General features: G+C 36.7%; 6 protein-coding genes, 1 long non-coding RNA gene, 1 other non-coding gene and 1 pseudogene across 11 annotated transcripts in view; 3 read left to right on the top strand and 6 right to left on the bottom strand.

The window, feature by feature from the left end:
- Window positions 1-13363: 13363 nt before the first annotated feature.
- Window positions 13364-17525, bottom strand: LOC121754676 (annotated as a pseudogene).
- An 8539-nt stretch (window positions 17526-26064) lies between these two features.
- LOC121754183 lies at window positions 26065-27904 on the bottom strand. Its single transcript, XR_006040558.1, has 3 exons — window positions 27717-27904; window positions 26784-26848; window positions 26065-26311 (listed from the first exon to the last, which is right to left on the bottom strand). It is a non-coding gene; the product is annotated as an uncharacterized LOC121754183 (long non-coding RNA).
- A 2328-nt stretch (window positions 27905-30232) lies between these two features.
- Window positions 30233-31400, bottom strand: LOC121754679. The gene is made up of 2 exons (XM_042149996.1): window positions 31363-31400; window positions 30233-30677 (listed from the first exon to the last, which is right to left on the bottom strand). The coding sequence occupies exons 1-2, from the start codon at window positions 31398-31400 to the stop codon at window positions 30233-30235; spliced, it is 483 nt and encodes a 160-aa protein (XP_042005930.1).
- Window positions 31401-31858: 458 nt separating this feature from the next.
- Window positions 31859-34045, bottom strand: LOC121754680 (arogenate dehydratase 1-like). Its single transcript, XM_042149997.1, has 6 exons — window positions 34037-34045; window positions 33827-33943; window positions 33372-33575; window positions 33231-33314; window positions 32826-32933; window positions 31859-31924 (listed from the first exon to the last, which is right to left on the bottom strand). Exons 1-6 carry the CDS (start codon window positions 34043-34045, stop codon window positions 31859-31861), a joined length of 588 nt encoding a protein of 195 aa, XP_042005931.1.
- Window positions 34046-35120: 1075 nt separating this feature from the next.
- LOC121753613 (la-related protein 6B-like) lies at window positions 35121-40196 on the top strand. 2 transcript variants are annotated; one of them, XM_042148832.1, is made up of 10 exons: window positions 35122-35719; window positions 35956-36037; window positions 36821-36915; window positions 37034-37105; window positions 37296-37375; window positions 37477-37558; window positions 38540-38587; window positions 38682-38750; window positions 39123-39278; window positions 39635-40196. In XM_042148832.1, the coding sequence occupies exons 1-10, from the start codon at window positions 35366-35368 to the stop codon at window positions 39905-39907; spliced, it is 1311 nt and encodes a 436-aa protein (XP_042004766.1). In that variant the 5' UTR covers window positions 35122-35365; the 3' UTR covers window positions 39908-40196. The 2 variants fall into 2 exon arrangements, with proteins under 2 accessions (XP_042004767.1, XP_042004766.1); XM_042148833.1 differs by lacking the exon at window positions 37034-37105 and having other exon boundaries at window positions 35121-35719.
- Window positions 40197-41229: 1033 nt separating this feature from the next.
- TRNAR-UCU lies at window positions 41230-41302 on the bottom strand. Its single transcript has one exon. It is a non-coding gene; the product is annotated as a tRNA-Arg (tRNA).
- A 9215-nt stretch (window positions 41303-50517) lies between these two features.
- Window positions 50518-50826, top strand: LOC121754681. The gene has a single exon (XM_042149998.1). It carries the CDS (start codon window positions 50518-50520, stop codon window positions 50824-50826), a length of 309 nt encoding a protein of 102 aa, XP_042005932.1.
- A 1614-nt stretch (window positions 50827-52440) lies between these two features.
- LOC121754682 (fatty acyl-CoA reductase 2, chloroplastic-like) lies at window positions 52441-55134 on the bottom strand. The gene is made up of 9 exons (XM_042150000.1): window positions 54837-55134; window positions 54396-54496; window positions 54121-54320; window positions 53944-54044; window positions 53671-53869; window positions 53429-53590; window positions 53256-53337; window positions 52825-53177; window positions 52441-52606 (listed from the first exon to the last, which is right to left on the bottom strand). The coding sequence occupies exons 1-9, from the start codon at window positions 55132-55134 to the stop codon at window positions 52441-52443; spliced, it is 1662 nt and encodes a 553-aa protein (XP_042005934.1).
- An 11976-nt stretch (window positions 55135-67110) lies between these two features.
- Window positions 67111-71622, top strand: part of LOC121753963 (pentatricopeptide repeat-containing protein At1g76280-like) — a 6432-nt gene continuing 1920 nt past the window's right edge. Inside the window, exons 1-12 of one of the 3 annotated variants that reach the window (XM_042149273.1) lie at window positions 67111-67227; window positions 67329-67392; window positions 67673-67730; window positions 67854-68068; window positions 68315-68422; window positions 68589-68771; window positions 68994-69503; window positions 69771-69866; window positions 69961-70134; window positions 70473-70700; window positions 71060-71203; window positions 71291-71479. In XM_042149273.1, coding sequence (XP_042005207.1) covers window positions 67214-67227; window positions 67329-67392; window positions 67673-67730; window positions 67854-68068; window positions 68315-68422; window positions 68589-68771; window positions 68994-69503; window positions 69771-69866; window positions 69961-70134; window positions 70473-70700; window positions 71060-71203; window positions 71291-71479 — 1983 coding nt within the window. In that variant the 5' untranslated portion in view covers window positions 67111-67213. Of the gene's footprint in view, window positions 67228-67328; window positions 67393-67672; window positions 67731-67837; window positions 68069-68314; window positions 68423-68588; window positions 68772-68993; window positions 69504-69770; window positions 69867-69960; window positions 70135-70472; window positions 70701-71059; window positions 71204-71290; window positions 71480-71622 lie in introns of those variants that run through there. The other 2 variants (XM_042149274.1, XM_042149275.1) reach the window with 2 other exon arrangements.

Consider the following 71622-nt stretch of genomic DNA (forward strand, 5'->3'; position numbering starts at 1 on the left):
TGCTAAGTCAAACGTTACTGATAAATGAGGGAGGGATGGAGGTAAATGAGGGAGGGATGGAGGGAGTATTATTTAGTAAGTTGATACGTTTAGTATTTAATTATTTAGTTGCATTATTAAGTTAGATAATTTAGGGATTGCATATCATTTTCATATCTTTTATCTTGCTCATTAAGTTAGTATCCACTATTATAAATAGTGGACATTGTTATTCATTTCCATCATTCAATAAATATCAAATTATCTTATTTTTCTTTTATCGTATTTTCCCATTTTTATCGTCTTCTTTATTTTCTTGCAACCCTAGTTTGGAGCTGATCCTGGGGAAAGCCCGAGACGTCCACTTTTATCCCTCCGTCGTCGACCTCTCGTCGTCGCCGGAATCTTGTTAAGGGAGTGCACCCTTAACAATTGGTGCTCTCATTGAGAGCTCATCATCCACAATCGACGCATCTTGACGAAGGAGATCTCCACGACGGAAGTCACCATTTTCACTCTCCATCTATGTATCCAACGGGGACCTTTGGACAACCGCGATATACAACAGCCGGGTACCCGTACAGCCCATGGCAGCCTGTATATCAATCCCCAAGTCCGTTTCCCTTGTCCGATGAGCAGCCGTTGTTAGATCATCAATCATCCGATTGGCGATGCCACCTACAGCCGCTACCATACCAGCCGGACGGGCACCAACAGCGTCACCCCTACCACGCCCGACAGCCCACTAGCTGGGACCCACCATGGATGCGCCAGACCGCCACATATCAACAACCGCTATCCTATGAGCCAGATACGTACTCGCCACCACTGCCCGGACGCCGTCCTACTTGCTGGGACCCACATGCCTACTGGGAGACACCGGGACAATGCCCCTTCCATGAGGTCTCGGCATACGACTAGTCGCTCCCCCCCAACCATAACTCTGGATGGAATCAGCCCGCGCCGCAGCCACCTCGTTCAGCCACCACAACGCCAAACCCGATTGAAGCGATGCTTGAACAATTATTGGAGGCGTGCAAAAGGATGGAGTCTCGCTTTGATGAAATCGACCGCCGCATCGACAACGATGCAATTTATGGCAGTTTGGAATCCATGAATGAGTTCATTCCTAATGAAGTTGTTGTCACTTGCCCTCTGAAGTTCGATATGGTGATGCTCGAGGACAATAAAGCCAATGATGGTGGTGACCAGCCCATGGATTTTGGTGATCATCCAATGAAATATGGAGGAGACGCTCCTCAAGTACCAGTAGAGGAGAAAAGGTCTGATGCATTGCTTCATGTTGATATTATTGTGAAACCTATCTATACAATGCTTGAGGTCATGGATAGGGTACATGAAGACTCTTTTGTGGTGCATGCGAATGGTTCTCATTTGGGGACCAGGTGGCTTTCTATGGAGCCAAATGAAGAATATTATTGGACTAGGCAGTCTGGTATATTTAATCCAGGAGGAAATATAACCCAAAGTTCTGATCATGATTGGAAGAAGTATGAATCATTTATTGGAACGAAAATAATAATTCAGATACGTTGTCACGTGATAGTCGATTATTGGTGTACAAAACAACGATTTTATGTTTTTGATCCAGGAGGAGATAACTCAAAGCTTTTGTTATCATTGACTCTCTTGATTGCTTCGTGGATCCCACCTTGAGGACAAGGTGGCTTTCAACCGTGGGGGAGTTGATACGTTTAGTATTTAATTATTTAGTTGCATTATTTAGTTAGATAATTTAGGGATTGCATATCTCTTTCATATCTTTTGTCTTGCTCATTAAGTTAGTATCCACTATTATAAATAGTGGACATTGTTTTTCATTTCCATCATTCAAGAAATATCAAATTATCTTATTTTCCTTTTATCGTATTTTCCTATTTTTATCGTCTTCTTTATTTTCTTGCAACCCTAGTTTGGAGCTGATCCTGGAGAAAGCCCGAGACGTCCACTTTTATCCCTCCGTCGTCGACCTCTCGTCGTCGCCGGAATCTTGTTAAGGGAGTGCACCCTTAACATAAGTGCTCACTGTTTGTTTGTGTTTCTAAAATATTTGAAAATTTTCTAGATCCATATTGTAGCCGAATCTAAAACAAGCTGCTCAATCTAATAAAAGTATCGGTGCATTAACGTTGTATAATTTGAATATTAACTGATTAAAGTTAAATATTTGGGACATGATTAAAATATGTGAGATGGTTGTGAAATATGGTTGAGAATTATAATAAGACGGCGTGCCTAACTTGCAGAAAATTAAGAGTAGAGTCGCTATACTTGGCAAGGACGGCGTCCGTACCGCTGGCGCGGTTCACCGCTGCTCGCCGTTGTGCTCTTGCCACTGACACAGTGCTGCTCGATGCATCGAGCACGTCCGTGCCGCTGAGCATGCTGACGTGGCGCGTTCTGATTGGCCAACGGCAAAGCCGTTGGCATTTTCGATTTTTCTTTTAAAAAAAAAAATTTTAATTTAATTTAAAAAATCAATTTTAAATAAAAAAAAAATTTTCCCACTTCCCAATAAATTATATCCGTTTTCTTCCAACTTTTAATTTATTTTTCAGTTTTTCCCCAAATTTCACATTTTCATCTATAAATACCCACACTTCCACACCAAACAGTTTCACACCACACTACACATTTTTCATCTAAATTCTCTCATCTTCTCTTATCAATTCTCAATCTTTCACTCTTACAAAGAAAAATTTCCAGCTCAAGCGATTACCACTCCGACTCCCGCGGTTGGAACCACGAATGGTTCGGCTCACAACCATTCCCTAGTCCGAAAACGCAATTTTCGGCCCCTCCTCAAACCCAAGATTCTCAAGTTCCGGGTGGCTACCGGCCTTATCCGGTGGACGACCAAGATGCCCCCGATGAACGATACGGCTGGGCACCCGAACCCAAATCGGGAGGGAGCGGCGGCTCTCAAACTCCTCCTCTTCCTACTCCTACTCCTACTACTCGTGGTGTCCGCACCCCGTACACTCTGGCGAAGATTGATCAATTATTCAGAGCCTATTTGTTTATCTCCGAAGATCCGGAGATAGGCACGAACCAAAACGGGGATAGGTTTTGGTGGCGTGTCTCTCGCTAGTACAATGAAAACCATCCGGCTGGAACCATCGAGCGCAATGAGAGTATGGTGCGCAATGCCATATTCAGAGCCAATCAAGAAATCCAAAAGTTCCAGGGGTATTACCTCCAGGAAGAGCGGTCGGCGGGGAGCGGCAGGAGCGAGCTCTACATCATCAGTGCCGCCTTGGCGACCTACCAATCCCTAAATTACAAACCGTTCAAGTACCTCAGCGCTTGACATGAGGTGTGTGTGCATCCGAAGTATAGGGGAGGCATATCATCCTCCTCCAGCTCCTCCAGCAAACGGTCAAGGTCGGTATCCATATCCGACGTCGGTGAGGATGAGGTGGCTAGCCAGCTCGCCGGAGCTAACTTGGGTAGCCCCAACGCTGGCCTGAGCAATTCCCAACGCCGGCCGCAAGGAAGGAAGAAGGTGACTTCATCCGCCCCCGCCCCCTTTGTGCCACCTCAACCCCCACCAACTCGTTGTGGACCCTTTTGGCCAAACTCAATTTGGCCGATAGGTCAAATATGACCCCCGAGCAACTTGATTCACATTTGGCAGTGATACTAGCTCTCCGAAGAATATTGGGGATAGGGCCAGAGGAATAGTCTTCCATGGGGGTATTTTTAAGCCTTTAATTATGTATTTTTTTATATTTTTTTAGGATTTTAATTATGTATTTTTATTTTTTAGGATTTTAATTATGTAATTTTTAATTTTTAGGATTTTAATTATGTAATTTTTAATTTTTAGGATTTTAATTATGTAATTTTTAATTTTTTTATAATTTGAAATAGTATTCCGGGTATTTTTAATACATTTTAATATTGTGGAAATATATTTATTTAAATTGAATAATAGAATGGTGGGACCCTTGAGCATGTCCTTACGGAAGAGCATGCATGTGGGTGTTGTGCTCTTGCCTAAGAGCAGGGAGTAAAAAAGTAATAAAAGTGGTTACGAGCCCACATCCGTGCTCTTTGTCAAGAGCACGGATGGGAATGCTTTAAAGTATAATATCCATACCATTATAACTAGATAATAGCTTATGCATTCGGATTTTGCACTGTTTTAAGGTTATTATTTGGTCCATTTTAAGTATCAAAGTTGCATTACATGTCCATTAATTGCATATTTTGTCTATTTTGATACGTTGACGTGTTTTGTTAGAAATGTGCAAAATAGAGCCTAAAAATATAGAAAAAGTGGAAGATGAAAATCTAGAGGCGAAGATGAAAAAGTCGAAGATGAAAATCTAGAGGTGAACAACGGTCCGCTGCAACACAGTCAGTGAGCTGGCCGCCAACGACAGCTGAACAGGTAGCGGTCAGCTTCGGAAAAGTTGAGATGAAAAGAGGAACACGCCCAACGAGCGCTGGGTCGTGCGCAGGGTACCGTTCCCGGAGATCAGTAGCTACGGGATGATTATCAGTGACCGCTGGAACAAGTGCAGCGACCGCTGAATAAAGTGCAGCGCACAGAATTGACTTACTTTCTCTCCAAGATTTACCATATTGTACTGAATATTTGCCAATATAGTTTATATATATAACGTTATGATCAAAATTGAACCACATATAATCATAGAACACAAAACTGTCACTTTTAGATAACACGGGAGTAATTTTTACTTCGTTATTAGTTCATTTTCAAAGATTTTGAAAACACAGAGATCATTTTTAGTTCGTTTTAAGTCATTCTACTAAAATGAACTAAAAACTGACTAAAAATTACTTTCGCATTATCTAAAATTTTTCACTAGCCCATGCCAGTAAATTTTTCTGCATCAGCCACTATATTCACTTAACTGACTCAACTTATTTTAACACAAGAAAATTCCCGCAAGTGTACGGGGCTAGTGTAGCACAAAGCAAGCAAGAGTATTGTATCCCACAGAGACAAATTGTATAAACTCAAGTACCACAGACCGATGTTAACTAATATCTAGACAAAGCAAAGGTTTGGTTTAGGTATGTAACTATTAAACATAAACAAAGTAAAACAAGAGACAAAAGATAAAGTTTCAAATAAGAGAACGAGGTAAAGCTTTGGATCCGACTACAATACCCACAATGTAAACAACTCAACAACTTTGATTACCCGTTGAAGTCTCTAGGATTAGTAGGAAAATCGCTATTCTAGGCTAAGCCCCCTCTCGAGTGCACTCAACCCGTTGATTAACTATTAATATTGAAGTCTCCTTCTAATACTTCACAATTAACTCCTTTAAACAAAAGATCCAAGCCCTCGCTCTAGAATTCCTTCTCTTGAATGCAAATTATCTAGACGTTGTTCATTCTTTATCAATCCTAAACCGGTATCTCTCGATTACACAAATCTAGGTCAACATATCCAATTGGTAGCTAAGCAATTGAATTGATAAGGGCATAAGAATGAAATAAAATAATCTCAAGAGCATAGGTAATCAAAAGCTATCGAATTAATCACAAGTGTTCATTGTAGTCTTCACCAAAACTCTACAAAAGATTTAGATAATCATATTCAACTCAAAAACACAAGAATAATCCATAGACATTGAGTCGAACAAGGAAAACTAATGAAAATACTCCATGGGGATGGATTGAATGGCAATTCGTCTTCGTCTTCAACCTTGTTGAGGATTGGGACTCCTTGTCTCTCAAATCCGCTCTCAAAACCTTCAAGAACTGCTCCTGGACGTCTCTGGTGTGTCGTGTGTGTCCTAGCGTCGAAAACCTAGTTCCCTTTTATACCCGGGGAGGAAATTAGGGCTGGCAATTTTCGACACGGCACGATAATCTGACACGAATCCGCACGAAATTATTTGGTTGGGGTCAAGTCTTATTGGATCCGTGTCCTTATCGGGTTGACCCATTAAGAACCCGATAATTTCGGGTTGGGTTCGGGTTGGATGCGGGTCGGATACGGGTAACCCATTAAGAAATAATATTATTATTTTTATTATTATTTAAAAAAATATATTACTTTAATTTTTTAATTTCTTATAAATTAGGTTTAAATAGTATAAAATGAATTTTAATTATGTAAATTAGGTTAAAAATTAAGGTTTAATCGTGTAATATTAGGCTTTAATCGTGTAATATCATGTTCGGGTTGTTATCGTGTCGTGTCAACCCATATTATATCATGTCGATAACGGGTTCGTGTTGGGTGCAGGTCGTGTTCAAATTTGAAGGTAGCAGGTCGGGTTCGTGTTCGGATTTACAGTTTCCTTAACAGGTCGGGTTCAGGTTAGGCCTTATTGGGTTGGGTCATTATCAGGTTGACCCGATAATGACCAAATCCGCACGATTTGCCAGCCCTAGAGGAAATAAAAGCAATTGTAACTTACCGCCGAAACCACCCGACCGGGTGATTTGCAAGAGGCAAAACACCCGACGGGGTTTTCTCTCTGGACCCCGACTGCTTCTTCAAAACACCCGACTGGGTGATATGGAAATTGGGAAACACCCGACTGGGTTTTCTCTCTGGATCTCGCAAGCTGTACAAAACACCCGACCGAGTGTTTTGGCAAATGAAAAACACCCGACCGGGTGAACTTACTGGACTTTTCCTCAAAATCTATCTCGGCTCGTTCAATCTGTTTTTTAGTCCGTTTCAACCTGTTTTCATCACAAAACTACGACAAAACTCATTAACTCACCAATTAGTGTATGTGTGGGGAAGAACTTATATTAAACACCTTAAATCATCAAAGTCACCATCTAATTACCCACAAAAACAATCCTAAACTATGAGTTAGTCATTAACACACAAAATAAACTGCATAAGCCATCCAAGAAATGAATCATCTTCTTTGGGACGGATGGAGTAATAAATAATACTCCCTCCATCCCCAAAGAGTATGAATTTTGGTTCGGCACGAGTTTTAATAAATAAGAGAAAAAGTAAGCGAGAGAGAAAGGCTCGTGGAAATAATGTTAGTAGAAAGTGGGGTCCACATTATTATAATGGTATAAGTTGTAAATAAAATGATGTGTAGGGGTAGTATGTTGTTTGAATTTTGAAAAAATTAGAAAGTTCATAATCTTTAGGGACGGACGAAAAAAGAAATAGTTCATACTCTTTGGGGACGAAGGTGTTGGAAGATCATTCGGAATATCCTGCACAATCAAGGAAAAGATTATATGGAATCAAGGAAGAAATCAGAGGAAATCAATCACACAAAATTAGGGAGATATTATACACACCATACCATACTTATGAGTTACATTGTGTAGTCTCTTCCTAAGTCTATATTAACAATGTACAATGCAGTGTGAATAATATACAAGAAATTAACCCAATACTCAATTTCTACATGGCATCCGAGCAGGTTAGGCTCAGGAAATCATCATCATAGCCCAAAAAAATATACCTCTCTCGACCGAAAAGGCGAGAAGAATAACCCAGCCAAAAATGGCAGAAGACAAACCAGAAATCGAACCCGTTGCCGAAAAAATCAGATCAAGCAAGAGTGTTACCGTAGCCTTCAAACTGAACGGCTCAAACTATTCATTGTAGGCACGATTAATGAAAGTGTCCATAGGCGGCCGAGGAGTCTACCGCCATATATCCGGAGTCCCGTCTCCACCACAGCCGGGGGAGAAAGGATATATCGATTGGGAGGAGATAGACTTAATAGTCTTCTCCTGGATTATCGACAATATGGAAACCAACATCATCGCCAATTTCGCGCATCACAAAACGGCGAAGGCACTGTGGGATACACTAGCCGTAACTTTTGCAAGTTTGGCAGATTCGTATCTCATATACGACCTGCGAGACAAGGCGAGCAGGATTATGCAAGAAGAATCATCGTTGGAGGCCTACTGGAGCAGACTCCACGGGCTATGGATCGACATCGATAGATGCCCACATAAGACAGTTAATTGCTATGACAAAGGAATCGAACAATACCGGGACATCAAATCCGAACTACGGTTATTCAAATTTCTTACCGGTTTGAATGAGAAGTACGATTGGATCCGACGCGAGATCCTCAAAGAGGAACCCTACCCCTCAGCCGACGTAGCGTATGGATGGGTGAAACGGGAGGCGGCTCGACTCAAGATCATGTCGCCGGCATCCAATTCGACCTCCATCACGTTGGGAACGAGACATCATCGGGGGTCAGATTCAGTTTTGGAGCTCGCGAGTACCGTCCATCACAGCCGCATAACAGAGGACAACCATCGATGCAACGCCCCGCCGCCAACCGCCGGGGAAACAACAGACCGGACAGATCCAAACTCTGGTGTTCCCATTGTGGAATGCACAAGCACACAAAGGAAACATGCTTCCAATTAGTGGGGTATCCAGAGTGGTGGGAGGAGGAGAAGGCCGGAAAGGCTAAAATCGCCATTGGAACCAACAGTGGAGGCCGAAACCAGACAGAAGGAAACCAAGAGACATCGGCCTTTCAAGAGAAGAGACCGGATACCGGCGGTCTCCCAACCGGCGGTGGCGGACGCGGCGAGAACATCGGCGGTGGGAGAAAATGGCCGAGGCGATATCGCCTCGCTCAGACTGGACGGCGGAGGAGAGAATGAAGGTAAAGGGTTAGGGTTTGCAATCCCTAACCCTATTAAACCCGATTTTGCTATTAAGTCCCCGTCTTTTACAAATTATGGAAAATGCCCCCATTCTGTTAATTATACTAGGATTCAACCCCAGCCTATTAGTAATTGCAGAAATAACCCCATTATTTGCAAAAACTCATTTGCACCCCTAGAAAATTCATCATATGCTTTTGAGGGCCGGGATGGTGATATTGTTAATGAGACAAGATGGATTTTTAATGGTGGGGTAATCGACACTATGTCATACGACATGAAAGATTTTTTGGAAATCCATAAGACGCCTAAATCGCATATTAAAACTGCAAATGGAGGGGTAACACCAGTGGAAGTGGCGGGAACTATAGAAATTTTTCCTAATGTTCATATTCCCAATTGCCTCTATGTGCCTAAATTATCACAAAAGTTGATGTCAATAAGTCATGTGACTAAGGATTTAAATTGTTCTCTGCTGATACACCCAAATTTCTATATGTTACAGGATATCCGGACGGGGAAGATTATTGGACGTGGCACTGAGCGTCGTGGGATCTTCTTTGTGGATGAGATCGCTCGACGAGACGGTGCAGCTAAGCTTCCTCACGAGTCCACTAATCAAGATACTTGGCTCTGGCACCGTCGGATGGGGCATACCTCTCCGGGTTATTTAAAATCCTTATTTCCTAAACTTTTTGTTCCTAAAAACTTCTCTTGTGAAGCATGCGTTTTGGCCAAGAGCCACCGGAACTCGTTTAAACCAAATGATACTCGTGTTGAAACTATTTTTTCCCTGGTTCATTCTGATGTGTGGGGCCCAGCGCCTATAGGAACTAGTTTTGGTTTTAAATACTTTGTGATATTTGTTGACGATTGCAGTAGAACTATGTGGGTGTATTTCATGAAACACAAATCTGAAGTATATGACAAATTTGTGCTGTTTTATAAAATGGTTCAAACTCAATTCCAGACATCTGTCAAAATCCTACGTTCCGATAATGGGGGAATTTTTAAACAGTTCCATGACAAAAATTTTTGAAGAAAATGGGTTAGTACACCAAACTTCTTGTTCCCATACACCAGAACAAAATGGGGTGGCAGAACAAAAAAATCGCATCATCCTCGAAATGACCCGAGCCCTCCTATTTGACTCGAAAGTACCGCCATCTTTTTGGCCTGAAGCCGTAGCCACCTCAGTCTACCTCCTCAATCGACTTCCTACTAAAATCCTAAACCGAAAAACTCATCTAGATCACCTTTCTACTTTAACCAAAATTCCCTCCGCCCTATCCTTACCACCCAAAACCTTTGGTTGTTCTGTTTATGTCCATGTTCCCAAGCATGAAAGAAATAAATTTTCCCCGTGTGCAATTAAGTGCGTCTTTATGGGATATGGGATTAACCAGAAAGGCTATAGATGTTATGACCCCAAAACCAAATGAGTTATTACCACCATGAACTGTAACTTCCTTGAAACCGAATTCTTCTACCACCTTGGGACTCAGGGGGGAGTGTGAGACAGGGGGAGACCCGAGAAAATGACTCCCTTCGGTGGTATGTGCCAAGTATTTTCGATTCGGATCCAACAGAGCAAGCTGGCACTTTTCCTGAGCCGATCCCGCCTGCAGAGACGATCCCAACAACGCTTCCGCCGTGTTCCTCTGATCCAACCGTAACGGAATCCGAGGTAATATCTAGTCCGAATCATGAAAGTTCAGATACTATTTCTGACTCACTTAGTACAGAAGTAGAAGAAGAAGAAGATACTACTATTGATCAGGACACAGGGCAGTATGTGCTTCCTCCCAGGAGTACGAGAGGAATTCCGCCCAAGAAATATTCCCCGGAACCTATAGGGAGGAAAAGCAGGTACTCAGTGGCCAATTTTGCCGAAGCCAACATATCCAAAATGGCACGGGCATTCCATGCAGCACTGTGTGAAGAAGAGATTCCTAGAACCTTCGAAGAATCCTTCAGAATCAAATACTATAGGGAAGCAATGCTTGTCGAAATGAGCGCACTGAAACGAAACGACACTTGGGAAGTAGGCTCATTGCCCGATGGGAAACATACAGTTGGCTGCAGATGGGTCTTCACAATCAAACGGAGACCAGACGGGAGCATTGAGCGATACAAGGCGCGATTAGTAGCAAAAGGGTATACGCAGACTCAGGGAGTTGATTATTCTGAAACATTCTCTCTGGTTGCAAAAATGAACATTGTACGGGTTTTACTGTCGGTTGCAGCAAACAAAGACTGGCCACTTCATCAGTATGACGTCACCAATGCTTTCCTTCATGGGGAATTGAAGGATCCCATTTATATGGAGGCCCCACCTGGCTTCACAAAGGAGTTTGGACAAGGCAAGGTATGCAAGTTAAGGAAAACTCTATATGGGTTTAAGCAGTCCCCGAGAGCCTGGTTCGGGAGATTCACGGAAGTAATGAAACGATACGGCTACAGACAGAGTAACTCAGACCACACCCTATTCATCAAACGGAAAGGAGAAAAGATTACTTGTCTTATAATTTATGTGGATGATATGGATGATGTAGAGGAAATAAACGATCTCAAGGGACATTTGGCTGCAGAGTTTGAGATGAAGAATCTAGGAGACCTCAAATACTTCCTTGGGATCGAGCTACTCAGATCCGGAAAAGGAATCTTCATTAGTCAACGAAAGTATGTTCTTGATCTCTTGATGGAAATGGGGATGCTAGAGTGCAAACCAGCAGATACTCCCATGGTGCAGAATCACGACCTTCAAATAATCAAAGGAGCAGCGTCAACCGACCGAGGAAGATACCAACGGCTAGTAGGAAAGCTCATCTACCTATCCCACACTCGGCCCGATATTGCATACGCAGTTGGGGTGCTTAGTCAGTTTATGCATAACCCACAGGAGGAACACTGGGAGGCAGCACTTAGAGTAGTGCGCTACTTGAAGGGAACTGCCGGACATGGAGTACTGTTCCAGAAAAATGGACTTCTTGACATTCATGGATACACTGATGCAGACTGGGTCGGGAACCCCGGTTGATAGACGGCCGACAGGAGGATACTTCACATTCGTGGGTGACAATCTAGTCACTTGGAGGAGCAAGAAGCAGAAAGTAGTGGCTCTGTCAAGTGCAGAAGTTGAATTCTGAAGCATCAAGAGTGGACTCACGGAGATCCTTTGGCTCAGAAGGGTAATGAAGGAACTAAACCTCGAATCACAAAAGACTTGCAAGTTACTCTGTGACAACAAGGCAGCAATCAGTATTTTAGAGAATCCGGTGCATCACGATAGAACCAAACACGTCGAAATTGATCGACATTTCATAAAGGAGAACCTTGAAGAGAAGATAGTAGAAATCCCATATGTGAAGTCAGAAGACCAATTAGCAGACATCTTGACCAAAGCCGTATCAGCCAAGAACTTTCAAGGAATTTTGAGCAAGTTAAACTTCGAGAATCCCGTCGCTTAACTTGAGGGGGGGTGTTGGAAGATCATTCGGAATATCCTGCACAATCAAGGAAAAGATTATATGGAATCAAGGAAGAAATCAGAGGAAATCAATCACACAAAATTAGGGAGATATTATACACACATTACCATACTTATGAGTTACCTTGTATAGTCTCTTCCTAAGTCTATATTAACAATGTACAATGTAGTGTGAATAATATACAAGAAATTATCTCAATACTCAATTTCTACAAGAGGGAGTATAATGATCAATATAACTGATAATATAATTATTTTATATTATTAAGTGTGACTCATAATTATAAAATTATATTAAGATTTTTTTTAATTAATTATTAGTCTTTGTTAAGCAAAATTTAATGTAAGTTTAAACTATTAGTATTATTGTTATTATTATTTTATTAATTAAAAATTTATTGTTATTATTGTTTAAACTATTATTGTTATTATTATTTTTTCAATTAAAAAGTTAAGTAGAAGCTCTTACTTAAGTTATTACGTCTATTAATTTTCAGTTATTATGTCACTTAGTTAATCAAATTTAATTGAATAGTATAAACTCAAACTCTTAACAATTTTATTTAATATTTTCAAATATTTCAAGATAAATCTATCCAGAATCATATCCACAATAATATTTCCTTTCTAACAAACAAATGGACCCATTATATTTTATTTCGTTGTTAACAAAATTATGTATATAATTATCAAATGATAAAATAAATTTTAGAAACCAGTTGTAATTGACCCAACAAAAATGAAATAGTAACATGGAAAAGAGGCGGAGATAAGTCGCACGATTAACAAAAATTTCCTCTTTTTTGGCTTTGTTCTCGTTAGTTTTGTGTTCAACCTTCTTTACTCCATATCAAAAATCTCTACACATATGAAATGAAATGAATGAAAAGCATCCCACCATCTGAAGCTTATTGCTATCAAGAATTAATACTGAAACATTTACTTTTTTTGGCTATCCTATCTAAAATGGAAATATCATCATTTCTACTTTTTCCCTCGCACACTTTATTCTTTCTTAATTAATTCACAAAACAACACTACATAAAATCTTGTGCCGAAAAACAAATGTTTCATATTTAATGAGACGGACGAAGGGAGTACTAATGTATTTTATTACAACCCAGCTAATACACAATCGATCCTGCATATCTGTATGTATATATATACTTATACTGCAACAGATATGAACATTTTAACAAAGCTGGAAGTATTTTCAAGACTAGAAATTTGGCGCAAATGATGATGCTCTCTGCCTACAGAGATCTAAAAGTCCCACCTCTTCTTAACTCGGAACATCAGAGCCGTTGATTTGATATTGTCTTGAGGAACTTGGAGCATGATCTGCACTTTCATCTTCATGGGAGCCGTCTTGGCATTCCCAACCTAATTCCCAACCTAAATTGTTCATCATCAGACACAACAACATTCAGGTTGTCGAGCTCAAATAACGAGTTAATGTATGATGAAGAGTCCTACAATGAAATTATGAAACTCCCAATCACTTTATAAATGAGAACTTATCTCATTTTCAGTTACAGCTATGATTATTTTTTCCAAGTTTTCAATCCAGGCTTCACTATCATACATGGTTATATGAATCCACATATATTTCAAATCCGTGAGTCGGAAGCATGATCGACAATGGAAGGATGAGAACATTAAAGTCAATTGAGCTTCAGAACTTGAGGATATGTAAATGAGAAAGTTACCCAGAGTGCCGCCCAACCATGGCTTACATCACTATCATAACCAGCCTTAAACTTGTAATCGTTCCCAACTCCAACTGTCTGTGTCGAATTTGTACAAGTAGCTAACAAATAACACAAAAATATTACTACATAAACATTAGCAGTCTTACCAGTATATATAATTTAGTTATTCAAGAATTAACACTGTTTTGAGGTAAAATGATAGTGAGCCTGATTGTCACCAGGTGTATATCTTATACTTGTAACAAAAATAATTCAGTGGCACCAAGGAATACATTTCGACTTTTCTGAAAACTCGTATGTGTTCTGAAAGTTAAGGCAATAGCAGGATTAACGATCTTACCTCAACTTGTCTGAAGGACTGAATCTTCGCTTAAATGCAATAGACAAAGCATTTGAAGGTAGAGATAAGCTTGGAATAAACGTCATTTCATCATCCTGGACACCGAAAATGTAAAACAATTAGCCAAGAAACTGTCGAGACAGCAAGATGGAAATTAAACTTGACATTTCTGTGAGGCATAATAAAATTTAACCAAACATACTATTTTCAAGTACTTGACTGAAAAAATTTATTTCAGTGGAAAACTGAAAAAGAATGAATTCTCAAAATTAGTGTTGACATTCAGTTCATCACTATAAATTTCTTGACAAAGCAAAAAAAGAAAATGAAAGTAAATTGGTTAAAGAAACAATTCCAAAGGAAATAACCTTGTATGCATATCGTAAATCCAGATTTTCATCACTGAACCGGGCAGTATAAACTCCATTCAGAATATGACTTTTAACAATACCATTCAGTGATAAAGCTCTCTTCTGCTGCTCTTCCTCCTCATCATTCTCTTCAAGTGAAATTTCACCGAGAGGAAATTTCAAAGTTGCTCTCGGCTGCGACTCCAACAATAGAAAAAAAAATCAGTGATGAGAAGTCATTCTGGTGAGTATGTATACAATACACAAAGTGGCAAATCTTACAATATTATTTCAAAATTTTCATGTGTACGATATACTCAAACAAGAACCAACCATTTTCTTTATTAAAAGTAGGAGCGCTAATACATTCTAACACCATGCCGATAGATGGAACTGCCGATGACAATTCAAATTTGTATGCCGGACCTGCAAGATCTGCAACCATTGCAACTTCTCCTTGCCGAGCCTAAAACTAATACAGAAGCACTGTAAGAAATAAGGCACATACAACAAATAATATTTATTTGCCTGTAAACCGAGTAGAAAGCAAATAGATTCTTGAGTATTCCACAAACAGTGTCTATCAATCTAACCACGCTTGCTAATGCTAAGTACCTCAGAAATATGAAATTTCAAGTTCTATCTACTAAGATAACATGCACTAAACAAATTTGTTGCTTTTTACTGCTAAAAATGTACAAGAACCTTTCTATATTACAAAATTGCCTTATTTGATGAGACCACACCTAAAAAGGCCCAATAAATGGAGGAAGACCTTTTCAATTAACTTGAAATTAATTTGATTATCCAAGAATTAAGTACAGAGCAGATATGATAAGAGCAAAAATATCTCCTCATTATTTCTAAATATATGAAATCAAATTAACCAACTAAACCATCACACCTTCAGGCCATCCACAACGCTGTCACTATATCGTCCCTTAAAACACTATTTGCAGGCCCCACTGTACTTTTTTTACTCAGTCCCTTAACTAAGGGACGGAACCTGCAACCCTCCGTCCCTTAACCGTCCCTTAAATTACTATTCATTCAATTTCATTTTTTTAATTTTTTTCCCACCAGATTCAATTAATAAAAACACACTTTCATTAAAAATAAAACAACATTACAACATAAAATTAGTAAAAAACTAAAAAAAACCATAATAAAAAATCCAAAAAAAATTAAAAATACATAATTTAATTTCTTCCACCAAAGTTTGCCCAAATGTGCTCCATGAGATCATCTTGGAGTTGGGCGTGGGCAGAAGAGTCACGTGTCCTTGCCCGAATAGACAACAATTCTTGTATAGATGAATGAACTCCACTTCGAGGCGGACTACTGGCGGTTGAGCTTCCGGGGGCTTCGGGGTCGAACCAATTTCCCGCCTCGGGTCCTTCGTCTTGGACAATCATGTTGTGCAAGATTATGTACTTATACATGATGTCAACCATGCTCTCCATGAACAACGTACGAGCTGGGGCTTTGATAATGTTGAAGCGCGCTTGGAGAACCCCGAACGCCCGCTCCACATCCTTGCGAGCAGCCTCTTGCTTCTGCGCAAAAAGAGCATGTTTTTCGTTCATCGGCATGTTGAACGACTTCACGAAGGTTGGCCACTTCGGGTAGATGCCGTCGGCAAGATAGTACCTCATTTTAAGGCGGAGCAGGAACTGGCAATCTGTCGTGCTTGGCTTCCTGAGAAATTCGTCGGTGAAGGCAGCCCGGATGCCTTTGCAGAATTGGAGCAAGCACATTCTCCCAGTGTTGTCTCCAATGTGGAGGTATTCGTCGAACACATCCGCTGTTTGTCCAGTCGCAAGCTGACGGATTGCTGCAGTACATTTCTGCAGTGCCGTGTGGCAAGGACGGCAGACGGCGTCGAACCTTTCTTGGAAGAACTCTTCCCGGGCCGCCAATGTATTTGCGATGTGGAGAAATAGCAGTCGCCGAATGCGGAAACGGCGACGGAAGTAGGTATCTCCCCACACCGGGTTATCGCAGAAGTAGTCGCGGACTAAGCTTGCGGCGGTTTCCTCACGGTTACTATGGATGTAAGTCCGGGAGCGTCTTTGGGGCGGCGCGGCTTCCTCCGCCTCCCGGTGTCGATCTTCTTCAAGTGATTCTTCCATTATTCGATGCATTTGCTCATACGGATCCATGAGATCGATTAAACTTGGGGGAAGAATAAAAGAGAGATGATTTGAGATGAAAATTGGAGAGGAAATGTAGATGATTTGGGAAGAATAGATGTGTAGTTGTGTGTGAAATGAGGATGAATTAGGAGTATTTATAGAGTAAATAAATAAATAATGGAAACGGCTATAAAAACGGTAACATTACCGTTTGCCAATTTTTTAAATTTTTTTTTTAATTCGATTTTTTTTTTAAAAAAAGGATTTATTGCGTCAGCGTGACGAATCCCACTCGCAGGCAGGCCGTCCCGTGCCGCGTCTCGGAGTGACGGAACGCGGGACGTGCTGGGGACCGGTTGGTGACGGGCCGGGATGCAGTAACGCGTCCCGTGCTTGTCTCGTCCCTCCGTAACGTGACTCGGGCCACCCGCGTAACGCGTTGCGGGTGGCCTTAGAGCAACACAAAATTACTCTTTAAAAATAACAAAAGAATATGATTGAAAGCAAGAACAGAAATCAAACCTTGAGTTCGGGTGCAGCCCTGAATCGCAAGCCAGGTGCGATTTGGAAGGATGTGTTGAGCAACACATCGTTTTCTTCGAAGTCGTATTGTAGCGAAAAGAATTAGGATTTCAAATAGAGATGGGGTTCCAGAAGCTCCCCATTGTTGGCGTTCTGAAAAGAGAGCTTGAGTTTGGCCAGATTGTCGAATAATTTGCACAATATTTTATTGAAGAAAACGTAGCTCTCGCTATCGTATTCGGATGTAACTCGCAACTTCGGCAGCTCCATTTTCAAGAAACCGCCGAAACTTCTGGCGCCGCCATATGCTGCTAGCGGCGGCGGTTGGGCAGAAATGGACTGCGGTTCGGGGTTTAGTTCTGCCATCTCTGCTGGATAACGTTTTTAGAGCATCAGTACTGGCGCGGAATTCCCAGCGGAATTCCCAAAAACACCTTCTGCCACGTCATACGGACTTCCCACTGCACTGTTGGTTTAGCAGCAGAAATCAATTTAGTTTGATTGAACGATTTACATCTAAACGTGCTTTTAACCCAATTGTAAACTAGAAACATGTTCCCTTTTGACTCGAATTTGACCTTTGTGTGGGCAAAACTTGTCAATTCCTCAAAAGCTGGAGAAGAATTGAAGACAGAAATCACTACGGAAGAAGAACCCTAAAAAATCGATAATTTCTCTCTACAGATTGTAGAGATCGAATTTTTACGTAGAATTAATTAATTTGTCTTCTCTTCTTCTCCCTTTTATATTAAGTTAATTAATTTGGGCCAGACCAGGGATCTGTAGAGGATTGGATTGGGCCACGGTTCAGGCTTTCACTAATTAAATTAAAATCAATTTAATTCAAGCCCAAACTTAAATATTATTATCATTCACTATAGATATAATATTGACTGCCCGTCCAAACCGAAATTACGAGTATTCTGGGACTTTCTCTTTAATTAAATCATTTCCCGTGTTAAAGATATAAATATCCATTAATTAATATCAAGTCTGCTATCTGACTTTTATTAATTAATTTCATTTTCCAAGAGTGGTCTAGTTTAGAAACATTATTTATTATTCATGGAATAAATTCCAACTGGCCAGTTTTCTGAATAATAAAACCTTTTTCTAAACACCTCTTGAGGATATTATCATACTGGCCTCTCCCAGCACACGATTCATTGCAATAACAATACTAGCACCACTTAGACATTAATGATCATTACCCAATCTATCAGGATTCTCGGGCAACGAAATTCCCTCACCATTTGATAAGTTAAAGTAGTTTTCAATTAATATCGTATGCTCAATGTTATGTCAACAATTATTAAGAAACAACAATCACCGAGACCTCGTCTTTCAGTAAATAGCCAAGAAAGACTTATCTCACTGTTTGATCCTTTCAGTGCTATACCACACCGACATCGTTCATTTCCTTAGGTAAGGAAACTTTCGGACTGACGTCGCAACCTTTCACGATAGGTAGTCAAAGCCTATCTAGGTTGTGAAACAATTTTCCTTCTGCAAGAACCGACAAGTTACCTACTGTGAACGCTGCTCACAACTCGTCTACTATGCAGAAGACTTAGACTCATTTTGCTTAAACTATGTATTTAAATGGAAAACACTTTTCAACATCTCATAAATACATAAGCAATACATAAGCAAAATACATTGTAATAAAATATTCTTTCTCATAAAATGGTAACAAATGGATGGATAAAAGAGTTATTACATATACAAGCATTCGAAAGATGCTTTCAGTATACTAAACTCTAACAATCTCTCACTTATACTCAAAACAGCTTTCGAGTATACCAAAACTGCAAAATCCTCCCACTTATACTGAAAGCGGGTCTAGGTCAATCGAACACCTAATCCTTTCACGTGACGTTCAAACGTCCTGGCTGGAAGTGTCTTTGTGAATGGATCTGCCAAGTTGTTTTCTGATGCAATCTTGACCACTTCAATGTCTCCTCTCCGTACTATATCACGAATGATGTGATATTTCCATTCTATGTGTTTGCTTGCCTTGTGGGCTCGTGGTTCCCTTGAGTTTTGCACAGCACCAGAATTATCACAATAAACAGTGATGCTCTTGGGCATACTCGGAATCACATTCAAATCAATAAGAAAGTTTCTGAACCATACTGCTTCCTTTGCGGCTTCTGATGCTGCCACATATTCAGCTTCCATGGTAGAGTCTGCGATGCATTTCTGCTTCACACTCTTCCAAATTACGGCTCCACCTCCTAAAGTAAACACATATCCAGAGGTTGATTTTCTCGAATCCCGATCAGACTGAAAGTCTGAATCAGTGTAACCCAAAGGATATATCTCGGATGCCTGGTAAACTAGAGAATACTCCTTAGTTCTTCTCAGATACTTGAGTATTTTCTTTACCGCAATCCAGTGTCCTTGACCAGGGTTTGACTGATACCTTGCTACCATGCCAATGGCAAAGCAAAAATCGGGCCTTGTGCATAACATAGCATACATGAGACTCCCAACAGCTGATGCATAAGGGATCCTTCTCATAGCTTCTATCTCAATAGGTGTTTTGGGACACATATCCTGAGACAGGGTGATTCCATGGCTAAAAGGTAGAAAACCTTTCTTGGAATCTTGCATGCTAAAGCGTTTAACTATCGTATCGATGTATGATTCTTGAGATAGGCACAACATCCTTTTCTGGCGGATCCTAAGAACTTTAATGCCTAGGATGTGTCCAGCTTCTCCCATATCTTTCATCTCAAATTGACTTGAAAGCCAATCTCTCATGTCTGACAACATTTTCTTACTGTTTCCAATCAACAGTATGTCATCTACGTAGAGTACCATGAACACTACATTCTTACCTTCAACTTTCTTGTACACGCAGCTCTCATCTGGGCACTGCTCAAAGCCAAAAGACTTAACAGTTTGGTCAAAACACATGTTCCATGATCGGGATTGCTTGCGGCCATAAATGGTCTTCTTAAGCTTCCACACCATGTGTTCTTTGCCCTTGACTACATATCCCATGGGTTGTTCCATGTAGATGGTCTCCTCAAGACTTCCATTTAGGAAAGATGTCTTGACGTCCATCTGTCATACCTCCCAATCCATGTAGGCTGCGATAGACAAAAGAATTCGGATTGACTTGAGCATAGCTACTGGCGAAAAGGTCTCATCGTAATCGATACCTTCTCTCAGGGTATAACCCTTAGCTACTAGTCTTGCTTTGAAGACTTTAACTCGTCCGTCAGGTCCTCGTTTGCGTTTGTAAATCCATTTGCTCCCAATGGCAGTACAACCTTCAGATAGGACTAACAAATCATAAACGTCTTTGTCTATCATTGATTGTAGTTCAGAATCCATTCCTTCTTTCCAGGAATGACTATCTGAATCTGCCATCGCCTCTTTAAAGTTCCATGGGTCTGATACATTGTCGTCTGGGTCTAAGTCAGATGACTCACCCAAACCAATGTACCTTTCTGGTTCACGAGGAACCCTCCCACTACGACGAGGCTCTACAATTTATGGTACAGAAGTTGATATCTCAGGTATAGATTGTACTTGTGTTATTGGTTCTTTGCTTGTGGAAACTGAAGTATCTCTTAGTTCCTCAAGAGCTACTTCACTGCTGGGCTTATGATTCATCACATAATCTTCTTCTAAGAACTTGGCATTTGTGCTAACAAATACCTTCTTATCTCGTAGACTATAGAATTCATAGCCTTTCGTTCCACTGGGATACCCTACAAACAAACATACCTCAGTAAGAGACTCCAACTTCGTTGGATCTTTCTCCAACACGTGTGCTGGACAACCCCACACTCTGAGATGTGTTAGACTAGATTTTCGTCCAGCGCACAACTCATGTGGTGTTGTAGGTACTGATTTGGATGGTAAGTTGTTCAAGGTATAGTTTGTTGTGAGCAACGCTTGTCCCCAGAATGAAATAGGTAACTTAGCATAACTCATCATCGATCGAACCATTTCTAAGAGGGTTCTATTCCTTCGTTCAGCTAAGCCGTTCTGCTGGGGTGTGCCAGGCTCAGTCAATTGGGATTCAATTCCCGCATCTGATAAGTAGTCCAAGAACTCACTACTAAGGTACTCGCCTCCATGGTCAGACTGTAGAGCCTTGATTGTCTTACCATGTCGCGTCTCCACAAGTGCCCTGAATTCTTTGAACTTTTAAAAGATTCTGACTTGTGACGCATCAAATAGACATATCCAACTTTCGAGTAGTCATCAATAAAGGTGATGAAATACTGAAAGCCGCCTCTAGCTTGAGTAGTCATTGGACCACACACATCAGAATGAACGAGCTCAAGTACTTCCTTGGCCCTATTACCCTTGACCTTAAATGGTCTCTTAGTCATCTTGCCTTCCAAACATGATTCACAAGTTGTATAAGGTTCTATTTCTAGATCCTTAAGTAGACCTTGGTCTACCAATGCTTGATTTCTAGTAGAGTTAGCATGACCAAGTCTAAGGTGCCATAAGTACGTTTCGTTCACTGAAACAGAAGGAGATTTTCTTTTTCGAGAAACTTTCGATGTTGAGTTTGATTCATTTTTATGTTGCATATACTGTGTAGACATTATAGTGTAAAGGTTGTTTTCCATGATACCACGATAGATATAAGAACCACATTTCTTGATAATGCATGAATCATCAAATGAAATCGAATATCCATCAGAAACAAGTTTAGAAACTGAAATTAAATTTCTTCTAAACGAAGGTATCAACAAAACATTGTTCAACACTAAAACTATATCACTAGACAAACGTAAATAAACGTCTCCCACTGCAACGGCTGCCACTCTCGTAGCATCGCCCGGCTGGATCTCGATCTCTGTTTCATTCAGTTGCCTTGTTACCTGCATTAAATCAGCATCAAAGCAAACATGATCAGTAGCTCCAGTATCAACCACCCATTGCTGAGTAGATACAACTGCTAAACATGATTCAACAACGAAAGCTTGGTGCATACCTGAGCCATTGGCCTTTTTAGGACAATCCGGCTTCCAATGCCCCTTTTCGCTACATTTGAAACACTTGCCACTTTGCTTCTTGTTCGTGTTCACCTGTTTCTTTTTGCCCTTAGCTATCTTTGGTGCTACAACATTCTGGGCTTTCTTCTTCCCCTTACCTGGCTTAGAGCCTGAGGAAGACGGCCTAGAACTCATCATAGCAGCCTTTGTCTGGACCATAAGATCCTCCGCTGACTGCAACTCAGTCAACAGTTCAGCTAGGGTGTAAGCCCTCTTGTTCATCTCGAAATTGAGCTTGAACTGCTGATAGCTAACTGGCAAACTCTGAAGGATTATAGTTACTTGGGACTCGGGATCAATGATCCCTCCCAAAACCTCAATTTGATTAAGGTGGATCATCATCTCGAGGACATGGTCCCTCACAGATGTGCCATCCTTCATAACCTTAGTCATGATGCTCCGAAAGGCTAAAGATTTAGCCGCTCGATTCTGAGTACCAAAAAGGTTATTAAGATTGTTCATAATCTCAGTAGCAGTGTTCATGCCTTGATGCTGATGTTGAAGTACTGTTGACATAGAAGCCAACATGTAGCACTTCGCCATCTCATTGGCTTTAAGCCACTTTCTGTATGTTTCTTTCACTGCTGTAGAAGCATTTGCAGTAGGTTCGGATGGACATTCCGTAGTGAGCACATATTTGTACTCTTCGGCAGTGAGAACGATATCCAAGTTTTGTTTCCATACGATATAGTTATGACCTTCGAGTTTGTGTTCTTTAAGAATTGCGGAAAGAGGATTGAACGACATCTTGATTTGGATTTAGCTGAGAAAATGAATAGCTTATTGTTACAAACTATGTAAGATTCTAAAGAGTAAAAACCATTAAAACAGTTTAGATTCTCACAACAGTTAAATAGAATTAAGTACGCCTCTAGGGAGGTCAAGTAAAAGATTCATGTTTAACAAAATTCTGGTCACAACATCGACGAATAGTCCAGAGACCACTAAGGTGGCATGACCGCCAAACGTTGCCTAAGCTTGTACCATTGAATATTCACCCCAAGAATTTCATTTCCGTATTGATACTCCTTCTAAGGAAGGTCGCACGCCACAAACAAAATTCTACAGTTATCTCACAAGTTAATTTAATCTTCTGAACTCTGCAATTTCTTAGGATTAAAGCTCCTACTAAGGTGGGTCGCGATAATATTGGAAATCACGTCTAGATAAAATTGAACTTTATTTTGAGAAGTCTAACCAATGAACTTGCTATTTCTTAGGATTAAGGCTCCCACTAAGGTGAGTCGCGTTAATATTAGAAACTGCTTCATACATAGACTAATTCTTTGGAGACCATATACGACGGGGATCGTAATTATCGCTTAGTTATTTTAAGGTATGGTTTTTCTTTTAATTACCACTTAAGTGAATTAGGCAGAAAGTTCACTTATATTAATTTCAAATTAATAGGTAGTTCTATTAAATCCATGAAATTAAACTAAGATAATTAAATAATTTGATTAATTAATAATTAATAAATTATAAATAATTAATCAAATATTTTCTTTAATTAATATTAATCGATTATTATTAAATAATAATATTAATTATAATACTCATCCTTTTCCATTAGGTTTAGGAAATCTAGATATAATATGATTTAATTAAAAAATACTTATCCAAATCATCTTAAGATATATTCTAGATAAATAAAATTTATCAATATCTTATAGATAAGGATTATAATTCAAACCTATCTATATCATTATAAGTATATATTATGGACATAATCTACATTAAATTCCAATTTATTTCTTTCATAAAAAATATGGAATCCTAGATTTATAGGATTTATTTGAATAACCAAATCTAATCTAACTAGGATATATCTAGATAGATTTAATCTATCAACATCCCTAAGATATTGATTAAATATTCAAACCTATGTAAATCTTAATAAATTAATTTAATAATATTCCATGCAATAAATTAATTTTAATTTTAGGTAACATTTGATGTGTATCCAAAATTACCAAAATTAATTTTAATTGAGACATAGGTGTCTCTTTTATATACACGCAAAACATATTTGTATACAAAAACATGGCAATGCAAATTAAGTACTACATGCAATGATTAAAAGCATTGACCAAGTCCATAAAAACAAATTCACGGAAAAAAATAAATTCTTGCTCCAACACGTAGTCAGATTTAACGCAAAACAGTTCGATAACATTAATTCACGTAAACTACTCCTGGTGCGCATGATCTAGGGTTTATCTCAACAAACACGTAATCAGTTCCAAAAATCACGCAAAAATCACAACCTCCGCCGGACTTCACAAAAAAAAAACTCGGCGCTGCTTTCCACCGATAACTCGGCCAGCAACTCCGACGGAAATAATTGAAAACTATCGTCGATTAGCGGTCCTGGTACTGCTCTTGGATAGATTCGGTCAGGAGCTCCGACCATCAATCAACTCAGTTGTGATTTTGCTTTTGCCGGAAGAGAGTGCTCTCGGCCGTAAAACACAGCCAGCACAATGGGAGTTGCCGGCGCTTGCTCTGAACGCAAAGTCAAGTCGGCAGCACCCTCGGCTCCCTCTTATCTTCCTTCATTGTCAACCAGTTAGCACCGCAACATAGTCAATTTTGTCGTCGACTAAACGGAGCTAACTTTTCGTCGACAAAACACGAGTGATCCGGAGCTGCCCTCGGTGTATAACCCGCAGCACCCACTCAATTTCTCTGAACAGTCACGATATGGGTTGTCGAACAGTCACGAGCAGCCCCGGCACAAGCGCCGGCTGCTCGTGATCACAAAACCCCAATTATCGAATGTCCGTCGTTCAAGAGATCGGTTAGATCGTGGCTTGAATATTTAAAATTACGGTTGTCCATCCCTAGGTTAGAAACTGTAGGACACAACCAAGTCTCCATTAAGCAAAGTTTTGGAACTGTTCTCGGGTCACGTGCAGCCCCGGCGCGAACGCCGACTGCTCGAGGTTGAAGAACCCTAGTTTGAATGTTTCCACATGTTCATAGCTCACCAATTCGATAAAGAATTTAAAAGAACACTTAAACATGCATCGAAAACATTAAACATGCTATTCATACAATCAAAGCACGTAGTAAATCAAACAATCAGAGCCTAAAAAAAACTGGCTCTGATACCAATTGTTGGTTTAGCAGCGGAAATCAATTTAGTTTGATTGAACGATTTACATCTAAACGTGCTTTTAACCCAATTGTAAACTAGAAACATGTTTATAACAAGCATATAATCACAGACTGTACTGAATATATGCAATTAAATACAACATACCGTAGGAATTCAAGAATTGAATTCAATCACCTTCTTCAATTTATCTGAACCACGGATCTTCTGATCTGTTCCCTTTTAACTCGAATTTGACCTTTGTGTGGGCAAAGCTTGTCAATTCCTCAAAAGCTGGAGAAGAATTGAAGACAGAAATCCCTACGGAAGAAGAACCCTAAAAAATCGATAATTTCTCTCTACAGATTGTAGAGATCGAATTTTTACGTAGAATTAATTAATTTGTCTTCTCTTCTTCTCCCTTTTATATTAAGTTAATTAATTTGGGCCAGACCAGGGATCTGTGGAGGATTGGATTGGGCCACAGTTCAGGCTTTCACTAATTAAATTAAAATCAATTTAATTCAAGCCCAAACTTAAATATTATTATCATCCACTATAGATATAATATTGACTGCCTGTCCAAACCGAAATTACGAGTATTCTGGGACTTCTTCTTTAATTAAATCATTTCTTGTCACGACCGCCCCTTATGGTTAATAAAAGCGGGCGATCGCGACTTAAAGGGGTTTAGATGAACGGCATAGAAGACTAGGGTTTTCAATAAAATTTGACTAAAAACTAAGTCTAATAAATAATGCGACCAAGAGTATTAGGGTTTAATGAATAAAGACTAGGGTTTAGCATTTATTCAAAAAGTGTAACGAGTTTCAAACATCCCATCATAAAATAGTTTCAGAATTTAAATGAAAAGTATTCTAAGAAAAATATCACAGCGGAAGCATCCAAGAGAAGAGTGACGTCATGTGTGAAGACACAACGACACTCGGAATTTCAAAACCAAAACAACCACAGTTCATTATTAGTTCCTGCTCAACACCGCCAACCGCCCGTCGCCGCTCAACCTACATATAGGGAAAACATATGCAGGGCTGAGTACTATGAAATAATACTCAGTGGCTCATGCCGAAAACATTGTAAATACAGTTTATGATATCATGCCGTACGTAAGTAACCGTCGGGGTTTTTCTTTAGAAAGGCCCGAGGCACTCAAAATCATTTTTTCATTTCAAACATCGACTGATCAGTCATTTTTCCCATAGACGTTAACCATATCTGCCAATACATGACAAGGAATGCGGCCGCAAACCAGGTCACTAGACCGGCCAGCCCGTACGCTAGCACACAGTCTACCATAGGTGTACACTAATCCAAGTAGGGTTTGCTGCCCTACGGGGACCTGAATTCGATTTATAAATAGTGGCAAAAACCACATCAGATAGGCACGTAAAAACCAAAACAAGGCATGAAGTCACATTTATTCTCATTGATAAAACATTAGGACATGGTCCTTATTTAAAAAGGAAGAGAGCCCACCTCGATCCTTTAGTTTTCAAGTTTCGCTTTTCCTTTGGTATCACGCGTCTCGCACAAAATTTCACCTTTGGATAATGTGTCCCCGATTAGTCACTAACATGGACTAAAATCATGCATGTCCTAGATCACTCCCCTTTCCCAATCAACAATAGGAATCACATCATATCACCCATCTTTGCATATCACATCACCTCATCACATATGTAAACTCATGTATGTCATTCAAGCATACAAATATAGTTGTTTAACCAAAGTAGAGATCTGGCAGCTCTGCGCAACTTTTTTGTAAAAATTATTTAAAAATCATCCGACCTCCGATGGGGCTAAAACTTTATGACAAGGCAGTAGACTCATCAAATAACATTCAGTTTAAATTTCATGTCAAAATACCACTTTTAAGTCGGGCAAACCAAAGGCGTAACCTACTGGTCGAGAAAACACGTTTTTGGCAGAATCGCGCAGTCAACTTTAAAAATTCACCATAAATTCATCGTTTAGCCAAATGGGTCGAAATTTACACACAATATAGAAGACATCACGAAGTTTACACAGGAAGAAGAATCGGTCAAATCGGAGTTCGTTTGGTTGGTCAAAAATACATCAGAACACACTGTTCGGAAATCACAGATTTTCATACTGATAGCAATTCGAATTAGGGTTTATCCCTACTCATTCAAAATCAATCTTTTCATGGTTTTGATATACAATCATGCTCAAAAGAGTCCTTAAACACATATTTTCACGAAATCGCACATCAATCACCGAGGATTCAATAAATCAACAAGCAATTGCAATCAAAACGCACTCACACATATGATTTCACATTCCCACCGATTAAACCCTTAGATCTTCATTCCCTACACTCTCTACATGCATGAGGGAGTCAAAGAAAGTCTAGATGGAGAGGATTGAAGAATATGGGTTTGAATTTACCTTTTCTTGGACGAAATAATCGGTAGGAAGCAATTAAAACCTTGGTTCTTCAACAATCTCTTGGAAAATTGATAGGATCTTGAGTGAAATGGATAACAAGTGGGAGAAGAGATGAAAAAGGGGGTGGGGCGTGTGGTTTGAAGAAGTGGGCGTGTGATTTGTGTGTTAGGTTTAGGGGTTGATCCTTTGTTTATAAGATTAAGAAATATCCCACAATTAATTGAAGATTTGGGAGAATAATTGAAATAAATGATTGAGATATTTGGGAAGATTTTGGGGGAGGAAATGGCGTGTCATTGATGGAGAAATAAGGAGGATATTTTGTAAATCATGGCTATTTAATTAGCCATTGATTTAATTTAGTATTTTCACGGAGCAGAATAAAATAATACGGAGCAAGAAAATCAATAAAAACCCTCCCAAATAATATGAAAATAGGCGTGTTATTCAATTCCTCCCACAAGGAATAATTTCCAAATATTGATAAATAAAGTAGGGAAAGATTTGCTAGGATATTCCAATTAAAACATGGAAGGAAATAATTGAGGGATCAAAATAATTAGCGAATAATTTCTTCTTCCACAAGCTAGGAGATTTCGAAATCTCCCTAATCAAAACAATAGGGGCCGATTTTATCAAGAAATAAATAAGATAATTAGGCTTTAGGATTTAATTTGGATAATTATCCCAAAACAAATAATTAAATCCAAGAAAAATAAATTCCTCTCCAAATAATAATAGTGGTCGAAAATTCCCTTCATAAAAGGGCAAGGTAATTATTTATGATCCTAATTAAATCTCACTCCCCGAAATAATATAATTCACCATGATATATTTCATTCCACATTAATTAATTTAAGCCACTTCATAAAATCAACGAATTTGACTCGATCAAATCAAAATTAGGTCACCATTTCAATCACATAATAAATCCGTCATTTAATTCGGCAATCAAAGCAATAAGTACAACATCTTAGGGTTCGAAAAATTAGGGTTCGAAAAGTGGGGCGTTACATTTCTCGTGTTAAAGATATAAATATCCATTAATTAATATCAAGTCTGCTATATGACTTTTATTAATTAATTTCATTTTCCAAGAGTGGTCTAGTTTAGAAACATTATTTATTATTCATGGAATAAATTCCAACTGGCCAGTTTTCTGAATAATAAAACCTTTTTCTAAACACCTCTTGAGGATATTATCATACTGGCCTCTCCCAGCACACGATTCATTGCAATAACAATACTAGCACCACTTAGACATTAATAATCATTATCCAATCTATCAGGATTCTCGGGCAACGAAATTCCCTCACCATTTGATAAGTCAAAGTAGTTTTCAATTAATATCGTATGCTCAATGTTATGTCAACAATGATTAAGAAACGACAATCACCGAGACCTCGTCTTTCAGTAAATAGCCAAGAAAGACTTATCTCAATGTTTGATCCTTTCAGTGCTATACCACACTGACGTCGTTCATTTCCTTAGGTAAGGAAACTTTCGGACTGACGTTGCAACCTTTCACGATAGGTAGTCAAAGCCTATCTAGGTTGTGAAACAATTTTCCTTCTGCAAGAACCGACAAGTTACCTACTGTGAACGCTGCTCACAACTCGTCTACTATGCAGAAGGCTTAGACTCATTTTGCTTAAACTATGTATTTAAATGGAAAACACTTTTCAACATCTCATAAATACATAAGCAATACATAAGCAAAATACATTATAATAAAATATTCTTTCTCATAAAATAGTAACAAATGGATGGATAAAAGAGTTATTACATATACAAGCATTCGAAAGATGCTTTCAGTATACTAAACTCTAACAAATGTCACGTCATAAGGATTTCCCACTGCACAGTAGCGGACATCCCCAAAGACTTCCCGAAGGACTTCCCACAATTAAAAAAACCAGAAATTCACAAATTAAACAATTTCCGGAATTAAAATTTCGACATAAATAGGGAAAAAATTTCCATTAAATAAAAAAAAGAAAAGTACATTTCACCAAATTAAAAAAAAAATATTTCAATAATTAAAAACTACATCAACGATGACAACTCCAATTAGATATGCACAAACCGAACCGGGCCGGCGGTTAACCGCCGGTTCGGGTCCGCCGGTTCATGAACTGGAACCGGCGGTTTAAACCGTCCGGCGGGTTGCCGGTTCAGACATGCCGGTTAAGGGTCGAGGTATTGTTGAACCGTGAACCGCCGGTTCAAACCGGCGAACCGGCGGTTCAACGGTTCCAACGGCGCATTCCGGGCTAGGGTCCGCCAGTTTGTAGAAAACCGGCGGTTTCTGACGAAATTCTCATTTTAGAAAAACAGTCTCAACTTTAAAATATTGTTATTTGTTGACGAAATAAGTAAAGAGTAAATGTCAAAATTGGTCCTGAACATATACCCATTTTACGATTTTGGTCTTAAACATTATCTTTAGAATTATTGCATCCCGAACATTTCAACTCGGATCACAATTGGTCCTAAACTAACAGTTCCGTCAATTTTTAAACGTTCAACATTTTTAACCCGATTCTGACATTTTCTAACTTCTTCACGATCGCGAAGTTCTCCTTCACCTTCCCCCCCACCGTGCACGATATCAACTTCTTGAACACCGACAACCTCGCCGGCGCCCGCTTCGTGGATGATGATCTCGATCTCCTGCTACGCCGGTGAGGGTTTCTAGGGTTTGAATTGGAGAAGAGCTGCATTTCTCGGATAGGATAGAGCACAGAGGAGGATCCCAGGAAGGAGGAGACTAGAGTTTTGGTTTCCTGGTCGGCGACGGTAGCGGCGCCTTCGCTGCTGAACCAGCCGCTGTCGGCGGAGGAGGTGCTGAGGCGGATCCTGGTGGGGAGGTTCCTTTTCTTCTTGGCGCAGCGGTGGGTCTTCTCGGGGTGGGGGGGTGGGGAGGTCTTCTCCAGTGAGTCTTCTCCGGCGGCGGCGGGTCTTCATTTCTTGTGTTTAGAATAAAAAATTTATGATTTTATTTAAAAAAATAATTTTGATTATTAAATAATTAAAAATTATCATACTTGACGACTTTAATTGATCAAAATCGGGTTAAAAATGTTGACCGTTTAAAAATTGAGGGAACAGTTAGTTTATGACCAATTGTGATCTGAGTTGAAATGTCCGGGATGCAAAAATTCAGAAGATAATGTTTAGGACCAAAATCGTAAAATGGACATATGTTCATGAACTCACATGTTACTTCCATGTTTATATCCATTGATAGCAATAGTTGAATGCTTTTCCAATGGTCTGCTCTCAATCTACAATAATTTTCAAGTAAAGTGTTGGAGTTTTCCTTATGAAATTCCAAAAATTGGATGGGAAGCAGCTATAAAGTGAACTCAATCAGTTTTACCAAAATTAATAAGATGAATTATATATACCTTGAAAATGTGAATCCCAGTCTGAGCAAACACAGATAAGGTGTGCAGTTCATCTAGAATTAATGCAATGCTTGTCTAAAAACAATAATAAAGTTATTATTATAATTATTGTTGCGCCTCTAATTGAGTATTGATCAATTGTCGACATTGATAATGACTAGTGTAAAATAATAGTAGTATTAGTACATATTATATTAAAAAAATTGATTGAGTGATATCACAATAAATAAACGTACCTTAGAACGTGTATTGTTTTTCGTATAGTTATGGTCATCCGTAACGCTGTCTCTTATCCGTCTCTTAACCATCTCATTTCTTAACTATTCATGGGCTCCATTGTACTTTTTACTCCATCTCTTAACTAAGAGACAACACCTGCAACCCTCCATCTCTTATCCGTCTCTTAACCATCTCATCCCTTAACTATTCATTCAATTTCATTTTTTTATTTTTATTTCCAACAATTCAATTAATAAAACACACTTTATTAAATAAAATAAAGTTACAACTTAAAATTCTAAAAAATTAAAAACCTCATTAATAAAATCCTAAAAAAAATTAAAAATACTTAATTTAAATAAAAAACATATTTTTTATGGTGGATTAATTTATGGGAATGATTTGATATTTATAGAAGTGATTGGAGGCTGTCCCTCCGAGACGGGATGGAGACAGAAGGCTGCAACGCCGTCTCTTATCCGGCTCGTCTCTCCGGAACGAAATAAGAGACGGCTAAGGGATGCGTTGCGGATGGCCTCTTGCAAGCTTCAGAAAACGGGTAACGTTATTAGATCGGTCCTACTTACAAATAAACCAATTTCAAGAAATGAAATTTTTTTATAGATGTGAATTTAGAACTCATGAAATGAAAAGATCACAATATATAATTCTAATCTCAGTGACATCTGTATAAATTTGAGTCATGCATGTGTGGTCACTTATCTATTTGGTTTGTGTGATAATATAATGCAAAATATTATGTGTGATTATTAGTAAAGTTTAGATTTAAAAAAAATTAAAACCCAATAACAATAATATTTAATACTCCATCCGTCCCATTAAAAATATGGTCAATTGATGTGACACGAGAATTAAGACAAAATTGGTAAGATGAAGAGGAAAATGGTAGTTACAGTAATGTTAGTCAATAATGAGATCCACATTATTAGTAATGTTTAATAGTGATATAAGTTGTAAATAAGTTGATGTATATGGATAAGGAATTAAAATAACTTTTCAAAAATGGAATACACATATTTTTGTGGGAGGAATGAAAATGAAAAAAATGCACATATTTTTAAGGGACGGATGAAGTAAAAACAGATGCAGTATATAATATTCCATCAGTCCCATATAATAAGAGTGTTTTCTTTACTAGTATTCGTCACACTAACTTCTTCACTTAGTACTTTTTTACATTTCTAAAAATACATGCCGAGTCAAATGTGGACTTTTATTGCGGGACGAAAGGACTATCTCTTTCGTGTCCTATCTGTCAATCTGCCATGAATCAAGCCATTCGATCAATTTATATAACTGTTCACGCCCCATTTTTTGCTGTTTTTTTTAACCTTTATATTGTCTAAATTAATTTTTTTTGTGTGTGTTTAGAGACCACCATAAACATTTGCGATCATTGTAAATTTATACAAAATAGATTAAAATGAATGCAATTTATTAAGAATAACCGTAAAATTACCTGAAATTTGTGAGCAAGTACGTTTAGGCCATAGAGTTCCGCTGCACGAGCACGAACACGAGCACTAGCACTAGCCCCGTTCTCTCGCACGCCTCCGGAACCAACCATCTTCAATTTGAGATGTTAGCTTCCCCCTAAACTAATTAATGCTAGCTAAAATTGACCTATAATATCTAATCTAATCACAATTTATTTACATATGTACATGGAATTAAAAGGTGAATTGATCTTAACAGTAGATATATTTAAAATATCCACAGCAACTTCGATACATTTGCCTCCAAAATGAAGTACTCCGTTTATTTTAGTACGGACGCATGATTTTTGGAATTCAGATAAATTATTATACATAGATTTTTTGGATGTTAAAATGTAATTTTTGGTTAAATAATAAATATAGTTTACCTGCGCTGCTGCGACAGCAGTATTTTGAGAAGGAATTGCATCCACCCCCAAAATGTTTATTGACATTTCACACTGACTAAGTGCCTGCAATTTATGATCATTATATCTCTCTATTCATAAATCATGGAGAGAGAGAGACACTTGAGGATGGCTGAAGACGCAGGTGAGGTGGTGTTTGGAAGCAAGTGGCAGTGCAAGAAGGCAGTGGTCGACAAAAAGACGCGTCTCTCCGACGACGTAAAGCGTATGGCGGAGCAGCAAGTCGTAGTTAGTGTGCACGCTGCCGCCGATCGAGTTCTCTATTGGGATAACTGCCTCCTCCGCCCAACCCCTCTCCACCGCGCGCATGCAAACAATAATGTCACTAGTTGATTTGACTCGGGTTTTAAGAAAGTATAAAAAAAGGTGGAAAAAGTTAACGAAATATGCGTTACATTAGTTTTATAATAAAATATGATTGAGACGAGTTAGTCGAATATGAAATTTATTACTAACAAAAGTAGACTAAAGTATTGATGAACAGATTAGAAAAAAAAATTAGTGACAACTGATTTGTCATAAGTAATAGTGAACGGAGAGAGTAATATAATTACTTGTATGGCATCCACAAAGTGATGGCACTGGATTGTCTCGCAATTCGGGTAGGCTTTCACCGTTGCAGCCTTGCCATATGCTCCGGGGACACCCTGCACCACCCTACTTACCGTCAAAACCTAGATATAGACCAAGACCGAGACTGAGAGGTAGGGATGACCTGGTAGGCTATTCGAAGCTTTGGAATGGAATGGAATGGTTTTGGAGATGACCTGACTCATTGAAACCAAAATTCTACTACAGTTATTGTTATGGCTGCAGCTGCTTAATATTGCAATTCTATGTAGAGGGGTCCATTCTAAACTCTAAAACAAGACAACCAATATTATAGTACTCCTTCCTATTCATATGGATTTATAAACATAGGATTTGCGAAGAGGCACGTTATTAACATGAGCTATTCAAAAACTTGATCGTGTACAACCTAAAAATAATAGCATACCTAAAACTTTAATTTTGGAGACAAGATAAATTAGCAGTTCTAGATATCCCACTAGTCCCAATTCCCAAATTAGGGGTGGGCAGATAGTAGATGTGTTATGGTATATAATGAAAATAATGTTTTATGCTATTTTGTATTGTAAAATATACTAACTTATCATCATTATACTCCATATCACTTGTATTATCTGCCCTTCTCTAATTTGGAAGGTGATAGGCTTTGGATTGAACGTCGCATTTCCTCTCTTCGCCTGATTAAAACATTTATAAGTTTCCTTTGGGTGATTTCACATGCCCGAGCTAAAGGGGTTGGCCATACAGCCACGCTTTAGCTTTGGGTGAACTAATCTACGAGGGAACATGGGAAAAGCAATAAAAGTTCCGTAAAGTAAATCTACCTAGAAAACACTTAGTACGAAAGTCGAAAGCAGAAAGCAAGGAGTAAAAGCGGAAAAAGGTGTAACCCAATTGCAAGACACACATGTTTTAGTGCACAATTGATAGAGTAACAAAGAAAAATTAGTAAAGTAAAAGAGAGAAAGACAAAAATAGATAAATTAAGAGAAGAAGAGAAAAAAATGAAAGTAGTATCAGTGGATTGTGAGATTCACGTCCTAAAATAGAAAGTTTAGAAAGTTTCGACGACCCAAAATGGAAATAGCTTCTATTTTTAACAGGCGGAGGTAGTATGAATTTTATATTAAATGAAATTTTAATTTAATTATATTTTTTTAAATAAAGCTACAAGAGATTCCTATCATAAATATCGTGAATGGATAGAGGATTTAAATAATTGACTCGACGTCAATATCACTCATTTAAGTAGGAAATGTGTCGCGGAAAACATTATTTTCAAATAAGATAGAATTAAAAATCTCTCTGAGAATAATTCTCCATAATTTGGCCTCCATTTCCAAACCCCGAAATCCTGTTTGTCTCTTTCAACTGCAGACTCTACTCATCTTCTCACTCTACTCCGCCTTCCCTCTCCAAAGCTTTCTCTCTCCACAGAAGAAGAGAGATTCTCAAATTGAATTAAGCTGATCTGCAGATCATCCAATCATTTCGAGAAACTCGATACTCCTATTCCGCATTGATTGATGGATCAGGAGCAGGCTTCTGATGCCCTAAATTCACCCTCAGCTGCCATCGGCAAAAAGCTCAACGCCAAGGCTGCTGAATTCGTCCCCCGCGCCTCCGCCTCCGCCTCCGCCGTCGCACCACCTCCGCCGCTTCGCCTGCTTCAACCTATGTACACGAGGCCACCGTCCTTTGCACCGCCTCTGCCACCGCCTTACTATGCATACGAGGCCTATTACCAGCAAGATGCGGCGCCATTTTATGCGTATAATGTGAATCCAGGTGGCCGGGGAGAGCATTCGCCCGATGGCAACACTGCGGCTTCTTCGGCGAAGAATGGAATGCCCGATGCACACCAGAAAGTAGTCCACCAGGTTAGGTTTTATGTATCGTTTTCGATGTAGTTGCAATTCGTATCCGGCGATTCAAAATTCTTTCTATTGTATGCATTATATGATCTAGTACGGATGCTATGTTTGTAAATGAATACATTAGTGTAGATCATGTATAACAGTCGCTTAGTATTTACATAAAAAATTAATCAGTTGTCGAATGTTTGTGTTTTTTTTTGCAAAAATATTTCACATCTACAACTATATGATTGCTGCAGGTCGAGTTCTATTTCAGTGATATCAATTTGGCAACAACTGATCAGTTATTTAGGTTTATGTGCAAAGATCCTGAAGGTTATGGTGAGGGTCTTCTTACCACTGTTTATTCTATATGATGTGTTAATCTTTTGCTTCCTTAATTGAAATTATTTGTGTTCTGGAAATATGATGTCTGGTGGTGTTTCATTCATTTTATTTTTTGGTTTGGCATTTGTACAGTCTGTATAATGAAAGGGTAGAAGCAGGTAATGTAGGAGTGAAGCCATTCTCATTTCCATCTGTAGAGATCTTCTAATGTAGGAGTAAAAACACAATTATTGTTACCTAATCAATGCTCCCTCTTGTGTCTCTAAACTAAAAAGAGTGGTGGAAACTTTGGTGGTGATGTCTTAAACTTACCTCCTAACCATTGTATTAACATATGGGGCATAACTTTGATATGGAATTTTCGTTTAGACACCCTCCCATTGCTGGGAGTTCCTATTTGCCAATTTCTTGTTTTTGATTTAATAGGAAAAACAGATTGTTGTAGAATAGCGCTGAGATCTTGAGTCACTTGACCTTTTAAAAATTGCCACCTTATTACTGGTTATGACTTAGAAAGAGTTCTTGTAGGAGGTGTAGCAAAGTTGATTTAGATTACTATGCATGAAGCTCCTAAGACTGAAAATACATCATAATGTTGACCATATGATTAAAAATGTTTGAATACGCTGTTGTGACCTTTACTAATAAATTTATGGTAGCATTTCTTGGACTCTGTAGCCACACCTTAATCAGAAACTAAGGAGGAGGGAGTATAGTTACATTATTACTACACCCATTTACGGATGTTAAATGTTGGTCCAATATTTTGTCATGCAGTGCCACTCTCTGTTGTTGCATCATTCAAGAAGGTTAAAAGTGCCATTACCGACATCACACAGCTTGCTAGTATCCTGCGGAGCTCAAATAAACTGGTAATTTTGCAATCACCGAGTCCCCAACCCCCAACCTATTTCTATGGTATTTTCTAGTTCTGCAGATTTTGACTACATTACCGAATTACTTTTTTTTGTGGTGTCCTTTGGCCTCCAGTTAGTAAGTGAAGACGGAAACAATGTTAAACGCCTGCATCCATTAACTGAATCAGATATGGAAGAGCTGCAAGTACATGTTATATTTTTTATTTGTCCTTTCTTATGTTTGCAACATAATTCTATTTTAGAAACTGCAATATTCCGACTTCTTTTATGCTGTGCTCTAATTATTTTGAGGTTTAATATTTTTTTTCCTTAAGTTAAATATAATTTCATTGTTCTGGTCTGGTCCTCAATGATATCACTTTTTTTTTCTACAGTCTCGTATAGTTATTGCTGAAAACTTGCCCGAGGATCACTCCCACCAGAAGCTCATGAAAATATTCTCATCTGTAGGAAGGTACATGGTACCCTGTTTTTGCACAACTAATACAAATTAAAAAAATATATATATTATTCCAGTATTGTATCTTATATACACTTTTTTGATATTATTACCAGCGTTAAGTCAATCCGTACCTGTGCACCTCAAAATTTGAATGGAAAAACAGGAAAAGGTGACAGATCACAGTGTGCTGGCAAGGTATTCACTTAATAAAAGTTCTATTTCATACCTCAAGAGGCTACTTAGATCTTTGAAAATGCATATCACCTAAAGCAACTATTTTCTTGTTTCTTGGTTTTTCAAGCTAACGTATGCCTCATGGGACTACTTAGATCTTTGTCAAGGACATTTAAGATTTATTGTTCAGTTAAGATTTATTGTTTAGTCTGTATGTAACACTTCACTTACTAGGAAATCTACACCAGCTGCCCATTGCTTCAAAGAAAAAGTTTGACAAAAATCCTTGATGTTAGATCTCTGCACAATCTCACATGGATTTAATAGTGTGTACAAGAACACTAAATAATTAATGATGGTTCTGGAAGGAAGTTCTGGCTCTTCATAGCTTACAACATTTCGGTTCTTATGATAATGTTCTGCTCGCCAGAACTAATGTCAAAGGAAATTGTCTTGATTCTTAAGATTATCCTATTTTTGTAAATAAACATGTAAAGTTCTGTGTCCCTCAGTATCTGGCCCTTTTGGTTTTGACATGGACACTAGACAGTAATGTGAAGAATTGGTATAGTTAAGAGAAAATGAGCTTAATATCTGCTAAATGAAAAACTCGTTCTAGTACCCTTTTATATATTACCTCTCCGGGTTGAATTTTGCACTGTTACTGAAATTATAAGGTACAAAATTTTGCAAGATGGGTTTTAGAGAAATCATTTATTCCAAACTCTATTTGCATTCATTGATTACTTTCAAATGGATTTCTCTATTTGGAAGACCAACACAAATATGCTCATGTAGTTGAAAATCCATTCGAAATGGGTTTCCAAACAAGTTCTGAATATCAAATAAGCTATTACAATCTCAAATTTTGTGGCTCGTGATAGATTTTCCTACTTGTAATTGGCGAATATACTTCTATGTAAGTTTTGTTAATGCCATAACTTATTCCCATACTTGAACACCCGATTTTTTCTAACCTCTTAATTTAATACTTTCGTGTAGTTTCATGCTTTTGTGGAGTATGAATCTGTTGAATTTGCTGAGAAAGCGGTATGGCATTTTGAATCCATAATCTATGTATAATCCTGTCTGGCTTGACACCTTGAGTTCTTAACAGATGGATATTTGCTGGCTCTATATGCAGGTCTCTGAACTGCAAGATGAGAGCAACTGGAGGAATGGTCTGAAAGTCCGTTTGCTGCTTGATAGTCCTGTATGTACCAGTTTTGTTTATCTACACAAGCAAATTTTCTTGTAAAGTTAAAAAAACATCTCTTCAAATATAAATTCCGCTCTAATGTCTAATAGTTATCGCTAATTTTTCAGGGATGCATTTGTAAATAATAAATATGTATCGATGAGAGAGCCTACATTTATTGTAGAATTTGGTTATGGGTTGATCTCTAACCTATGTCTGTTCTGTCCTCTATTTTTTGTCATGGTCTTCTATTTCCTTTACAAAGCAATGCCTAAGCCCGCCTGCAATTTGTCAAATTTACTGTGTTAAGTTTTTTTGTCATCCATTTATGTTGATTCTATATTGGCATAAGTTTTATTTCTGTATGCTTATTTTTTAGATCTACAGGTAAAATCTACTCAAGCACGAACCAAGAAAGCTGGTCATGAGGGTCAGCCCTCTGGTAAGAAAGACGAGGCAACTGTTAGAGAGATCCAGGGTTTCAAGGAGAATCGGTTGGAAGAGTCAGTGTGGAACTGTGATGCACGAAATAATGAGCTTCAGGTGAGGGGCCTAATTCAAATGAACACCAAATTTTTCCGTTTCAACTCAACATTAAGAGTTGATTATTCTAGTGCTGATGATATTTCCAAATCCAGTTGAGAAATTCGATAGCTCTCAAATTCTATGAAGTTACCCTTGCCTTAAGTGGCCAATTGGGTGGTGTGTTATCACCTTTTTCTCCTTCCAATTTTACCTACTGATTTACTGGAAAATGTTTGATAACCCAGTCTTAGTCTTGTATTCCAATGATGATTAATGAATCCTAATCGGATTTAATTAGACTAGATGCTCCATACAACCCAAATGTATGCAAGTTTTTGTCATGCAAATAATAGTAATATCTTCCATGTGTGCAGTTGGAGGATTACACAAAAGGCAATGGACAGAAGAAGGGGCGCAATTCTGGAAGTGGTGGTGGCAGGGGCAGAGGAAAAGGGAAGGGGCAGGGACAGGGACAAGCACGAGGACGCCCTCAGCACGTGGTTAATGGAGGAGGTGGTTTGGGACCGGCATCATTAGATATTCAAGTGTTGAACTCATCCAAGGCGTCTCCTGTTCCTCGTATGCCAGACGGCACAAAGGGATTCTCTATGGGTCGAGGGAAGCCGTTAGCCATAAAAACTGCTTAATGTAAGCTGTGGTATGGGATTAACCGTCATCGGCTTAACAGGTAGTCTGTTGATTTGGATCTTGAAAAAGAGCTATAGTAGCATTGGTATTTCCCTAATCAGGTTTAGAGGGGCCCTCACTGTAGATAGCCAAACATTCCCCTCTCCATCCATATATAAATCAACAGCAGTAGACGAGCTATTGATTTTACCACTTGTTTGTTTGAGAGAACCACAATATTCAATCACCTCCGCCAACACAACATTCAAACAGTTGTTTTTATATGAAATCGAATTGTGTCTTTGTGGATATGTTTACCAAATTGAGTTGCTACTTCCACTTCAACAGCTTGCACCACCTTTTGCTTTATGCCGAGCGTTTGGCGCACGTTTGATTATGATATGAGGCTTGACAATGAAGAAAGATGATGGGCGACCATGATCGGGGGAAGATGATTGACGACTGGAAATGCAGCAGCTATAACAGAATGGCCAAGAAGTCATTATAATCTCATCTACAAATCGCAATACAACTTTTATCTCTACCTTCTTCCTCTCTCGTCTTCTCTAATTCTGGTGAGTCTCTGGTGTCCTCTATCGTCGTTCTATTCCTGGTGATCCTGAACAACACCAAGTGGTATCGGTTTCCTTGTTCGATATGATGTAAACTGCTCATCACAGTTGAAGCATAGCTTCTTCTCACGTCGATCCTGCATTTCTGCCCAAGACAACTATTGGGCTGCGAAGGGTTTGCTGCCGCGGATGATCGAAGTGGGGCAGCTGAGGATGCTCTTTCACCAACAGTAGCTTTTAGTGGTAAAAGTGTTGAGAGTGTCCAGAACACTGAGTTCTAGGTTGTTCGTCAGTGTGTCTCGCCAATTCTATCACATGCTCCAACAAATGAGGTCGAAAGAAACGTATCTCTCTCGCCAAATTGTCTTTAGCTCCAGCCAAGAATGCCCCAGTAAGGCCTTATCCTCCCAATGTGGTAAACGATTCACCAATCTTTCGAACTCCGCTAAGTAGGTATGTAAAGCTGCACCAGTTTGTCGAAGCCCTATGATGTCCTCCATCTCGGTGGTGCCAAAACATTGCAAAAGCCCTCTCTCGAACATACTCAATGATACCTTCTTATGTCAAGTGCAAAACACCCTCCACCATTTGGTTGGCCTCATTGTCGAGATGCCCACTGCACATGTTTGTGCCGAACCTATCAAGCCACGCCCGTGGATCCTCGGTCCCGGAGAACTTCGGGATTCTTCCATGTCTTTCCTTTCTTGCAGCTCCATAAGTATTGGGACAGAGGGAGCATATACAAAACACACAAAATGCAGAAAAAGCAACACGCCCGGTGGGACTCGAACCCACAATCGCTTGATTAGAAGTCAAGCGCCTTATCCATTAGGCCACGGGCGCTTGTTGCTTTTAACCTGATTAGATTTATATTACTCCAGTATTGGATATGCTAAAACAATTTTTGTGTACAAATTTGTAGTTATTCATTTTAAACAAATTTGTTAAACCATAAGTATAGTATTTGATAACGTTTTATCACTTTCACATCATTATAAGAATTCAAATAAATTTCTAAAGTTTTTCGGTCAATATGTATTACTAGAAAATTTGGTTTCGACACCGTACTTCAGTACAAATCAATATTATGTACCTGTAGGCTGTATGTATGGTAGTCGATAACTTAAAAAATCAATCTACATCATCTCAATTTGGTCCTTTCCTAAAGAACTTAGATGTGATCTCTTTCTTCAATCACAACATGCTATGTTATGTTTAAAGCGCATAATTTTATGTATTAAACGCAAAAATCCACTGTAATTCATTTTCCTTTCGTTTTCCGTATCTAGTTAATCAGTTTTTCCCCCTAATTTAAGGTTAAATTCATTTCAAAATATTTAATAATCCCTCTGTCCTTATAATTTGTCACCATTTAATTCGGTAAGAGTTTTAAAATTTATAATAGAAAGTGAGTTGAAAAAGTTAGTGGCACGTGGATCCTATCTATATATTAATTTTATAATAAAATGTGAGTAAAAATGAGTTAGTGAAATGTGGGGTCCGCTACTAAAAATGGTGAAAATGAAGGGTGCGAAACTTTTAAGAACGGATAAAAATGAAAATACATGATAACGAAGACAGTAATTTCTTTTGAACATTCAACTACCGTTTTTCTTAAAATTGCAATTACAATTCCTTCCGTCCGTGAACAGGAGTCTCTTTTCTTCATTTTAGTCCGTCCGCGAATAAAAGTCTCGGTTCACTTTTACCATAAATGGCAATAGGATCTCATATTCCATTAACTCATCCACTCACATTTCATTTAAAAGTGAACTACACTAATAGTCTCTGATCATATCGAAAAATACATCAATTGTCCCTAAAAACTTTTTATATCCTTTTTGGTCCCTAGAAATTACATTTTTGGTACATGTTGGTCTTTTATACCCCTCTACATTTGAAAAATCTCCTAAATGCCATGGAGGGAATTTTTGGTATTTAGAAATTACAATTTTGGTATCTATTCAATCATGCAATTTTTTTTTACATACATAAAAACACATTTTCGGATAGAAAATATTTACATTTATGATATTAGTCCATTTTATATCTTTACAAGATAAAACATTTTCTTTTGAATTATTTCACCTAAATATTTTAAATAATTACTTGAATAACGTTGATTAAGCTTTATAATGAAAAAATTTACTATAGTTTACTTTAATATTTTTGGTAAAAAAATGTTACTTGCAATAGTTCGCTTTAATTACGTTAGATATAGTTCACTTAAACTTTACTTATTATACTTAAAATATTTTTCACTATACTTTATTTTAATTAATGTAATTAAAATATTTATTTTTCACTTAAGTATAATAACATTAAAAATTACTATAATTCACTATAATATTTTTTCTTCTCAAATTTAAAAAATTTAAGCAAAATTTTTAAATATAAATAAATTTAACAAAGAATTTTTTATAGTTCACTTTAATATTTTTATTAAAAAATGTTACTGTTAGAGTTAATTTTTTCTTCGCAAACATAGAGATTGAGCTGTATAATAAATACTAATATTTAATTTTAAAAATAATTAAAGCATAATTAAAATATTTTATTTCTTATTTAAAATTTTGAAATTATAAAGCATTAAATATTATTTAATGAAAGTATAATTGAGCTTCAATAAGAAAATAGTGATGGAAGAAAAAACTAAAAAAATTAAAGGGAAAGTTGCAACTCAAACTATAAATATTTACACTAATGGTGCCTAGGGTTATTTTAGTCTTATCGTACCAAAAACGATATCTTTGGTGCATTTAGTTCACTCTGCATTTAAAACTACTAATATATAATTGGAATTCATATTTACTAATATTTTTCCACCTACTTTTTTTTAAACATTTTTTAAAATTTATGCCCACCAAAAAATGGAGAAAAATATCTAGATTTTTATAGAGAAAAAATCTAGATATAAAATAGGGATGAGTTGTAACATTTTGTACAAGTTGAGAACTTGAGAAGTTTGAGAAATAAAAGTGTTCCTTTGTTTTCTCACATTAGCAACATCTCCTAAATCATTTCTCACATATTCCACCCATTCCCCCTCTCAAGTATTTCATCCAATCTAAATTAATCATCCAACAAATATCTTATATATTCCAACAACTCTTGCGGCGGTCGTCCATGTCGCTCCTGCTCCTGCGGCGGTTGTCGTCCACGTCACTCCTGCTGCGATCATCAATGAGGATTCTGCGGTGGTTGTCGTTCCTGCCACTGCCGCTCGTCCTCGTGCCATCGCCGCGACACTGTTTTCAGAGATGGATCTCGAGTTCGTCTATGTATGTGAGATGAGGAGTTCCAAGGAGTGGGAGGTGAACAAGGCTCGCCAGAAGCGTGGAGGGAAGAAGAAGTGAGGCCATCCACAACGTTGTTCCTATACCGTTCCTATACCATTCCTTAAACCACTATTTGAGGGCCCCACTGTACTTTTTTACTCCATTCTTTAACTAAGGAACGGAACCTGCAACCCTTCGTTCCTTAACCGTTCCTTAAATTACTATTCATTCAATTTCATTTTTTATTTTTATTTCCAACTAAATTCAATTAAAAAACACACTTTATTAAAAAACAAACACACTTTATTAAAAAATACACAACATTAAAAAAAATTACAACTTAAACTTAAAAAAATAAAAAGCACACAATTAAAATCCTAAAAAAATATAAGTACACAATTTTAATAATTTCATCCGCCAAAATTTGCCGGATTCCGCCTCCCGTCGTCGATCTTCTTCAAGTGATTGTTCCAATATTTGACGCATTTGTTCATAAGGATCCATTAGTTTGATTAAATTTAGGAGAAGGAAAATAGAGTTGATTTGAGATGAAAATTGGGGTGGAAATAGAGAGGAATAGATGTGTGTTTGTGATTGAAATGAGTATGAAATATGAGTATTTATAGAGTAAATAAATAAAATAAAAATAAAAATAAAATAAAAATAAAAAACGGATATAAAAAAACGGTCTCATTACCGTTGCAATTTTTTTTTTTCTTTATTAAATTTGAATTTAAAAAAAATGAATTATTGCGTCACCGGACGAAGCCCACTCGCGGGGCAGCGAGTGGGCTTCACGCGTCGAATGGGTGGCCGCCACGTCACCTCGGCGCGTGGCGGAATGTTCCGTTCCGCGTTCCTCCGGAACGGAACGCGGCACGGCATAGGAATGGCGACGGCACGGAACGGGGACGGAACGCACCCCGCAACGCGTGCCGCCGCGGAACCGTTCCTCCGGAACGGCATAGGCACCGCAACGGCACAGCGTTGCGGGTGCTCTGATGTGTGCTAGTTTTTTAGTTCTATTTGTTTGTTGCTATATTTCTCCGTATTTAGGATTTGTTGGTAGATAAATCGTTGTTTCATGTTAGAAATGTAACTAGATTAAATCAATGCTATTCGTCAAAAAATCTACCTAACTATGCAAAACTCATTTCTTTGCTACCCTAATCTTTACCTCATTTGAGTATATCAGATTTAATTTTGTTTCCATTTTATTTTTCATAACATTCAAAAGTTGGTATGCATGACACATCGATTTATAATTGATGCATTTTTCAATTATAAGTCCACAAATAAACTACTACTATTAATCTAAGACTATTAATGTAAGGGTAAATTGCTTTAAAAGTCATGGACTTTGCCAAAAGTTTAGTTTTTCCCTTCAACTTTAAAAGTTGCATGGAAAGTCATGAACTTTACCGGATGTTGCAAATTTCCCATCCGACCCGACCCGGTAAATTTTTGGTACAAACTAATCCTACGTGGCTTGCCAGAGGCGTGTCATGGCATATTTTCCGGTGCTACATAAAACGATGCCGTTTTCACCCCTCCCTATCAACAACGTCGTTTCCCCCCGATCCTCCTCCACTTCCTCAGCCTCATCGCCACCAAGAAAATCCAATCTTCGCCGATCCCCCACTGCCCCCTCCGGTGAATTTCGCCGCTTCTTCTTCCTCAGCAACATCTTCCGCTTCTTCTTCCGCCACAACCCCCTCGGGAGGCGGAACACGGCGATGATCAGGAGGTGCACCATTGCGCAGGGGCAGCAGCAGCATACCGCCGCGCACTCAACTACCGTTTTTCTTAAAATTGCAATTACAATTCCTTCCGTCCGTGAACAGGAGTCTCTTTTCTTCGTTTTAGTCCGTCCGCGAATAAAAGTCTCGGTTCACTTTTACCATAAATGGCAATAGGATCTCATATTCTATTAACTCATCCACTCACATTTCATTTAAAAGTGAACTACACTAATAGTCTCTGATCATATCGAAAAATACATCAATTGTCCCTAAAAACTTTTTATATCCTTTTTGGTCCCTAGAAATTACATTTTTGGTACATGTTGGTCTTTTATACCCCTCTACATTTGAAAAATCTCCTAAATGCCATGGAGGGAATTTTTGGTATTTAGAAATTACAATTTTGGTATCTATTCAATCATGCAATTTTTTTTTACATACATAAAAACACATTTTCGGATAGAAAATATTTACATTTATGATATTAGTCCATTTTATATCTTTACAAGATAAAACATTTTCTTTTGAATTATTTCACCTAAATATTTTAAATAATTACTTGAATAACGTAGATTAAGCTTTATAATGAAAAAATTTACTATAGTTTACTTTAATATTTTTGGTAAAAAAATGTTACTTGCAATAGTTCGCTTTAATTACGTTAGATATAGTTCACTTAAACTTTACTTATTATACTTAAAATATTTTTCACTATACTTTATTTTAATTAATGTAATTAAAATATTTATTTTTCACTTAAGTATAATAACATTAAAAATTACTATAATTCACTATAATATTTTTTCTTCTCAAATTTAAAAAATTTAAGCAAAATTTTTAAATATAAATAAATTTAACAAAGAATTTTTTATAGTTCACTTTAATATTTTTATTAAAAAATGTTACTGTTAGAGTTAATTTTTTCTTCGCAAACATAGAGATTGAGCTGTATAATAAATACTAATATTTAATTTTAAAAATAATTAAAGCATAATTAAAATATTTTATTTCTTATTTAAAATTTTGAAATTATAAAGCATTAAATATTATTTAATGAAAGTATAATTGAGCTTCTATAAGAAAATAGTGAAGGAAGAAAAAACTAAAAAAATTAAAGGGAAAGTTGCAACTCAAACTATAAATATTTACACTAATGGTGCCTAGGGTTATTTTAGTCTTATCGTACCAAAAACGATATCTTTGGTGCATTTAGTTCACTCTGCATTTAAAACTACTAATATATAATTGGAATTCATATTTACTAATATTTTTCCACCTACTTTTTTTTAAACATTTTTTAAAATTTATGCCCACCAAAAAATGGAGAAAAATATCTAGATTTTTATAGAGAAAAAATCTAGATATAAAATAGGGATGAGTTGTAACATTTTGTACAAGTTGAGAACTTGAGAAGTTTGAGAAATAAAAGTGTTCCTTTGTTTTCTCACATTAGCAACATCTCCTAAATCATTTCTCACATATTCCACCCATTCCCCCTCTCAAGTATTTCATCCAATCTAAATTAATCATCCAACAAATATCTTATATATTCCAACAACTCTTGCGGCGGTCGTCCATGTCGCTCCTGCTCCTGCGGCGGTTGTCGTCCACGTCACTCCTGCTGCGATCATCAATGAGGATTCTGCGGTGGTTGTCGTTCCTGCCACTGCCGCTCGTCCTCGTGCCATCGCCGCGACACTGTTTTCAGAGATGGATCTCGAGTTCGTCTATGTATGTGAGATGAGGAGTTCCAAGGAGTGGGAGGTGAACAAGGCTCGCCAGAAGCGTGGAGGGAAGAAGAAGTGAGGCCATCCACAACGTTGTTCCTATACCGTTCCTATACCATTCCTTAAACCACTATTTGAGGGCCCCACTGTACTTTTTTACTCCATTCCTTAACTAAGGAACGGAACCTGCAACCCTCCGTTCCTTAACCGTTCCTTAAATTACTATTCATTCAATTTCATTTTTTTTTTATTTCCAACTAAATTCAATTAAAACAACAAACACACTTTATTAAAAAACAAACACACTTTATTAAAAAATACACAACATTAAAAAAAATTACAACTTAAACTTAAAAAAATAAAAAACACACAATTAAAATCCTAAAAAAATAAAAGTACACAATTTTAATAATTTCATCCGCCAAAATTTGCCGGATTCCGTCTCCCGTCGTCGATCTTCTTCAAGTGATTGTTCCAATATTTGACGCATTTGTTCATAAGGATCCATTAGTTTGATTAAATTTAGGAGAAGGAAAATAGAGTTGATTTGAGATGAAAATTGGGGTGGAAATAGAGAGGAATAGATGTGTGTTTGTGATTGAAATGAGTATGAAATATGAGTATTTATAGAGTAAATAAATAAAATAAAAATAAAAATAAAATAAAAATAAAAATAAAATAAAAATAAAAAACGGATATAAAAAAAACGGTCTCATTACCGTTGCAAAATTTTTTTTTTCTTTATTAAATTTGAATTTAAAAAAAATGAATTATTGCGTCACCGGACGAAGCCTACTCGCGGGGCAGCGAGTGGGCTTCACGCGTCGAATGGGTGGCCGCCACGTCGCCTCGGCGCGTGGCGGAATGTTCCGTTCCGCGTTCCTCCGGAACGGAACGCGGCACGGCATAGGAATGGTGACGGCACGGAACGGGGACGGAACGCACCCCGCAACGCGTGCCGCCGCGGAACCGTTCCTCCGGAACGGCATAGGCACCGCAACGGCACAGCGTTGCGGGTGCTCTGATGTGTGCTAGTTTTTTAGTTCTATTTGTTTGCTGCTATATTTCGCCGTATTTAGGATTTGTTGGTAGATAAATCGTTGTTTCATGTTAGAAATGTAACTAGATTAAATCAATGCTATTCGTCAAAAAATCTACCTAACTATGCAAAACTCATTTCTTTGCTACCCTAATCTTTACCTCATTTGAGTATATCAGATTTAATTTTGTTTCCATTTTATTTTTCATAACATTCAAAAGTTGGTATGCATGACGCATCGATTTATAATTGATGCAATTTTCAATTATAAGTCCACAAATAAACTACTACTATTAATCTAAGACTATTAATGTAAGGGTAAATTGCTTTAAAAGTCATGGACTTTGCCAAAAGTTTAGTTTTTCCCTTCAACTTTAAAAGTTGCATGGAAAGTCATGAACTTTACCGGATGTTGCAAATTTCTCATCCGACCCGACCCGGTAAATTTTTGGTACAAACTAATCCTACGTGGCTTGCCGGAGGCGTGTCATGGCATATTTTCCGGTGCTACATAAAACGATGCCGTTTTCACCCCTCCCTATCAACAACGTCGTTTCCCCCCGATCCTCCTCCACTTCCTCAGCCTCATCGCCGCCAAGAAAATCCGATCTTCGCCGATCCCCCACTGCCCCCTCCGGTGAATTTCGCCGCTTCTTCTTCCTCAGCAACATCTTCCGCTTCTTCTTCCGCCACAACCCCCTCGGGAGGCGGAACACGGCGATGATCAGGAGGTGCACCATTGCGCAGGGGCAGCAGCAGCATACCGCCGCGCACTCCCCCGCCATCTCCCCCATCCTGCTCTCCCTCCTTCCGATTTTCGCACCGCCACGCTGGCACGGAGATTTGTTATAAACAAGAAGATTAGTTACAAAGTCAAGAAAGAGCAAAGCCGCAAGAAGCCGTTGTTCTTCACTGCTCCACCGAAGGTGCCACCGCCGGTAAATTCTTCCTTCCTCGAATTCTTATTCACCTCCTTAATTTTGCCACGAATATTGAATTCAATCAAACGGAGTTCATGCGTTTATCCGGCGCAGTGTGATGCTAAGCTCAGTATACTTTCCTAATCCGGATTTCACCATTTTTGTTGTGTTTAAGTTCTCGAAAGAGGTGGAAGTAATTGAATTCGATGTGTGTCTTTAGATTTATGATTTGAGGAAATTGATCTAATTTTGTTTGATAAGTGTGGGGACGGGTAGAGATGTCAAGTGGGCCGGGTCGGGCCGGGCCTAGGTTTTGGTATACAAAATGAGCCCAGCCCAACCCAGTTGGTAAGTGGGCCTAATAGTTAAGTCATTAACTAGGTAATAATTAATTGGTAATAATTTTTTATTTTCTCACACTATGATTTTTGTTTATTTTTCATTATTTGTGTAAATATTATTATTATTATAAGATCATAAAAATGATCTTTAATTTAAAAATTGTAGTATTATTTAATTATTTCAATATCAACATTGTCATCATATATAAAAAAAACATTGTCATCATATATGTCTATCGCAACTCCGTAATTTGTCGGATTATTTCTGAGTTCGTTGATGCTAAAAATATACAATTATCTCTAATAATAATTTGGAGTTTTGGAACCCCCAGTATAAAAATCATGTGCGACACTGCTGCAGCTGGGGGAGTCTCTGAGAAGCGGAAATGACAAAATTACCCTCGCAACCCCGGAAGATAGTGGTACCTATGCAGTGTTGGCAATGGCGAACACAGTGAAAACGGTATGAGGCCAGTCATTACCGTTACTCCTGTGGCCGATTTACAATGCTCCTTATTGCCGCCGATGTACGCTGCTCCGGCGAAGAAGCCTACGAGCGTTTGGAGCAATTGGAAGCTCAAATTTCACTTTTAAATCCATTTTCATGACATCTCTAAATTTCACAATAAAATTTCAATTCCAGTTACTTTATTGTATTTATTTTTGGTTTGTTTCGCGTCAATTAAATTTATCCGACACTTATTGCATCTCAATTCATATGTAGCACATTTAAATTATTATGTTAAAATCAACAAAGAAGTAAATTTCTTGAAGGGACCATATCATAAATTAAGTAGGTAAAGTCGAAATATCTTGTTTGATAATTCAAATCAAAGTAGACACAACCAATTCCAATTTTCCAACCCCATCCACCACAAACCAAAAGTTTGAAAAATTAATAAAAACATCAATTTCCTACCAAACCCACGTTACATCTAAGTCTTCAAATAAGTCACTTGCTCTCAAACCATCCCAAGAAAAATCAGACAAAAACAAAAAAAGAGAAGAAAAATGGAAGGACTGATTCCGGTGGTGTACCGATCTCTCAAGAGGAACAAAATCCGACGACGCTATGAATGCTTATCGACGGGTGCAGCTCATGCCTACAACATCAAAGATTTCGATTATCATGATCAAGATCAAGATCATGAACATGATCGTCGCGATGATCATTTAGATGGGGGGCGGAACCGGCGGTGTAGCTCCGTTAAGGTCGACCGCACGAGGAGTTTTGCTGCCGTGGATGACGCATACGAGCCTAAGCGGCTCGTGAGGTTCCGGAGCTACAGAATGGTTTCATGTTTATCATGTGCTGTGTAAATGTTAAGTACTCTGTTTTCTTTGTTTTCTTCTTTTTAATGATCTTATGTACTAATTAATCGTTACACTACTTGTTTTTCAATTATTGGATATCTGATTCTGATTTAAGCTTAATTATTATCTCTCGAGTTGAAGAATATTGTTGATCGCTATGGTTTAATTATGTACTCTATTTTTTTTTTATCAATTTTAACTGTGAAAATATTTCTTCTATATTTAAATGTAGAGCGTGTGTTAATTTATTATAGTAGTAGTAAATCACAATTCTTATTTAATTAAATTTAAGATGTGTATGCATCAAGATGTGCCGGAGTTTTGGCTCATTAGAGGGAAAGCCTTGATGTAGAGAGAAGAGGAATGGACATTTCATTAAGATTGAAGGGGAAAACAGAAAAAGAAACTTGTAGCAAAGGTACAACTAACTTTGATTTTTCTATAACTATTTTGAGCTAATTAACTAACATTCAACAAGAAAAACTCTACAAGTTGTTTTATAAAGTGACATATCTTGAGTGCCTTTGAGATATATAGCTTAACAATTTTTTTGCATATATTAAGCTCATGAGCTTATTAACAGAACAAGCAATAATGTGTGGGTAAAGTTTTGCAACGCTCCTGTAAGGGTTCGATGATGCACACTTGACTCAAATTAGTATGATATTGTTCACTTTAGGATAACCCTTATGGTTATATTCTTAGGACACTTCCCAGAGTCTCCAAGAAGAAAGAATCATTCATTACTAGACATCCATAAGGTATCCTAATTTGCCCTTTATAATAGTGAACCTAGAAATTTTTAAGCTGCAAATAACAAGGAATTTGGAGAAAAGCCATGGAGAAAGAAATTGCTATGATATAGAAGAACAAAACATGAGAGTTTGTTGATTTACCAACTCAGTTATTGGATTGAAATGCATTTACAAAACAAATGAAGATGAAAGCATTCAAAACTATAAGGCCAAACATGTTGTGAAGGGATACTCGCAACTGCGGGAGTCAATTTCCATGGAAACTTTTGCACAGGTTGTGAGAATTGAGACAATATGTGTTGTTCTTGCTCTTGCAACATAGCTCGAGCTTCAAGTATTTCAACTTGAAGTGTCAACTTTTTTAAATGGAGAGTTGGAGGAAGATGTATTTGTTGAAGAGGTTTTTGTGTTGATGGAAAATAAGCCAAGATGTTTAGATCCAAGAAAGCTCTATATGGCTTAAACAAGCTCTGAGCCAGGAATATCACAATTGATTGATAATTTTTCAAAGATGGTTTTCATCAAACTACTAATTAGCCTTCTTTATATGTGAAGAAATAAAATCATAATAGTATGATTGTTTGCATTTATGTAGATGATGTTATGTATATGGGTACTAACATGCAAGTGGATGGTGGAAAAATTCAAACAAATAATTATAGAAGAATTTGAAATGACAAATTAGAATCATAAAGTATTTTCTTGGAATCCAAGTGAAGCAATCTGGAGAAGAAATACATAGTACTATATTACAAGAGAAGTCCATAGAAGATTCCTTGAAGAAATTTGGAATAAAGAACTGCAATCCAGTTTGCTCGCTAATGGCGATAAGTGATAATTAGTCGAATAAAAATATGGCATCTGCTTAGATAGACAGCCTCGCCTCGTTGATCACATGCGTTCTCAATCCCGGAATATGAATGTCGACAAAATACTTATTCCAATCTATCTTTGTTGCATCCACTTCGAACACAACTCGCTCCTCTTCCGACATCTCCTCCAACAACACCCTAGTATTGCCACAATGGAACCTGCACCCACATACAAACACACTCATTGGTAAGGCCGACTAATTAATATCAAATATTCTCAAGCTAAATAATTGCATACTAATCCTTCTATCCGCCATTAGGTGTCACATGTTGATCCGGCTCAGGTTTTAAAAAATGTAGAGGAAAGTTGGCAAAATTCACTATTAAAAGTAACACTGTAATGGCAGAAGGAGGGAATATTAGTATTAATCATATACCTGGCTTTGAAGAATCCTAGAAACTCATACATCTTGCAAAGTTGCTCCGCATAAGCAACCCTTGCTTTGTTTTGTTTCCGAACCTTCGCTTCCACACCAACTACTGCATTTTGCTCTCTTAAGTAATCGGACAAGTTACAAAATTGGTCGAACAACTTCATTTCACTCACATTTCCAGTTTCAACTAAAGGATTTGCACTAAAATGCTCATAAATATATTCGAACATTTCATTGAATCTTAGAGGATTCACAAAGTCAGTTGTCACATGGTACACATTCACTCCTGCCCTGATCATAATTCCATGCTTAGCAATAGCTGCAATCGTTGTATTCGCTACCATGTCTACTGGAACCTATATGTATTTATACATTTATAAGTAAGTAAAATTTTAATCAAATTGTCTTAAATTACTTGAATATGTATTGCTTACAATGTCAGTATGTAAGTCAGGATCAGCTAGATAAGCAGGAAGTTGTCCCTTCCCATAAGAAATAATCACTGGATCATACATTCTGATAATCATAATTAAATTAATCAACTCACAATTTTAAATTGTGACATTTTAATTTGTAGCATGAATAAAAAGACAAGAAATGCACTGACCTATTTCCTTGTATCCATCCAGGAACAGGCTCTTTATAGCAGCTCTCGATGATGGATGGCCTCAAAATAAGCAGTGGGACGTCTTGTCTAGTTTCGTTAAGGACCATTTCTCCCATTGCCTTAGTCATATGATATGCGTTGTACCATCCATAGTATGCAGCCCTACAGACAGTGACGGATCCAGAACAATAAAAAAAATTTAATTTTATTTAAACTATTTTTTCTCTTTGCATCATAAGTACCTTTCTAGGCCGAGCCTCTTGAGTTCTTTTGTAGTGTCACGACCGGTTGAGGCTATGCAGGCTTTCATAGCCAAGTTCATCTCATCGGCCGGATCTAGAGGAAACAACGAGGAACGTATCTCATCATGCTTTCTCCCATTCTCTCCCATCATCAACGGCTTCTCATAGATTATCCCTTCTCTTCTTCCATTAACATATGCTGCAGATTCTTACTAATTTAGCCACATTCTTCATATATAGCATATCATAATCAAAATAAATTTGGGCACATACCAGTGGACATATGCACAAAAAGTTTGAGATTTTTGCAATTCTTGGCGAACCTCATTAGCCGTAGAGGTGCATTCACGTTTATATCGAGTAGAAAATCGTACCTACATATATAAAGAATTAAAGATAAGAATTTTCAATAAATGTAACTATATTAAAAATTTAGATGTATTTAACAACCTGTCATAAAATGTTGTGCTAGCTGCAGATTCAACTATGACATCCACTTCCTCCATAACTTTGTTTGCTGAATTTATATCCATTCCAAGATTTGGTTCACAAATATTTCCAACCACTGGTATCACCTTAGATTTCACATATTCTTCGTATGTGCTCCCATATTTTTCTCGTAAACATACAAATAACTCCGACTTCATAATCTAAGAAAAAATAAAATCAGCAAATTAGTACTATGATCATAATATAAGGATAAATAAATTAAAGAGAAAACATACCTCGTTCGATAGTCTATCAAACGCAGCCTCATTATCACTTGCCTGAACTAGTACGTAGATTTTTCCGAGAGATGTCGATCTCAATAGCTTTTCTATTAGAGCTGCATCATTATCATGTTTCGTTTAGTTTAAAAAAATACTCCCTCCGTCCCACATAATTTGGGACACTTTGACCGGGCACGGATTTTAAGAAATATAATGAAAAGTGAGTTGAAAAAGTTAGTGGAATATGGGTCATACTTTTATATATTAGTTTTATAATTAAATGTGAGTAGGAATGAGTTAGTAAAATGTGGGGTCCACTAGTAAAAATAATAAAAGTGAAATGAGTCAAATTATGTGGGACGGTCCAAAATGGAAAACTGAGTCAAATTATGTGGGACGGAGTGAGTACTAGACAAGGAACGATTTAATTTGAAAAGAAAAGAAAGAGTATCGTACTTTTTCCAAGAAGACCAGTTCCACCGGTAATGAAAATGTTCTTCCCTTGGAAGAAGCTATCAATCCCTATCCCGCCACCCGACTCTGTCTCAAACGACAGTTCGGATTCAAGAGGGTGGCTGGGACGGGTGAAGAAGGGATAGCCATTATAGTTAACACCCAATTTACCACTTCTTCTAGTCTTTGACTTGAGCTTTTCGTAACCAAAAATTGGATTAGCAAGTTTGCTTTTGTTGCAAAGTTTTGTATGAGAAAATTCTACTAAAGGGCTGAAAAATACATTTTGAGTGAGCGACATGGTTTTTGGTTTGTTTAAGTGTAATAGCCTATGTTTTCTTGCAAAAGTGGAGATGGCCTCTTTATTTATAGCATGTGTGATAACTTAAGAAACAAAATAAGATCAATTCCGCGATGATTCCTCAGTGTGGATGCAAATGAAATTTTGCTAAATTAATTACTCCATACTAATGAATTATACTACTATATATATGGTTGAAAGTGGATATGATGAATTTAGTAATACATGCAACTGCAAGACAGTGAAGGGTGAAGAAGCGTGTCGTTTGCATTTATCTGTTGGATTCGACGACATTAGAAGCTGAAAATGTTAATTAATCATTAGCAAACGATTACTTATTAATGGAGAGTTGTTAGTCTCATACATTAAACCTAGTCTTGAATGTTTAAGGGTTGACAAGTTAATTTAAATATATTAACAAGTTTCCCAATTGGGTTCAGCCTGTTGTCGTTACCATATTAGAATCATTTGCTACTATAATACAAGATAAAACAATAGTTTTATTATTGGACATTGAACTAATATAATTCGTAGTCTATATTCTTTAAATATCACAAATGTCCATGCACTAACTTTTTTCTATCTCATAATATTTGATCAAAAAAATCTTAACAAGTGCAAAAATATCGTGGATGATATTAGTGTAATGTCCATGGATAAAAAATGTAATTCTATCATTATAACTACATAACGTGAAACGTCAAACTGGAATTTAAACCAAGTCTCCTGTGCTTAAAAAAAAACTCAGTCTTCCGGATATTTCTCACAAGTTACAAAACTAAGTCTTGGGGAATGGGGAATGGTTCCATGAAATTATCTGAACTCACCAACTGAGATAGAGACAAGACAATTAAAGAAATAAATTAAGGCATATATATGTTTTTCTATTGTTGTCCTAAATTTTTTTCCCTATTTTTCATTACTAACTGCATACCGCGGTAATAAAGTCATAAGAGGCACTCCTACTAAATTAATCTTATACACATTAATTTGGTATAGAGACGTGATATATGGCAAGTGCTTATTAAAGGTATAACTAGAGAATAAATATCAACCACAAGATAATCAAGGGCTGATATTAACCTATGTGATTTTCGAAATTGGAGGAGAAATTAGTTCACTATATTAAACATTTACTTCACTATAAGAAGGCGGGGGTATAATGGACATTTAACAAATAAAATTAGGGTTAGTGTTTGAATTACTCACTCATTTGCTCAATTCATCTCCCGCCATTGCTCCTCTTCTCCTCTTCTCTTCTTCTCGAAATTTCAGATTTTCACTCCGTCGTCGTCGCCTCATTCCGTCGTTGTCAACATCCAGTTCTTTTATTCCGTCGTCGAACAAACAGATTCAAATTAGAAAGATTTTTCAAAATGTAAGTTGTTCTACTGGTTTCTTCAACCGATTCCGATTTCTCTCATTCCGTAGTTAAACTCATTTTTTATTAACATTTCTTCAACCGCATATATGTGTTCGCATTTTGAAACTACTCTGAGATTTGGAAGAAATGGAGTCGGTTTGAGAACGACTCTGAGATTTGAGAACTCGACGCTGGAATTGTCGCTAACATGCCATGATGCTGTATAGCTGAATTTGCAATATTAGATTTGTTGTTTTTGTGTTAATTAGTGCTAATTACTGGTTTTTGAGTTAGGAAAACTAGGTAATTCTAGGCAACGGCGTAATTGAGGCAAGACAAGTTGAATACTGATTTGATTAGGGCTTTTCTATTTAATTGGAGATTGATTTAGGCATTTTTCTTAGATAAATCGAAGTTAATGTGTAAAATGGCAAAAAAAATTAATACATTGAACTAGTTTATTGTGTACAGTTAATTACTTCTCTTTTATGTAGGTTTTGATCGACAGAAAAAAAAGGCAACCAAAGACTCCAATGGTAAGTAATTCCTACCTTATATTGCTCTGTTTTTTCATCACAGTGAAGTAAAAAAACATGGTTAGAGTGATGTATTTCATGGTTAGAGTGAAGTGTCTGTGATCCTTGCTTATAGTGATCTATTTTTTTCATATCAATGAAGTAAAAACATGCTTAGAGTGATGTATTTCATGGTTAGAGTGAAGTGTCTGTGATCCTTGCTTATAGTAATCTATATTTTTCATATCAGTGAAGTAAAAACATGCTTAGAGTGATGTATTTCATGGTTAGAGTGAAGTGTCTGTGATCCTTGCTTATAGTGATTCGTTTTTTCATCACAATGAAGTAAAAACATGCTTAGAGTAATATATTCCATGGTTAGAATGAAGTGTTCGTGATTCATATACTTAAAGAAATACGAAGAGAAAGATCTAGAGAAGCGAAAGTAGAGGCTAAGATAATGATTGGAAGCTTTGCGTCTATGAAGGCGAAGATGATACCATTTGATATTTTTAACATGTTTCATTTAGTTCACTATAAACCTTATTCGTTTCATTTAAATTTAATAGTATGTCTGTAACTAACATTTATTTTTATATAAAAATTTTATCTGTTTAGTTCATAGCTATCTTTTTCACAAATGAAATACTTGTTATGCATCTAAACAATATACAGTTCACAAATGAGCTACTCCCTTTGTTCCATAATAGTGGAGATATTCTTTTCGGCCCGGAGATTAAGAAAAAAATGTGTAATGTATTAAATAAAAAGATGCTACCTCCGCCCCATATTAAGTGTCACATTTAATGTGAACGCGAGTTTTAAGAAATATAAAAAAAATGGGTTGAATAAATTAGTGGACTATGTGTCTCACTTATATATATTAGTTTTATAATAAAATGTGAATAGAATTGGGTGGTAGAATGTGAGGTCTACTTATTATTTATGGTAAAAGTGAAATGTGACTCTTATTGTGGGACGGATCGAAATAGCAAAATGTGACACTTAATGTGGGACGGAGGTAGTAAGGGTATCCACTATGGGACCGCCGCGCCTATAGCCCCGGTGGGGGCGATCCCGGGGCGCCTTATAGTGCAGGTGACGTCCGCCCCGGGGCGGACGAAAAAAAGGGGGCGGATGGTCATGCGGCGAAACCGGGGCGAGAACGCACCGGTCGGCCTTTCGCCGCGCCTATAGGCGCCGATTTATTATTATTTTCGACATTTTTAGTAAGAGAGGGGGAGATTGGAGAAGGAAGGAAGAAGGAGGAAGGAAGAAGGAGTAGGTAGTGCACGTTTTTGGAGAGAGAAAGAGGGGTAGTACACGTTTGTACCTATTTTTATACATCTTTTTTATTCGGTTCCAATTGTTTACGAATATTCGGTATCAATTACCTCGTTTTCTAATTATTTACATTTCGATAATTGTAATTATAATTGATTTAAAATAAACGAAAAAATTAAAATAAAAATTGGTTATAAAATTTCGGGGCTATTGGAAGTGTCCGCCTATAGTGACGGAAACCTTTTTTTGGGCGCGGATAAAAAAACTGGGGCTGTAGACAAAAAAAGGGGGCGAGGCTATTGGGGACGTCCGTCTTATAGTGGATACTCTAATAAAGTTGGAGAGAAGAAAAAGTAGAGATAATAAAGTAAGAGAGAGGGAAAAGTAAGAACAGGAAAATGTGTTGACTTTTACTAAAAAGGAAAATGACTCCACTATTTTGAAATGTATAAAAATGACAAAATGACTCCACTACTATGAAAGTAGAGAGTAATATAGAGTAGTTAAATAATTCACACCTATAGTGAACCTAAAAATAAGTTTACAACGAAATACGTATGTTGAACGAAAAAAAAGTTCTCGACGAAACAAAACTCATAAACAGTGAACTAAATACATGTAAGAAGTGAACTAAATATATGTAAGAAATTAGGAACAAATTCGCACTAGAGCCGAGCACAAAAAAAACTGCAACGAAACAAACTCCCTTATAGTGAACTAAAAACAAGTAAAAAGTGAACTAAACATTATTTACAATGTGCCACATACACCACCAGTGGTCGTATTGTCAAGGACCTTCTTAATATCAACTTTGATTCCCAAATCTTGGTATATTACAATCAATTTGGGAGCTGCACCCATACATTTCACAAATTGGTTATAACCATAAAAGGAGTCAGTATTTTCCTTGGGCAGGTCACCACTATAAAGTGTATGCTCATTTTTACTTCACTATATGGTATATAAACTTCACTATTTGACATTCTTACTTCACTATATGGTATACTTCACAATATGATTCACTATAAGCATAATATAATTCACTGTAAAGGTAATATACTTCATTGTAAGCATATATCCTAGTTCACTATATGCACAATATATATCATTATGTTCTCAATATACTTCACTGATTCATTGTAATATCTTTCACTATAAGCATATATCCTAGTTCACTATATGCACTAAAAGACATGCAGAATATACTTCACTGTAGGCACATACTAGTTCACTATATGCTCAACATACATCACTATATGTTCAATACTTCACTATTCATTACATATACTTCACTATATGAAATATTCACATCATTGTAAGCGATAAATCAATGTTGTATAAAAAAGTCATGTTATACTTCACTATATGAAATATTCACATCACTGTACGCGATAAATCAATGTTGTATAAAAAAGTCATGTTATACATCACTGTTCACTATATGCACTAAAAGACATGCATAATATACTTCACTGTAGGCACATACTAGTTCACTATATGCTCAACATACATCACTATATGTTCAATACTTCACTATTCATTACATATACTTCACTATATGAAATATTCACATCATTGTAAGCGATAAATCAATGTTGTATAAAAAAGTCATGTTATACTTCACTGTTCGTTATATATACTTCACTATATGAAATATTCACATCACTATAAGCAATAAATACTCCACTCCAACATAATATAAGTAATATTAGAACTAATCATGCTGAGCAATTCACAAAACACATACACTTCAATTTAAAGCATATATACATCACGTTAACCACCAAATACCTCACTCTAACGTCTTTTCACATCACACACTCTAACCATGTTGAGAACAAACACAGAGACTTCAGCTTCGTCAATTTAACTGATAATAATTTTGATAATTACCTCTAGATCAGTTTCTCCTTGCTCTTCCAACAAAGAGTAATCAGAATCGAAATAATCCTCTAACGATCGTATCGGAATTGAATCCATATGATCAGGAATTCGAATGTCGCTGATCAATCACTCTGGAGGAATGAATCGTGGCTGATCAATCATAATGGAGGAGTGAATCGTGATTAATGAATCAGGAAATATCGCGTTGGAGGAACAAATCGTGGATAATCAGTCGCGTTGGACGATTCACGATGAAGACGATCAGAAATCTGAAATAAAACGAGATAAATAATTTAGGAATCACGCAATTTACGATGAAGAACAGATCAGGACGATTCACGATGAAGAACAAATTTTGAATTTGGAAGAAATCGACGCTTGAATTTGGACGAAATTGACGCTTGAATTTTGGAAGAAATCGCACTTTGAATTTGGGAGAAATCACGTTGAGTTTGAGATATTGAATTCCCGTTGATATATTGAATTCCGAAAATGCCCTAGGGCTATTATTTTTAACAAAAATCTGAAAATTTGTTTAACCTATAAGATTAAATTGGAGTAACAAGATGTGAGGTTGAGATTTATTTTCTAGTTATACACTTAAAATTAGTTAGACCCCGAGCACTCCTCATTTGATATATATTATAGTGAAAATAATTCTTATTATATATACACATTAATATGGTATTATAATGAAAAGAATAAATAGGTAAAGATATTATTTACCATCAAAATTTATTAGAATAATAATAAAAAATTAACTAATAGATAAGATACTACTTCTTTGCGTTCCTTTATTAGTTGAGCCGCCTTTTTTAGACCCGTTTTAAAAAAATATAGTAATAAATAGTTAAAGTGGAGAGAAAATAAAGTAAGGGACTCTTTCTATATTATTCTTCCTCATTTTATTTTCTCCCTACTTTAACTATTTATTATCACTTTTCAAAACGAGTCCAAAAAAAGAAGCGCATCAACTACGAGGGAACAAACAGAGTATTATATTACACTTTAATAATTAAATTAGATATTGAACTAAGTAAATTTTCATTGATTCGGACAGTAGAGGAATTAAATTAACTAATTAAGACACTTTTTGATGAAGTATATAAATAAATATAGTGATATTGGAGTCTAATATCATGAACTTAAATAGTTGTTGAATTTTTCTTATCAAAGACAAATTAGATGGTATTTCATTTGTTGTTACACGACATAAGATATGGTTACCACTAAAAAATGATAGTGATATTATTACAAAGTCTCTAGAAGCCAGTATGGTTATCAACTTATCTCTCATTTTAATGCAATTGGATTTTGTCATCAGTAAAAAAAATTCAACTACTACTTAAGTTATGATATTAGATGTCAAATTCAAAATGCGTAATAATTTTTTGAAGTTTTTTGTTATATTAAAGCATATATCCTATAAATATATGATTAATGGTACTTAAAAACATTTCAATGTGGGACCACTATTTTTTACTCTATTTAAGAGGAATACATTATACAGTAGAGAAATTAAATTACTGCTACTCCTCCTACTACTAATTAAGACACTCTTGATGAAAGTTATATATAAATAAATATTACTCTCTTTCTCCCTTAAAATTATAAATATTTGATTTGACACTGATTTTATATATAATTGATAAGATAAAAATGAGAGAAATAAAGGATAGTGTAAGTTGAATATTAGCGGAGAGTGGCCTCCACATTATCAGTAATATAGTGTAATAGTATAAGTTGTAAATAAAATTATGTATATAGATAATGAGGAATGATATGCTACATGCCTTATGTGAGCTCCTTATATAAGCACCACTATCGTTTGACGCACGTTTAACGTTGTTCGTTTCGATTTATATATTTAGTTTGATTCTAATCCATTAAAAAATATTATTGAAGTTTTTAATTTCACAAAATTCATAAAAATCAAAGCTCGATTTGCTCGTTTATTAATTTATTTGAAATTATAGAGAAAATGAGCAAATCGAACTTTGATTTTTTTGAATTTTTTGAAATTAAAAACTTCAATAACATTTTTTAATGTATTAGAATCAAATTAAATATATAAATCGAAACGAACAACGTTAAACATGCGTCAAACGATAATGGTGCTCACATAAGGAGCTCACGTAAAGTATGCAACATATCATTCCTCATTCCTCTAGGGATAATATATTATTTAAATATTAAAAAAATAGAAAGTTCATTTTTTCAGAATTAATAAGGAGATAATAGTTCATGTTTTTCAAGGAGTATGTTGGAAACAGTATTTTAAAACATTTCCTAACTTTTCTAAGCGGCCAACGGGAACGGGTGTTTTGAAAGTTCACGCTCTTGAAACATAATTTTGCACTGGCTGGATATTCTCGGATAAAGTCATAAATCATTTTTCTACGAAGATTGAACTACATAAATGATAATAAATGGTTAAAATAGAGAAATAGTAAAGTAAGATAGAGAATACAGTAGATAATACTCTTCTTTATACTATTTTCTATCTTACTTTACTATTTCTCTACTTTAACCATTTATTATCATTTTTTTCAAAACGAGTGCTCAAAATGAAATGCCTCTATTGCTGTGGAACGGAGGGAGTATCAATTTTGGTACCTCATGACAAAAATAACCCTAGGTACCAAACATATGATTTTTTGATTATGAAGGATGTTTTTGAAGATTTCAATTAAAATGGTACCAAACATGTGATTTCTATTTCTTCCTTTGTTATTTCTTTTTTTTCTTCTTTAGTTTCTTCTTCTTCTTCTTCTTTCTTTTTCTTCATTTTCATCTTTCTTTTTAGTATTTTATATTCATTTCTTCTTTCTTCTTTCTTTTTTCTCCTTAGTTTATGTTTCCTCTTTTTTTTTCTTTTTCTTCTTTTTTTAGTGTATTATACATACATCTAATTGCATTCATAAAAATCAAGAATAAAGCACCTAATTAAATTAATTATTCAAACTAATTAAATTAATTAAATATTTTAATTAAATTATTTTATACTCCCACCGTCCGCCATTAGGAGTCACATTCTTTGGCAACACGAGTTTTAAGAAATGTTAAGAAAAGTGGGTTGAAAAAAGTTAGTGGAATAGGGGTCCCACTTATATATATTCATTTTAAATAAAATGTGAGTGGAATGAGTTAGTTGGAGGTGAGACCCTATTACCATTTATGGTAAAAGTGAACCGAGACTCCTATTCGCGTACGGACTAAAATGATAAAACGAGACTCTTATTCGTGGACGGAGGGAGTACTTTTTTAGGGTTGAAACACCTAACTAAAATATTCAATTGTTTATATCATTATGAATACAATTCACAATTTAAAACTTTTATTAAGATTATATTGATTAGTTATTAATTTAATATAAAATAATAATAATAATAATAATAATACTCCCTCCGTCCCTGAAAATTTGTCACCTATTTCCTTTATCGTCCGTCCCTAAAAAGTTGTCATCTTTCACTTTTACATTTTTTGGTAGTGGCCCGCCCTACATTCCACTAACTCATTCACACTCACATTTTATTATATACTAGTATATTATATGATTCATAATTTAAATAAATATACTATAATTATTTATTAATTAATACTAGTTTTTAGTATTATAACAATAATATTATTATAATAATAATTAAATATAATTATACCCATAATTTTAATTAAGTATATTTGAATAATATTAAAAATAAATTAATTATTAATTTGTAACATTAAAATAATAATATTAATATTGATTAATAATAATAGTATAAAGAGTGAGGAGAATGAGACAAGATATTATAACATCACTTTTGGTACTAGTTTTGTGTATGCCCAAAATATCATCTACTCCCTCCGTCCCCAAAGAATATGCACTTTGGGTTCGACACAGGTTTTAATGTAAAATTAGTAAAGTAAGAGAGAGGTAGATAGAAAAAGTAAATATAGTACTATTGTTAGTGGAGAATGAGTCTCATCTAAGTAGAAAGAAGATGATTTCCAAAATTAGAAAGTGTATATTCTTGTGGGACGGAGGGAGTATAATAAAAATGAGAAAGTGTATTTGTTTAGAGGGCATTTTGGGGTGAAAATTGTATAAGGTACCAAAAATGTGATTTATAGGAGCCAAAAACGTTATAAAATAAAAATCAGGTACCAGTTAGTTTTGCTTCTTTTGTTTTCTTTCCTTTTTTAAGACCTTAATTATATTATCTTATATATCATCAATATTTTTTTAGGTAGTTGGTCTTGGTCCATAGAAATTATCGTGATATATATTTGAACTATTTTAATTGAGGTATTTGGTAAATTTTCTGTTTAATTAAAATAAGCACAAATATTTATCAGCAAATACATGAATTTTGTATCATTATACTTATAACCCATAAACTTAAATCTTATCCTAAAATCACAAAGCTTATTTAGCTTTAGTCATGCACATGAATGAACTTCCATAATACACAAAATTTACTCTTTTGGATTTTTTCACAAATCCCAAATCGAGAAACTGTATGGACAAATTGGTATTTGTGAGTCTGTGACAACATCCAAAAATAAATAAATCTAAAGTTGAGTTAGGAATTTTTTTAATAAAAAAATTTATAAATTCAGTATGTTTTTAATTAGACTTGAATGGGATCTTTGGATGTATATATACGCACTAAGGATAAGTTCTCTTTTACTACCATTTTGGGTCTCAAAATTAGACTAATTAGTTTAGATGTGGAAAATTTTTAATCAATTATACACCACTATTAACGTGAATTTCACAATTCACTAACATAAAAAATTAAAAAATTATGTCATTTATTAATTTGTCATTTTTTTTAAGAATGGAGGGAGTAGAAGTGGATAGTAGAGATCATCTTTTTAAGGGTTTGGATAGCAGAGATCTTTATATTCTTTCTCTCGTTTTAAGAGTTTGAATTTTAAGGGGAGTATATAAGAATATAATTACGTCAATTGCGGTTTCCAATATTTTGTTATTTTTATTTGTATATTTATAATAATATATTGTATAATCTTTTGTATTAATAGTTTCTTATCATGTTTATATCTGTATTACCATTTTAATTTATTTTGAATATTTTTATGGATTATTCAGTTGTCATAGTTATTTATGATCATAGGCCATGTTTATTTTATAATATTTTGCTTGATTACTTCTTTTTCAAAAGCTCATTCTTTAACAATATATCTTGATCTACTTTTATAATACTAAAATTACATCATATCCAACTATTATTCATCTCACCTTTGTGAGGCCGTGACTAATTTAAGCCTAGGCAAATTCAATTCTTTTTTTTGTCTCTATATTTCTCAATTCTTATTAGCTAAGGTGTTGATTATTGTTCTTTCTGGCATAGTATACACATATCTCAAGTATTATAGAAAAGCCTAGGTTTATTCAATTGATGGCCAATGGATTAAATACTAAACCACGAGAACTATCAGATCAACCACATGAGCCATACATATTGAATACTACCTGATCGGGTAGGGTTCTATGGATGGTCGCCGGTCGGACCTAGTCATGCGGAGGTAACGTTCAACTCCTACCTGGTCGGGTGGGAGTCTCTGGACTCAACCTTAAAGTTGCCTGGCATCAATTCTTCATACTTTGGCCCGTTTTCACTACACACAACAATAAACTATTAGGGCTAGCTCGCTTCTTCCTATTTGGAAAAGTAAGAAATAAATGTTGACTTAATTAAAACAGGCTGGTCCCACCAAGTAGGAAATAGTTGTGGGCGTTTTGGTGATTCATATTTGGCTAACAACACGCAAGCAAAGTCCATGGTGTCTGACGAATATGTCCCTATCACTGCTCTGTAATTCCCTCCAATACCCCTCCCGTCGATTTAAACGGTAAACCGAAAATGAAACATTCGAATTACCCATACCCAAGATGTTGTCCTTGTCGGAGTATGGCCCCTCCACTTAGCAACCGGATTTGAAACTACACTCAAAACTCATTTAGATCAAAGAAAATAGATTTGACGAACGTTGGAAGGGGGTATACATTAGACACAACGATACCGATCAACTTTTGAACTCGTTGACAGTTTGGAAGCGCTGGAAATATGTGGGCCACCGGGTCTTCAACAACTTCCAAGGAGTGCAATGTAGTGAGAGAAAGTATCCCCAAATGCAAAACTCAAAATGCAGACGAATGTGTTAATGAGGGGAAACCCAAAAATTTGAGGGACACTTTGGTAATCTCCCCACCAATTCTTGTGCACGGTAGTGGACGAGGTTTCCAATATCAAGTGGGCAGCATGATTCATCTCTTCCGAAAGTCAAACGTAACGGTGCGGGCCGGAGTGGAAATCGAGGGCCATGCAGATTTATCTACGGAACACCGAACCAGCTTTTTTGCCATGATTTGACCCCATTTGTGGTAATTTAATGAACATCGAACGTCTCCTAAAGTTCAACAAATCTACAAGTATCATGACCTAAGATTCCATTCCACGAATATCAGTACAAAAAACGCACATTTCAACATATAGATAATCACTTTCTCTTTCTTAGAATATGTATTTCAAATTTTTGATAACATATAAATATCTCCATTTAAATTGTTTCTTATAAATATATACTATTAAATTTTGACTTCCATATAAATATCTTGATTTAAATTATTTAATATTGATAGGTTTCAATTCTATCTTTATAAAACAATATCCCAATCTAGTAAACATATTGCTCTAGCGGTATTAATTGTATTAGTTTACGTGCTAACAGTTAATTGTGAATTTGAAATGATTAAATCAACCAGGAAATATTACTCCACATTTTAGAATCAAGGGTAGCATTCATTCACCATTACAATTTCCAAGTTAATTTAGAGGATCAACGAAATTGGTAAAACCCAATTAGTCCGCACCTCATAATGGGCCTTCACGTGTATTCAATGGCCCATTGCTAGCGGCCCAGCTGAAAACTGCTGCCGGTAAAGACGCCAACAACATCTCTCTCCGAATATTAAAGAATTGACGCGGCAGCGGCGGTGGCGGTTCGGCCGAAGAATCTCCGGGAGATGTTGGCGAAGAGGTGAGCCGTCGTTCCTGGAGGTTTCCTCCCAGTAAAAAATTGCATTGCTAATTATTTCTATTGATTTGCTAATTTATGCTAACTGGAATTGAATTGAACAGGCTGCTTTTCCGACTAAAATGCACGAAGAATTCGTTTCGAGAATGGAAAGCATTTGATACTATAGTACGTTTTTTCATCTAAATATTTAGCAATTTTATGTGAATTTTGCATGTTATTATTTACTGAGATAAATTGGAAAATTTTAATTAGATTAAGATTATTGTGTTAGAATTCAGTTCAGATAAGTTGGTCTTTTTATAGAAATCCATTTCCTAGGCTAAAAATGTGGATTGCTGGAAGCTTGATAGCTGAAGAAAGATGTTTAGCTTATTTAAATGTGAAATGTAGCTGCAGTGATCATCTTGTTCAACACTGCTTAACTATAAAAAGTAATCGTTAACAGGGGAAGGAAGAGGCTGGCTTTGTCCAAGGAGGGAGGTCTTTTGGGACCTCTAATGATGGTAAGAGACGGTTATACTTGATTTTTTAAACGATTGCAAAGATGAATACATATGTTGTTGAGCACTTAAGCTATGCTCAGAAGTAGAAGTCTTTTATCGTTTCTCAGCTGTACTGCATTACAGAAAGTATATTAATGGCAAATCTGGGCGGTGAAGGATATCTGCTGACAAAGCGGATTGCGAGAAAATTAGGGGAGGAAGTAATTAATGCACTTCACTCGGGACAAAGAAGTAGAGCTTCTAATCTACTTTCTGAGCTTGGTAGTGGAGATCGAGCATCGGAAGTGCATTCTTTCCTTCCTATCCTTCAGTTTTGTGCGAGTGCACCTGATCCATTGGTAGGAATCTTGTCGCTGACGCTTTGTATTTCCCATCTCCTTCATTTCTGCCTTTCTTGAGTTCTTGAGACATTTCTTATGTCTCTCACTGTTATGACCCGAAAGTGATTTATATAAAAAAGATCTGGTATATAGAAAGAAAAATAGATGCCTGTGTCTATGCTGAACGGTGGGAGGATGGTCAGATGGTGTGATGGATTATCTCCTGGTTCAACATATTGAAAACTGATGTATCTTCCTCTGCAGTTTGCGATGGAAATTTGGAAACTTATGGTGGAGAAGGATGTGAAATTGAGTGGAAAATGTTATTTATTTACAATTAAGGCTCTCTGTAAAGGTGGCTATTTAGATGAGGTATTCACATGTTGTACTCTTCTGCTGTTGTTTCATGTCCATCTTTTGGTTGTGTTTCACTTCATGCAGAAGCATCTAATCAGTTTTATATCGTAATAAGGTCATAGAAATTGCATGAATTTAATTGATGATCTGGATAATATCTTCTTATTTTTCAAAACATCAGGCATTCAGTATACTGAGCGTTCAAAGGGCACATGCAGAAATATGGCCAACTTTACAAGTGTATAATTGTTTGTTAAAAGCCTCCGTTCAAATGAATAGCTTAAATCATGCTAATGAAGTCCTGTATTTGATGGAGCAAGAAGGAATGCTCAAAGACATTATTACGTACTCTCAGCTTCTCAAGGTATGCAGAATCCTACTATATTTTGTTGGCAAGTGCTTTACAACATAAGCACTGCTGCATTTACTGGATCATTTTTTATGAGTAACATAATTATGTTGGGATTATTATGCTGGGATATTATTAGTTTGAAATGTTAATTGGAGGGATATAAACTAAATTATATTGGGATTCAATTGTGATTAAGTAGGAAGCTTAAACTATTTTTAAACGTCTTTTTATCAGCTTGCAGTCTTGCAGCAGAACCTCTCAGCAGTTCATGAAATTTGGAAGGATTGTATTAAGTACTATTCTCTGAGTATTATAACTCTTCGGAAGTTCGTATGGGCTTTCACAAGATTGAAAGATTTAGAGTCTGCTTATATGGCGTTGCAGAAAATGGTTGCTGCAGCTTCCCAGCATAAATTTAGTACCACAGCAACTTATGAGCAAATGTTGTGTATTTCAAGATTGGATGTTCCTATCCCTTTCAGTGACGATTTGGCACAGGATCGATACACTAGGAGTAGTGATACTTCTGTATCTTATAGTCCCATGTATAACAAGGAAAATGATTCGACTAAGGGGGCTAGATTTGGAATGCAAGAGACAGGAGTTTCACGTGCTGGTATAAGTTTGTCAGAACAGCCTTTCTCTGGACCTGTCATGAAATTATTAATGTGCTCCTTCGATGACATCATTTCCTCTTGTGCTCATTCTCGGAATATTATGTTTGCTGAGCAATTAATGTTACAGGTATGACAAGTTTGTTACTTGATCTGTAATCAAGAAGTCTTATGTAATTTGTTGTATAAGAGGGTAATCTTTCGAAATAAACATTGAATGGTGTGAATTACTTTGAGTATTCTCCAGTGGTTCTCTAAGTATGTGTATGTAGTGCTGTCAGCTGTGAAGCATTCCTCATAGGAGATAGGGAGGGAGCGAATGTGGTAGTAAATAGGAAAAAAGTAAAAGAAATATGGTTGATAGTTGACCTATGGTCTGCTTATTTCCTCTTTTCAGATGCGAGTTCTTGGCTTGGAACCATCTTCTCGTACTTATAATGGTTACATAAGAGCATTGGTTTCTGTGAAGACGTTTCATGATGGCATGGAAGTGGTAAAATAATCTTTGCAGTTATGTCTTTTAGAGGCTGGGTAGTGGTATTTATAGTTGATTTATGATTATACATGCATTTTCATGCCTTTTGCAGTTAAATATCATGCGACAGAAAAATATGAAGCCTTCTGATTCTACTCTTGCTGCACTATCTGTTAGCTGCAGCAGGGGTTTGCAACTGGACTTGGCTGAAACATTTCTGGATCAAGTTTCAAAATGTAATCATGTCAATATTTTCAATGAGTTCCTGAAAGCATGTGATACAGTGGTGAGTAGACCCAGTACTTCATTCATATCAGTATCATGCAATTGAAAATTGAACTGGCCTATGAATTTAACATTACTAAAATATTGTAGAATGTGTTTTAGTATCACATTGATCGCATCAATGCAATTAAACAAATACCCATTGTTCAGTGTTTCTTAGCCAGCTAATGGGAATTTTTCAAAATGAAAATCCATACTACATAGATTGTAGGAAAATCAGTTACTCTTGTTTCCTTAATTTACTTCCTTAATTCATGTTTTGGAGTATCCTGATGAAGACTTCTATTTTTGGGCTGCCAAAACCTCGCCTCTGCTTATACGTGCCCTATAATGTTGCAGGATAAACCTGAACGAGCTATTAGGGTATGGGCCCGAATGAAATATAAGAATCTTAAGCCAGATATCAGAACATATGAGCTGTTGTTTTCATTATTTGGCAGCGTCAATGCACCTTATGACGATCCAAATCTTGTATCACAAGCTGATGCTGCTAAAAGGATAAAGGCCATAGAAATGGATATGACGAGGCATGGCATCCAGCACAATCTTTTTTCACTGCAAAACCTGGTAACTGTTGCATCATTATGCACCATTAAGATTCTTGGTAGTTTCAGCACAATTCTGAACTAGGAAGCAAACAATTTTTCCTCATTTATAAAGTCTATATTGGATAAGTAATACTTGATGACATATCCTCTTTATTCAGAGCGTCAAAGTTTATACAAGTTTGTGGTGTTATAAGAGTTCCATAGTATATTTTGACAGGCTGGCCTGCCACTGTTTTCTGTTTAGGAGTTTCAAGTTTTGAACTTGAATGCTGAGAATAGAGAATTATCCTTCTGTAGATCTAGTGTTGCATCTGTCGACCATAATTTTGCTGACTCCAATGGAATTCCTAACTATTTACAATGTCCTGGTTTCTGCAGCTGAAAGCTCTTGGTAGGGAGAAAATGGTCAATGAGCTGATCCAGTACATACGCGTTGCAGAGGAGCAGTGTGTATATAGAAATACAAATATTGGAGTACAGATTTATAACACTTTTTTGCACTCTCTTGTTGAGGCTAAGGAAGTAAGTATAGTATGTCAGTGCTTGATGCTTTCTCATATAAATGTGTGTCAAGAGTACTGATAATAGAATTTCATTTTCATTTTTTAGAGTCACATGGCAATTGAGATATTCAAGAAAATGATTTCGTGTGGACTCTCACCAAATCTTTCAACTTATGGTATCATGATTGACTGCTGTAGCATTATAAATTGCTATACATCTGCTTGTGCCCTGATCTCAAGGATGATCCGTGATGGCTTACCTATGAATGTGGTAATTTATACAGGCCTGGTGAAGGTATTCTCCCACGCTCTATTTTCATCCAAAAGTTTTGTTGAGTGTGTGTGCTATAGAAATATAAGTGTTGGAATTACTTTGCCCTTTTCTTGTTGATTCTTATTTTACATTTCAAAACTTTTGTATTCCACTTTTTGGTGGCA

The sequence above is a fragment of the Salvia splendens genome, chromosome 11, assembly GCF_004379255.2.
Source record: "Salvia splendens isolate huo1 chromosome 11, SspV2, whole genome shotgun sequence".
Taxonomy (NCBI): Eukaryota; Viridiplantae; Streptophyta; class Magnoliopsida; order Lamiales; family Lamiaceae; genus Salvia; species Salvia splendens.

What these genes read in the sequence shown, in the direction of transcription:
- LOC121754680 (XM_042149997.1), bottom strand. An exon ending in ATCACTTTGTGGATGCCATA is followed by an intron (nt 33,576 to 33,826) that starts CAAGTAATTATA and finishes ATTGTTTGCATG; the next exon opens with CGCGCGGTGGAGAGGGGTTG. An exon ending in CTGCTGTCGCAGCAGCGCAG is followed by an intron (nt 32,934 to 33,230) that starts GTAAACTATATT and finishes CTCAAATTGAAG; the next exon opens with ATGGTTGGTTCCGGAGGCGT.
- LOC121754682 (XM_042150000.1), bottom strand. Translation starts at nt 55,134, where the DNA reads ATGTCGCTCACTCAAAATGTATTTTTCAGCCCTTTAGTAGAATTTTCT. An exon ending in AGCACAACATTTTATGACAG is followed by an intron (nt 54,045 to 54,120) that starts GTTGTTAAATAC and finishes TTATATATGTAG; the next exon opens with GTACGATTTTCTACTCGATA. An exon ending in CTAGGATTCTTCAAAGCCAG is followed by an intron (nt 52,607 to 52,824) that starts GTATATGATTAA and finishes ATGTGGGTGCAG; the next exon opens with GTTCCATTGTGGCAATACTA.
- LOC121753613 (XM_042148832.1), top strand. Translation starts at nt 35,366, where the DNA reads ATGGATCAGGAGCAGGCTTCTGATGCCCTAAATTCACCCTCAGCTGCC. An exon ending in ACCAGAAAGTAGTCCACCAG is followed by an intron (nt 35,720 to 35,955) that starts GTTAGGTTTTAT and finishes TGATTGCTGCAG; the next exon opens with GTCGAGTTCTATTTCAGTGA. An exon ending in CACGAAATAATGAGCTTCAG is followed by an intron (nt 39,279 to 39,634) that starts GTGAGGGGCCTA and finishes CCATGTGTGCAG; the next exon opens with TTGGAGGATTACACAAAAGG.
- LOC121754679 (XM_042149996.1), bottom strand. Translation starts at nt 31,400, where the DNA reads ATGACCATAACTATACGAAAAACAATACACGTTCTAAG. An exon ending in AAAACAATACACGTTCTAAG is followed by an intron (nt 30,678 to 31,362) that starts GTACGTTTATTT and finishes CAAGAAATGAAG; the next exon opens with ACCCGCCGCCGCCGGAGAAG.
- LOC121754681 (XM_042149998.1), top strand. Translation starts at nt 50,518, where the DNA reads ATGGAAGGACTGATTCCGGTGGTGTACCGATCTCTCAAGAGGAACAAA.